Here is a 72089-nt window from a genome sequence, read left to right as displayed (position 1 = left end):
GGCGTACTTCGGCCTCACATAATGCCACCCCAAAACAGCAAAGAACCTTCACCTTGCTGCACTCACTGACAGTGTGTATAAGGCGTTCAGCCTGACCGGGTTGCCTCCAAACACTTCTCTGACGATTGTCTGGATGAAGGGATGTGTGAAGAGAACGTGATGCCAATTCTGAGCGGTCCATTCGGCATGTTGTTGGGCCCACCTCTACCTCGCTGCATGGTGTCGTGGCTGCTAAGATGAACCTCGCCGTGAAGTTGCGCATCATGCAGCCTATTGCGCACAGTTTTAGTCGTAACATGACATTGCTGTCAGGGTTCCTCCGAGCCATAATCCGTAGGTAGCGGTCACCCACTGCGGTAGTAGCCCTTGGGCGCCTGGGCGAGGCATGTCATCGGCAGTTCCTGTCTCTATGTATCTCCTCTATGACCGAACAAGATCATTTTGGTCTACCCCGAGACGCCTGGACACTTCCCTTGCTGAGGGCCCTTCCTGGCACAAAGTAACAATGCGCGCACGCTCGAACCGCGGTATTAACCGTCTAGGCATGGTTGAACTACAGACAACACGAGCCGTGTACCTCCTTCCTGGTGGAACTGATCGGCTGGCAGACCCTTTCCGTCTAATAGGCGCTGGTCATGCATGGTTGTTTACGCGTTTGGGCGGGTTTAGTGACATCTCTGAACAGTCAAAGGGACTGATGTCTGTAATTTTTGGGAACGATATTAAGTTAAAAAAATTGATAGATGCTTAGCACAGAGGTCTAATCAGACCACCAGTTCATAAAATCAACTTGCATATTCCACATTACAAGTTAAAAAATGTATTTAAAATAGCGAACAGGTCATTAGCATTATCCATCCCCAATCACGTGACTGTTTTTGCAGATAACTACAAGGAAGACCACTGGTTGTAAGCAAGCGGAATAATCTAACAATATTAAATTCAAAGTATGATACAAATGGGAGTTGCAGAGAAAAGTAATTTCCCTTTCTCCACTTGAGTATGGATGGCGATCGCCAATGGACAGATAGACACTCTTAGTGAAGGCGTTCATCGTACCGAGGCACCTTTAGTTGGACTCACGATATAACCAACAGATGCATCAGGCTATCCTGTAACATACGAACCACAAATCAAATTTTGCATTTACAAAACAAATAGACATGAAGCACCTAATTTCAAAATAAATAACAAATTTTAATTATAGGTGGGTCAAGCTTAGTCACACAGCTCGAGCACCACTAGTTTAGTCACACACATCCACAGAAACTAAACTTGACTGAGATCATTTAAAGTATTCGTGAATGAAGATGTTTACTTGTCACGAAGTATAACTAGGATGGCGAGTTAGAATAGCCATCTGCGACCCAACATAATCATGCCCACGGTAATCGGTCGCTCACCATAATTTCTTGCAGATCGAAGGGTAAGTTGGGAACCGCTCTACCAAAGGCTGCCATCAAAAAGATTGGTATTCACTGGATGGTTCAAATGGCTCTGAGCACTATGGGACTTAACAGGGGAGGTCCTCAGTCCCCTAGAACTTAGAACTACTTAAACCTAACTAACGTAAGGACATCACACACATCCATGCCCGAGGCAGGATTCGAACCTGCGACCGTAGCGGTCGCGCGGTTCTACACTGCAGCGCTTAGAACCGCTCGGCCACTCCGGCCGGCTATTCACCGGATGCCCTTGCACCAGGTTCTTTAACTGCAGACAGAAACCCAACCCGGCATCACAGTGGACACAGGCTTTTTGCAAATTCAAATGCCGAGAATAAGTCGGGTACCGTGCTTCGCGCATAGAAAGCTTCTTCAACGAGCAGTCTTCACTGTCCCAGCCGACACTCAATGGCACCGAACCCGCAGCGACCAAAAGCGCAACTTTTAGCAGCGGGCCAAGGATACTGTCGGCGACGACGTCAGGGCGTTTACTCCAGCCGGTGTCAAACACACCGTTAAACCGACCGCCACTTCGAGAGCTCCTCCTCGCTGCAACAGCCCTTAAATGCTGGCCCGCAGACGTGCCCCTCGAAGGCGAAAAATCGCTCGAGAAGGTATTCCGGCCAGAGGCTAATAACGAGCCAGAACGTGTCCGCACGGCACAGTTTTGATTCACGCTTCGATGATACTACTCTCCACCACTATTCGTAATATTCACGTTACTGTTTTGTGAATGCCTTCATCAAGCGAAATAGCCTTAAAACGCGTATTGTGATTGAAACAGCACCTTTTCTATAGTCAGTATCTTCTAAACAACTGTTTTCAAGCTTGGTCACTTCTAATAAAGTTTTCGTGAACTGAACAATATTTTCCTTAATACAGGAATACGCCGATGAGGTACTGCATTACTGAAGAGTTGTACGCAACACAAAATACAGCGGAGACGCCTTTTTATTAAGCACGATGCGATAGATGTTGCATCTGACAAGACATCACAAGAACTGATGCGACATTCAATATTGTCATTCAAGTTTTGTGAACAACAAAGTCCGAAGTCTGTCTTGCCACTGCAGTCCAGCAACTCTTCCTAACCCCGACCGCCGGCTTTTCCCTTTTAATGACACGCACTGTCCCTCGCCGCGTCACTAGACTATAACTGGACCATCTTGTCAAGAACATGCTCATTCACCATGCAACAAACAATTTTTTAATATAATTAGTTGTGAAACAACATGCTATCTAGCTGTTAATATTTCTGGCTTCCTTCACGTCGCTCAAGCGGCCAAATAAGGCTATGCTTCGTAACAAAATCTGAACCACTACAGTGTCTCTTTATACACTTCATTCGCCGAAGTGGACCCTTCTCCGTACTGAACATCAATCCCCTTACAGGATGTTTTTTCGTTTCGATTTTACATACAGTTTTTAAGTATTAGCGTATTTCTTGACAAAGTAAATGGCGTAGGGATTTTCAGGACAATTTGGGAATGCGTTTGGAGAAGTAAAGTGATAATTCGCCAGACAGATCGCGTGACATGTGGTGTTCTCAGCCATGATGTGCACAGTTAGTCGGCTGTGTAAATAATTCACAACTTTTAAAAACCAGCTAACACTGGTACTCATGAAATGTGTAAGATTTCAATCACGCCGTTTCACATGAGAATATTACAAATATCCATCGATCTAGCCAATAATAATATTTAGGAAATATATCTGAACTTTACGAAAATTGGTAACTGACCTTAAATAACGAAAAGTGTGATGTCATCCACATGAGCGCTAAAAGGAATCCGTTAAATTTGGGTTACACGATAAATCAGTCGAATTTAAAGCCCGTAAATTCAACTAAATACCTAAGAATTACAATAACGAACAACTTAAACTGGAAAGAACACAGAAAATGTTGTGGGAAAGGCAAACCAAACACTGGGTTTTATTGGCAGAATACTTAGAAAACGTAATAAATCTACTTAAGACACAGCCTACACTACGCTTGTCCGTCCTCTTTTTGGGTACGGTTGCGCAGTCTGGGATCCTTACCAGATAGGATTAACGGAGTACATCGAGAAAGTTCAAAGAAGAGCAGCATGATGCAGGATTTGAAGAGGAGATCATTAAAACAAAAGCGAAATCTTCTCACGAAATTTCAATCACCAACTTTATCCTCCGAATGCGAAAATATTTTGTAGAAGCCGAAGTACAAAGGAAGAAACGATCATAATAATAAAATAAGGGAAGTCAGAGCGCGCACGGAAAGTTGTAACTGTTCGTTTTTTCCGCGCGCTGTTCGAGATGGGAATAATAGAGAATTATTGTGAAGGAGGTTCGATGAACCCTCTGCCAGGCGCTTAAGTGTGATTTGCAGAGTATCCATGCAGATGTAGATGTAGATAATAATGATAATAAAAATAATAATAGTAATAATAATCAACAATTGACTGAAAGCTGAAAGACACAATTAGTTGTCATTTGATGATCACAGTAAAAACAGTTACCGAGCTTGATATTTATCTGTGAAGCAGGAGCCAAAGAAATGTAATGGACATGAATGTGGTAAGAATGATAAAACGAGCTCCTCGTCCACGTCGTGAAGCTCCAAGGAATATCGACCGGCCTCCGCGTCATGTGGATTCTGTACGGCGGGACATGGGGTCACCACACAGCTCTCTCGGCCGTTTTTGCAAAGTTTGCAGACCGTGGAGCCGCTACTGCTCGGTCGGTCAAGTACATCAGGAGGTTGAATGCATCCGGCAAACAGTCATTCCATCAATTAAAAAAAATCCTTGACAATATCGGGAATCGAACCCACGTCCACCACATGGAACCATCTACATCGACCAGTCTTTTCCACTTTTGTTCGTTATTGTTTGTAGCATTTGGTGTTGGTGGACGTCAGATGACACCGGTTCAAGTTCATCGTTGATTTCTTTACTCAGTTTTTTATTACAGAGGGCAACCAGCCCTGTGACCGAACACGCCGAACTGCCGTGTCTGCAGCCACTTGTACCGTATCAAATTATCACGAGTTGCATTGAAAACGTAGCTTGTCTGGGAGCCGGGAGGGAAGAAGAGATGGTGGTTATCACGCTCGCACAGCTGACCCTTACTACTGGGCCTTGCTAATACGTTACACGTACTCTCTATGTATCTGAAGAACTACTGTTAAATATTAATCGATCTTTATCATACTTAGTGTACCAAACTCTATGGGTAATAGAACCATACTGATAAAATTTCAAATCAATAAGTTCAATACTTTCGGAGATATTAATTTTTACCTAAAACACATAATAACCGTGCTGGCATCGTGAAACTGAGTAACGTAATGTACTGTAATGTATTCATCTATAGTATCAATTGAAACTACAGCTAAGAGGATAACTTCATATAATTTAATTTTCTTGAATTTTCTTTAGTTTCATTGTAAAAAAAATTGAAAATTCGTGGTAATACATAATGGGAGCAAACTTTTTAGGTCATCGGTCCCTAAGCTTACACACTACTTAATGTAACTTAAACTAACTTACGCTACTAACTTACACACAGCCATTCCCGAGGAAGGACTCGAACCTCCGACAGGGGGGAAGTGGGGGGGGGGGGGGGGGGGGGCGAACTGTGACAAGACGCCCTGGACCGCGCGGCAGTTTCATTGCCACAGATTTCTTACGTAATTTACAGTATATTGGCAAATTATTATTTCGTTGTGTTTTGGATGTGTAAGTGTTTTGGAGAGTGTGAAACAGTGAATGGAGGACATACGTAAAGTGAGAATGTGATATTGTATTAAAACTATTAAAACTATGTAATTGTTAGCGTGAGAAAGTTATTAGGCAATAGAGGAATATGTGACGTAAGTCCGGGTGAGCTTGATTTTATAAAAGGCAGCCGGAAGGTATTAAATTTATTAGTAATTGGTTCTGTGGAAAGGTATCGTATTTTGTTTTCGTTAAATTTTATTTAGTTTCGGAATTACGAGATGTCTAGTTCAAATTACGTGTGGTAATCTGATTGGGTGACATTAGCAATACCGCGAGTATAGAAGTGCTCGAGATGATCTGACTGGCTGCTCAACATACCAGCCAATAGGTATTCAGTGTATCCAGTGCGTTTGAGTAGGGCTTTGTGCATCAGATGTATGAGTCGACATAGTCGCTTGGGAGCCCTCTTCTGGTAAACACCTATGTTAAATCGCACTGATCAGATTTGTACCAGGGCGAAGAAAACCTCGCGTTTGATCGGTTCTAGTGTAGTAGATGAAAAGCGACTTCGGTGTTGAGTATTTTTAGAAAGTTTGAGCTTTGTGAGTGATTCATTTTAGGAGATTTCGCGTGTGAAAGTTTCAAGTCGTACATAAATTCTGCGTGGCGTGTTTCGTGCAGATTACAAGACGTTATGGCGAGCACTTCTGTGCAGGAGGCCTACTGAACAACTGAATGTGTTAAATCGCAAGTAGTCGTGGATCAGGGACTGTTAAGGACGTTTAAGATATCGGGTCGGACTAAATATCTTCTGGCTGCTTTTGACTGTAAACTTGTTACAGAGACAGTCAGTAACATTGCATTATTGGTGTCGGGGTATTAGAGAAGGACTTGATAGCCATTTTCTGTTTTTTAAAGGTCATAAACCAGCTTACAGGAAATTTTAGTCATTTTTCCATCGAGTTATGCAAGAATGCCGAACGCCCGATAGTTTAACTGACCTTCAGATGCTGCCCATAGACTGGAGATCTGAGGCCTTTGCGTTGTAGACTTTTAGCTGGCTTTTGGTCAACGATGCTTTCATCGCCTAAACCAGTACCTACCATCGCAGAGGAGGGGGCACACAACATGACACCTATCCAGGTAGGTGGACTGGTTGTTTTAAAGGACGGCTGAGAGACCAACCCGCCCGGCCGCACACTCAGCTACGAGGGCGGACTGTAAGCATGATAGTGTTTATCGATAGAACCAATAGCAGAAGAGTACAGTAGAAAATGGGTTCGAATATAGTTGATGAATTAGTGCGAAACAATACAATAGACGATGTGGTTATGTGACTTTCAGGGTTGCAATGAAATTACCGACGATAAAGATGCAGCGATGCACCAAGAAAGAGAGGAAAGAAGACTTTTTTTTTCTTAGCGGTAAGGGGTGCAAATGAAGAGAAGGGTGCAATGCTGACAACGTACTGGAAATCACGGCGGAGTGTCGTACGTGGAAGAGAGTAAATTGAACGGTTAAAGACAAAATACGTCATGAAAGTGGAATAATACAGATGAGTGTACTATTATTTTTATGATGTTTTGTAAAAGCCTTGCTATAGTTCCTGTGTAAAGACTAAGAAACCAGCTAGGTGAAATACCACGCTGACTAAAATGAGGAATAAAAGGAAAATTCACCGAAGCCCAGAATCTAAGTTCACTATTTTAACGCAAAACTGACCATCTTAAATTTTTTTTATAGCATTTTAAGGTTTATTCTTTGCAGCTTAATACAAATATGGCACCGATGGAGCACACGACTATGAATCAAATTACCATAGCACTCCACCCATGGACGCACAGCGAAGAAAGAGCAAAATAAAGTTCCACATCCGGAAAAAAATGACACAAAACAACTAGGACTGTTCAGGAACCAAATCGACGCAAAGAAAGGATATTGATTCAAGAAAATAAATTATTCAATGTGGGCTCTGAATAAGCGCTTGTGGGACCGATTTGATTCAAAACACTTATTGTTTCGTTCAACTCGCTGAATAACTGCCACAATTGTTTTCTTTTTTGACACACACACACACACACACACACACACACACACACACACACACACACACACACACACACTCACAACAACCACTCACACACACAAACGCGCACGAAGATATATGCATATGCCGATATTTTAGCCAGTTTAAATAATTAGCTGGCATCTCGTTCTCATCGGTCCCTTCGTTTCAGAAACACAAGTGTGCTTACTGTTCAGAAGTACAGACTAATTGGAAAAGCTCAACGTAGTAGAGAAGCTTAAGAACAAAACAGCTATATATATATTTCATACACCCCACGTAAAACGATATTTGCACAACGTTTACAACAGCAATGACTAGTTGACAGGAATCACGCATCAATAAGGACAAGGTTTGTGCAGTGGGTCATACCACTAGGCCTGGACTTGGAAAGGTAGAGTCCATCGCAAATTCGTTCCCACTTCACTATACGTAGCACTACTGTGCAACGAGTTCAGTTGTATGAAAACAGTAGTTGAGCTTCTATTTAGTTTACTATCAATCATGTCAATATGACACAAGAGCTTCAGGAGAAACTAACTACAAAAAGGAAATACTGTGTAAATTTCGATATTTTTATTTCATCAAGTCCTCTCTTGTGTTTTCATAGCACGGTGTTCGAAATACAGGGTAAAAATATATAAAATCCGTTACTGTCCCCTGTCATGTTGAATGTTGGATTTATACGAGAAAACTATTTAACGTAAAGAAAGGCAATCAAAAACAAAATATAACAGTAGCAGCAACTAAAAACTAAAATAGAAACGCAACCTACATACTGCACAGACCTTACTAACCTGGATGTGCTCAGGATTTAATGTTTGTATTAATACTGGTAAGAAATTCTGTTGGATGTCAAAGTGTGTGGTTATTACTTCAAATGGAAGTTCTAGTTTAACTTCACCACATCTCGTAGCACTCGCTGTTAAACTTTGCTCTGACATACCTTGATCGCAGAGGAACTGGATTCTTTCCGTTGACTACCAAACGATCCGTGCTCCACGTGGTATAAATAACCTAACCCTCCTTCACGATCGGATGACCGAACTGTTGGCAATCAACATGCGTTTTTCGCACGCATTCATTTTACATTGATTGTCAATATGGCTCGTTTTAGCTAATGAACCTTATCTGTCAAAGATGCACGATTTCATATTGTAAATACACATGTAACTGACGAATGATGGTACTATACAAACGGGTGAAGTTACTCTATCACTCATTCTATTCTAACTCATTCTATTCCGTTACTAAAGTTGACGAGCCATAGTTTATAGAAGACTATGCTTTTTATTATTTTTTCATGGTCTGTAGTTGCCCAGCTGTTCAGCTGACTACACTGTAATGGAAAAAGTTTAGAAACTACAGAATTGTTTGATATGCTTGTGTACAATGAGGTTTAGAGACAGCGCTATCATCGTTTTGAACTACACGTTGAAGCTTCAGATAACAAAATCGTATAAATTTTCATTTTTTTCTCTTAAGCAGGTGCTATACTAGTCTTGTGCTGAAGATGTTAAGAACTGACAGTCGTGTAGCCCTCGTGGTGATTTTTATGTTCATCAAGAGTGGTGAGTAAGAGCAATGACTGCAGACGGCTTCTTCGTTTGGCATCAGTTGACTGGTTCACACCTGAGGAGTCATCCAGATGATGCGATGGCTGTGAGTCGCTGTCTTCCCACGTTGGTATTTAGAAATGCATGCCCGTTTCTTGAAAATATCCTGCTATGTAGACATAGATTTTTCGACCGTCGAGCTAGTTTCGTGACACTTGCGGTTTTGGGGATTCCCATTTGATGATTGTTTTGTGGAGTTGGGACTGCTGACTGGGATATCGGGGGCGGCTGAACGATGTGTGATTTAGATCTTCCAGTTGTGAAGGATGCTCTTTGCAGGATGGGGAGGTCAAAACTACCATAATTTTGTGGAGATATGTAGGACAACGGCAGTATCCATTCCGTGTTACTATTATTGATGTTATATCATGTCGCGCAATTTTGAGCTGTAAATACGTTCTTATTTTGGGAGTGAGCGATTGATTCTTTGCACGGACTAACTGTATTCTAGCTAACGAAGAAATCGCATGGTCGTTAACATGTTCCTCGATGAAGAACTGCACCTCTAGCATTATTCGTTAACGTAACACCAGCTTCCCAAAGACCACTCTTTGGGGATAGGCTTTTGTGAATGTTTACAACAACATGAAGCCAACATTGATTATAATATAGTATGGAACGGAACCACGATCTGCCATTTGAAACCACTCTCCATTAACATTTTACACCAACTGAGCAAGTTGGCTGGGACACGTGGTTCCTTCAGTGTATAGCTGCTGAGCATTCGTTCAAAATCTTAGACTTACTAACGCCAACTTTATTAGACAGAACCTCAACTCAGTTCATCAGTAAATATATTACTCTTTAAATAACTAGAACACACAGGACCACGTCACAGCAGAAATAACACTAATGTAAAAGAGAATAATACAATCACATGGGAAGTATTAACCTGCATTTATGTTTCAAAAGAGCACAGTTTCGTTCAGCTCCTTATACATCGAACAATAATCGCCATTGCAACACTAAAAGATATCGCGACGGGTCCTTGCCCGTAATATGGAGTTATTAAAGAAAATTCTAAAGTATTTACCATAAATTTTTAACCTTAGCAAAACCCAACGCGTGACCCTGTAAGGTCAGCTTTAACCACCTTTTTAGCGGTACATTATAAAAGATAACAACATCACGTAACTTCCAGTTTAAGAACAATATGCTGCCATCAACAAACGACCACGGATCATGGACAGTAGATTACAATAACACCAAATAAGAACAAAGCAGTAAAATACCCGGAAAATTTGTGTACCATCATACCACGACATCATGCTAAATTAAACATTACAGGAATAGAGCCAGAATATGCACCATTGGGGCGTTGGCTGGTCAAGAGCGGGCAAACTCATCGCAAGCCGCTTGCAATTACAAGACACGGAAAACTAGTGCAGAGAGTATAATCAGGCTTCGTAGAAACAGCCGTCATAACTGCTACCGAACGCCTTACTCCTCACAGGATGTTCACACACTCCTCCTCATCAAAATACGGCGTCTGATGCGACCCGCGGCGGTCGCTCACTCACATTGTCTGCGTCGATCTCCCTGTGACTGGCACACAAATAGCCAGTGCCGGCACCAGAGACTTTCGCCACCTCTCGGCTCGCTCGTCAATCTCCCGCTCTGCCCAACTTCCGGTTTTTCTCCAGAGCGCTTCTTAGGAGCCTTTTTCTCTCCAAGGATATGCTCCCTTCAGCAATCCACCAGCGATGTTGCTGGAGTCGATTGTGCCCGGCAAGTTCAGCAAGTTCATGTTCGGCAGATGCTGTGGGTCCAACATGAGGCTGTACATCTTCATTTGGGAAAATATGTGAAAGTATTTAAGCAGAGCCTTTCCCAGGGTATGGGTTGTCGTGGAGATTCTAATGTTTTATGACCTCTCTGACCTAGATCCCCTGAATTTCTCTCTGTGGGACATTTGAAGCAGTACGTTTATTCTGCTCTGCCGACAAACGTCTAAGGGCTGCTAGCGACTTTACAAACTGCTCCTGCACCTGTGGATGCAGCTATGCCAACAAGAGTTCAGAGAAGTATGATCCAGACAGTCGGTGAATGTTTGGAGACACACTTTGAGCCTCTGCTCTGAGGACGATTTATGTTTTGCGAAAGACTTACAGTCACTGATGGTGTTTTGAAAATATCACATCTGGCCGCTCCTACTGAATTTAATATATGTATATCAACGCCACATTGATACGTTTCGTAGATATCAGTGTCCTATGACAGGCATTTCCCGATGTAAGTGAGAAATCAGCCTCTTGCTGTCGTCTTTTAGCACAAGATGTAAGTACAAATCAAACCTATTCTTAACGAACTGTTTTTCGATCTAAAAGCAAATCAAAATGTAAATAACTTAATTACAGATCACTGATGATGCTTTACGTCAAAAAAGCGAAACGCATTTTTATAGTTGCAACGGCAGAACAAAAATACCCTCAAGACATTTAACGGATTTATTGTCGCATTCATGTGGATGAAATCACAAATTACCTTACTGGGACACAACTGCCACTTTTTGCATAATTCAGGTATCGTCTCTAAGTCATTTTGCAATTGGTTCTGATCTTCTGATGACTCTACTAGGCGGTAAACAACCTGAGAGATTTGCTCAGATTCTCTTCTAAATGGTTTGTGTAGATTAGGAACAGCAGAGGGCCTATAACGTTTTCTTGGGGAACGTCGGATACCAGTTTTTTTTTACTCAATGATTTTCCATCTATTACTATGCGACCTTTCCGAGAGGAAATCTGGAAACCAATCGCATAACTCAAGCGATACTCCTTAGGCAAGCAATTTGGTTAGTAGTCTATTGTGAGGAACGGTGTCAAAAGCCTTCTGTAAATCTAAAAATATGGAATCAATTTGAAATCCACTGTCGGTACCACTCATTACTAGTGGTGTTACTAGTTGTATTTTCTGAATTCGTGCTGACTGCGCCTCTATAGACCGTTACATTCGAGGTACGTAATGTATAAACACAGTATATGTTTCAAAATCATACTGCACATCGAGGTAAGTGATATGTGTGTGTTATTCAGCGGATTACTCCTATTTTCTTTCTTGAGTACTGGTGTGATTTGTGCTACTTTTCATTCTTTTGGTATGGATCTTCCATCAAGCGAGCAGTTGAATATCATTCTAAGTATGGGGCTACTCTATCGGCATAACCTGAAAGAAAAGGTATTGGTATACGATATGGACCAGAAGATTTGCTTTTGTTAAGTGCTTTAAACTGCTTCATTGAGAGAGAACAAGTTACTCTCTCACCTATTTTTTGCATACGGAAAATTATTAATGATTTAATTACAACTTGATGCACCTTTAGCGAAACTCTAAAAAGTTAATGGCCTCGGCAGGCACTAATGGAGCTGGTAGGGCGCTAAAAGCATTATGTATTTTTATGGTTCTTAGCTCACAGAAGCAACTTGTTGGGAGTTGAAAGCAATTGGTGGCGAGCCCACCCCTTATAAATCTTGCCAGACAGGCCCACAGCTGTAGAGGGCAGACAGGGCAGCCCCTCATTGAGACAGGACTCCAGCAGAACAATGCCGCACTACCTGCCATGGCGCCAGCGGAAGCCTGGGCTGGGGCGACTGTCTGAAGGAACGTGTCTACACAGTGGAGTCATAAACCGGGCATTTTGTGCAGAGCCACGTGTAATAAAAATTCACCTATTTTTATGTTCGCCGATAGTGCAAATAGGCCAGTGAACCACTTGCCCCGGCCACGTCGGTTATATAAGAAAAATCCGGCGTCTGAGAAATGTTTGGAAATAGAATCTTTATTACACTTCATAGACAGACGATTTGGATAAAGAGCTTTGAGATTGTATCTGTTTGCTTGTTGCTGTGGGAAGCGACTCGATTTCAGAGAAAATCATCCGTTCCCCCTCTGCGAAAACTTAAAAAAAAGCCAGGAATTGGCGGTTTCTTTTTTTTCAGAGGTGCAGGTCTCTTAACTCTTGCCCTGGTCCGAAATGAGTTTGTGCTGTCGTGTGGGGTGGGAGATTTAGCGTCTCTAGAGCCCTGTGATTGGCTCAAGATGAGGTGAAGGCGGTGTCGTTCGTGCACTTTGCGGAAATGGAACTGGTTTCTCTGGGAGAGGTGCGAGGCACTCGGGTTCTGGACTTCAGTCTGGAAGCATCTTCTGGCCGAAGCTCTGGCATGTGTGGTTCGTGCTTGGGACCTGTCCTGAGACTGACTTCACTTGCAAGTAGTTAGACTGGAGAGCCGCTGGTGAAGTTCTTACTGTACCAACAGTGTGACGTCAAATGTCTCGGACTACTCGTTTGCCGAGGGCACACTTATTCGTTTTTGGTTTACCAGTCTTGACGTTTGGTATCCTTGTGAACTCTGTCGTACAAGTGAGCCAAATTGGTCATTGGTACGACCAGCGAACATGTGTGTCACACACTGAAATCTACCGTGATTTCAGAGCTTTGGTAAAGAGTAAATTACGATGCGTCTGCCTGATCGATAGACCGTGAGATTTTTGCATTTGTTTCGTGGCCGCGATCGATTCACACCTGCCGCCTCCACGTCTCACCTCCGCGGCACACATCTCGCCAACTGCTTGTTACATCGCAGCACGAAGCAAACAGGGTAACGTACTACTCAGCCTCAGATCAATTCAGCTTGCGTTATCCACATTTTTATTGTCAGGGTTAAACCGTCTTTGCCAACCCAGGATCCTTGTCCAGTGTAGTCTTAAATCACCTGTTAGCTGTTTATGGTATTCAATTAATAGCCTCTTTAGCATAATTTAAGTCTGTTTTGGGAAAATAAATGTTGTTAGTACACTAAATTCTGTCGTAACATTCTCAATCTTTAAGTAGTCCCACTAGGGTTACCTTTCATCATTAAAAAATGTTCAAATGTGTGTGAAATCTTATGGGACTTAACTGCTAAGGTCATCAGTCCCTAAGCATACATGCTACTTAACCTAAATTGTCCTAAGGACAAAAACACACACCCATGCCCGAGGGAGGACTCGAACCTCCGCCGGAAATAGCCACACAGTCCACGACTGCAGCGCCTTCGACCGTTCGCTTTCATCATTACACTGTGGATATTTATTTCTAAGTTACTCATATTGGCAGTTGTTCTAGATTCGAATTCTGAAATATTTACTTTCTCTTCTTTGATGAAGGAATTTCGGAAAACTGCGTGTAATAACTCGGATTTAGTGGCTCTGCCATCAGTTATATTAACATTGGTATTGTACTGTGAAGATATTGATTATGTGTCTGTAGTGATTCAGCTTGGTATACCTCTGGAGTAATATCTTCTATTCCTCAAATGTTCTAGTTCCCTTGAGAGCATCAGTACACTCCATATAATTTTTGCTTCTGCTGGTAATCTCAACTTTGATACCTTTATAAGTTACGTGTCAGACCACCCTTCCATCTCCGAGTGTGATGGAGTGGTTCGAAGAACACAGTGGCGAATTCCAGTTAAGTCCTCCAACACACCCGATCTGAACCCGATCAGACACATCTGGAATGTCACTGATCGTGGCGTCAGAGCTCATCGCTTTCCTCCCCAGTATTCAGGGGAATTAGGTGACTTGTTTGTACAGACATGGTGCCAGCTCCCTCCAGCAACCTACTTAGGACTCGTTGCTTCCATGCCACGACACGTTGCCACTGTTATCTCAGCCAAATGTGAACATACCGGTTATAAGGTAGTCGGTCATAATTTTCTGGCTGATCAGTGTATGAGATACTTCTGCAATTGCTGGTGTGGAAAGGCTTCCGCCTTCTTCTGCTTAGGTGCTGGTGTGTCAATTTCTCCTATTTCCATACCGCGCCTGGCAGTATCACCTCGCCAGTTGGTTCTGCCGTAATCTAATTCCTGGTTTGCGCTTCTGACCGAATACAGTCGGTGTGCTGCATTACGAATAATTTGTCTCAATACGTCGAGTGTTACCAAAAATATATTCCAACATGTTAGCGAATGGAAATATACAGAATATAGTAATTTAATATCTTAATGGTTTTTAAGATGAGACTCGAACGCAATATTTGCTTAGCCAGATACTTTTCGTCTCAGTTTATTAGGGCATCATGGGTAACTTGAAAAACATATACGAAGGCATGCTGAAAAATAATCCCTCCGAGTCTTTTATTCTATTGTCAATATCGGTTGAAGTATTATTCATGATGCACATTACTCGGTTGACTTTTTCGCTTTACTGATGCAAGTTACAACTGCAACCCTATACCGCTATAGGGTTGCGAATTGTAGCGTATAAAATGGTGGCATATAACATAACTATGTCGGTTCATGAGGCACTATGTGCTGTAATGGTGTTTCTAACTGTAGAAAACGTGCTTCGAACTGAAATTCATAGGTGAGTGAAAGCTGTATACTGTGAGTTATTCACGCCCATAATGAAGGATATCGCGGAGCTAACCTCGGCGTATGTGAAAGAGATCGGAGTGGGTAATGTATGGCAACCGACGGACGAGAGGACTTCACTTTGAATGTGATGAGGTGGTGAAAGCATACGTAAGGTTGTGGCTCTTTCAACGAAGTCAAACATTCTACAGCGATGGTATCAATAAATGGTCTCTTGTTCCGTGAAAAGTGTTTATCGTCAAGGTGACTATGTTGAAAAATAAATATGTAGACATGAAGAATAAAGATGTAGACTGTTAATAACCTTTGCTTTATTTAAAAAGCTTTAAGAGTTTTCACATAAAAAATTCCCAGGCATTACTTTACAGCACGTACATTCGAATTTGTATGCAGCACTTTCAGTTTGCGTATTCTGCAACGTACATCTAAGTTACGAACGGTTCTGATCTGGAAAGCTTTCATTCAGCATTAGTAGCACAGGGGACAAACTGCACACACATTCTTCCACCAAGCTAACCTGTTTAGTGGTCCGTATTGTTGTCAACAGTGGCATTATTTCGTGATGTGTATGCTCATAGGTTTTATTTGTGTGTGTGTGTGTATGTGTGTGTGTGTGTGCTTGTGTGTGTCTCATTTCCTTGGCCTAGATTGTTGTTTAAATGTGTCTGGTCATTACCAGTGGCTTGCTCTCTGTAATCTTTTGGAAGTTACAGTTTTCTTAATTAGTGTGTGGTATTTGTTGGCATTATTTATACTGGTAATTACACACTATTGTCAATACTACATAACATTAAACAAGTTAACATGGTGGAAGAGAGTGTGTATAGCTTCTGATTGTGTTGAAAATTGTTTTAGTGCCACAACAGAACAACAGCTACGTCAGCAATACAACAGGACCATATGTTGATCAATATCGACACACACACACACATACACACACACACACACACACATACACACACACACACACACACACACACACAGTTAGTAATAAAATATTTATTGACGAGAAAGTGTCTTGATCAGAAACGTTGAAATTTACATTACATTCCGAGTATGTAAATTGAAAGCACTGCGTAAAAATGAAAATGTATACGATGTGTTTCAGGTAGTGGTAATGGATTTGGACAAAACATATCTGTCAAAGCAAATATTGCCTGTATTCAGATGCTTAGGGACGATTCTAACCTTTTATTTTTCCGGGTCTTTATCTCGTACCCATACGGTATGGGCGTGTTAATTATTAGATTTGGCAACGTTAGTGATAGAGAGTGTCCAATAACTGACATGGAGGTATAGTTTTTTAGGTGCTATCAACGATGTATGACTGCATCTTTCTAGTGTGTACGTAACTATATCTTCTTTATTAGAGAGTAAGTAATACTATATTTTCTTGTATATGTTTTGATAACCTTTATCATGTAAAAACTGATTAATATTGTAATTACGTTTTTTGTGTGACGGACTGTACTTTAGATAGGCCATTACATGTGTACAGGGTGAGGAAAAAAGATGTTAACATCACAAGGAATTCTTCTTCTGTTTTATTGGAAGTTAAATCATGATTTCTCGATATTCAGATAAGAAAATAGCTGCTTGGATGGAGGTCTTTAAGTTCTCAAGCAACGTACAAGAAAAATTCAAGGCCTGCACCGGACGGGATGCACCACCGCGCCTGACAATTGGTAGGATCTACGAGAAGTAGATTAAAATTTCTCGAAGGTAAGTGATTAGAATTTTGCACCAAGATTTAGGAATGAATCCATACCTCTAGCAGATTGTGTAGCAGCTCACAAACACAAACAGGCAAGCACGTGCGAATGTTGCACAAATTATCTTGGAAATGAGTGTGCACATAGAGCGTGACATTCTGTTCATGTTTTCCGACGAAGCAACATTCCACATCAGCGGCCGTGTGAACAGGCACAACTGTGTCATCTGGACGACCGAACACCCCTGGAAATTCGAGACAACAAGCAGGATTCACCCAAGCTGAACGTCTGGTGCGTATTCAGAAAATATGGAATGACTCGACCCTTCTTTGTTGAAGAACAGACTATAAAAGGAGAGAACTGTCTTGCCATGCTCAGCGCGTTCAAGGAGGAGTACGTGCCACTTGCCATTCTTTGTGAGACACGTTCGGTAAACGTTGGATTGGTAGAGGTGGTCCCCTTCCATGGCCAGCACGTTCAGCCGGTCAGACGATATACGAGATTTTACTGTGGTGCATGCTGTGGGATGGTGCCTACGTCAGAAAACCTAGCAACTTGGACGACCTGAAGTTCCGCATCACTGAGTTCATCGCTTCTCTCTCTGCCCAAATGGCCAGTGGGCGACCTGACAGTCAATTGTGAACAGACTCTATAAGAACAGTGAGAGGGCTGAGTACCAAATTGATACCCTGTAACCAAGTCCCTGCCTTGTATTTTCACGTGATTAAATGCCAATTTAGCGTCGAATTTTTTTACTTCACCCTGTTCACATTCTTTTGACACTGATTGAATATTTTGTTTTATTTATTGGCTGCAGTCGTGGGACCATGTAACGCTCCCCACCCCCACCCCCTCATCCCCAATCACCACTACCGAAGGGCTATAATTTCCTTTTCTGTTCTAGAATTCGAAAAAATTCTGTGTGGTATTGATAGCCGTCTTTATGGAGAGCGCAGAGCGTTATTTTAGAGAGTGGTGGTGCTGTTTCCGTGGAGCATGTCACGTGCAGTTGCGGCTGCGAGACGTGAATCATGGTATTGGATGTCACGATTACAGTACCTACTACGGAGGTGTGTTAATTTACGGCAGTGTTGAAGGACCGGTATCGGCGAGGTATTTTAGAAGTAGATATTCCGGCCTTCGCTTGTCGTGGTGCAAGAACAACATTCAATCGCGTCGTGACGGTTACGAGGCAAGTAGCGTGTACTGGATAAATATCTGAGTGAATATTTGGGTTGACTAAACTTCACCAGCGGAGGTACTTTTCATTCGGATATCGTACCGAAAAATTATCAAGCAGCCGCGCTGCGAACGGTCATGCGTATGCTCGAGGAAATAACTAGTAACGCCACTAGGATCGATTAATAATGATTGTAAGAACTGTGATACACTCCTAAACTCTAACTATTTGAACACTGAATCTTATGTGATTGCACTCCAAGTAATTGAACTCAGTGATTAACACATCGACTATAGACATCATTATACAAACAATTTTGCATCACCCGGGTTCCCAAAACTCCTGAAGATAGACGTTGACTGTGGATATTGTATCACAGACACAGTCCCTTTGAAATGTCACTAAACCCGCCCAAACATGCAAATAACCATGCATGAGCAGCGGCTATTAAAGGAGGAGGTCCAACAGCCAATCAGTTTCAGTCACTCAACCAGGAAGGAGGTGCACGGCTCGTGTTGTCCGTAGTTCAACCATGCCTAGACGGCCAAGAACGCTGTTAGGTCGTGTCCGCATTGTTACTTTGTGCCAGGAATGGCTCTCAACAACGGAAGTGTCCAGATATGTCGGAGTGAACCATAGCGATGTTGTTCGGACATGGAGGAGATACAGAGAGACAGAAACTGTCGATGAAATGCTTCGCTCAGGGCGCTCAAAGGCTACTAATGCAGTGGATGACCGCTACCTACAGATTATGGCTCGGAGGAACCCTGACAGCAACGCCGTCATGTTGAATAATGCTTTTCACGCAGCCACAGGACGTCGTGCTACGACTCAAACTGTGCGCAATAGGTTGCATGATGCGCAACTTCGCTCCCGACGTCCATGGCGAGGTCCATCTTTGCAACCACGACACCATGCAGTGCGGTACAGATGGGCCCAACAACATGTCGAATGGACTGCTCAGGACTGGCATCACGTACTCTTCATCGATGAGTGTCGCATATGGTTTCAACCAGACAATCGTCGGAGACGTGTTTGGAGGCAACCCGGTCAGGCTGAACGCCTTATACACACTGTCCAGTGAGTGCCGCAAGGTGGATATTCTCTACTGTTTTGGGGTGGCATTATGTGGGACCGACGTACGCCGCTGCTGGACATGGAAGGCGCCGTAACGGCTGTACGATACGTGAATGCCATCCTCCGACCGATAGTGCAACCATTTCGGCAGCATCGTGGCGAGGCATTCGTCTTCATGGACGACAATTCGCGCCCCCATCATGCACATCTTGTGAATGACTTCCTTCAGGACAATGACATCGCTCGACTAGAGCGGACAGCATGTTCTCCAGACATGAACCCTATCGAACTTGTCTGGTATAGACTGAAAAGAGACACCCCCAACCACTCTGAGCGATCTACGCCGAATCGCCGTTGGGGAGTGGGACAATGTGGGCAAACAGTGCCTTGATGGACCTGTGGATGGTATGCCACGACGAATACAGGCATGCATCAATTAAAGAGGAGGTGCTACTGGGTATTAGAGGTACCGGTGTGTACAGCAATCTGGACCACCACCTCTGAAGGTCTCGCTATATAGTGGTACAACATGCAATGTGTGGTTTTAATGAGCAATAAAAAGGGCGGAAATGATGTTTATGTTCATGTCTATTCCAATTTTCTGTACGGGTTCCGGAACCAAGGTGATGCAAAAGTTTTTTTATGTGTGTATTTCAACGAACTATGTGGTTGAAGTGCCAGTAAATAGTTATGTCAATCGTATCATAATATCAGTGTAACAGGGCATCCCATTGTATGAGTTCGTGGTACAGTATATTCCAATAGCTACCAGTTATTCATTACTGTCATTATGCGATTGTGTCCCTAGCCTGCCACATCTAATAAAATTACAGGACTCTACGTATATTTAGCGAGCAGTGGAAGCTGCAAAAGGCCAACTGGCGTGGGAAGACAGCTACGTGGAATATCCACTACACCTGTGGCTGTGTTTACATAACCCTGAGGAGCAATCGCATGAGGGACAGATCACATTTCTGTTACTTGGCGTGTTAGATGTCAGAATTGAGTGGTAATGTATTTACCCTAAACAGTCTATTCTTATTTTCAAATAGTTCATTAGCTACATTTTCAGAAAGAGGACCGATAGTGTTACGGCGTAAAAGCCAAGCGCCAGCAAGCTAATCGGGAACGATAGAGAAGAGATGGCCGTGAGAAGTCAGCCGATCGCAAGCTGACCAGACAGCCATCCAGGATGACAACGTGACAGCAGCGGCCCCTATTTGAAGAGGAGACAAGCGCGGCGACCGACTGGTGACGGCCCAGTTCGAGAGTAGCTTCAAGATTGCCCAGTTGAATAGCAGCTTCAAGATTAGGCACTAGTATAGCAACGTCAACGCTGGATCACTTCGCTTGTACTCTCTATGCAGCACAGACTTGGGATTGTCTATATTGATGAAAATCGATTACATTATACAGGGTGAAAAGTATTTAAACCGACAAACTCTGGGAGGTTGTGGGGGACATCAAAACAAATATTTTTCCCTAATGCCATTTTTTCCTATGAGGAGTATTTAAACCAGTAGAGGAAGATATCCTGGCGGCAAATTAATTAAACCAAAAACACATTTCCATTTTTTATGACAAAGAGACAACACATTAACACAACCCAATTTCAGTTACAGTATATTTTCAAAAATGACTCCATTGACACGTAAACAAAGGTTACACCGTCGGATCATGTTCTGTTTGACACGGGCAAAAACCCCAGGAGTATCCTGAATTGTTCCTGCTGCTGCTACTATCCGAGCAACCAAATCCTCTTCTGATGCAATAGGAGTTGCGTAAACAAGGTTACGCATCTCTCCCCACACAAAAAGTGCAGAGGGGACATACCTGGGGATCGAGCAGGCCATGGTACAGGACAACGTCTGCCAATAAACGTTTCTGGGAGCCGTCGGTCCAGGAATGGACGCACACGACGACTGAAATGTTCCGGCGCCCCGTCATGTTAGAACCACGTTCGTTGTCTTGTAGGGAGCGGCACGTCTTCCAGCAATTCTGGCAATGCTCTGGCGAGAAAAATTCTAATAGTCCCTGCCATTTAATGGCCTAGTTAGCAGATACGGCCCAATTAAACAGTCCCCAACAACAGCGACCCACACATTAACGAAGAACCGCACCTGATGAGCGCTAGTAACTGTGGCATGTGGGTTAACCTCAATCCAAACATGCGAATTGTGCATGTTGAAGACTCCATCACGCCCAAACATTGCTTCATCGGTAAACAACACAGAGGATGGAAGTGTAGGATGCATTTCACACTGTTCCAGGTACCACTGCGAAAACTGTGTTCTGGGTGGATAATCGACTGGTTCCAGGTTGTGGACACGCTGTAAGTGAAATGGACGTAATAATTGCTCTCGAAGAACTGTTCTTACATTCGTCTAATTCGTCCCCATGTTACGTGCAATTGCACGAGTGCTGATTGAAGAATCCCGCTCCGCATGCTGCAAGACAGCTCCCTCAAATTGCAGCGTTCTTACCGTGCGACAGTGTCCCTGTCCAGGTAATCTGCTAAATGACCCGGTCTCACGGAGACGTTGGTACACAGCAGCAAAGGTCGTATGATGCGGGATACGGTGATTAGGATATTGTTGTTGATAAACCCGCTGTGCAGCTCGTCCGTTGTGGTGCGCTACGTACTACGCACCAACCATATCAGTGTACTCACTCCAGGTGTATTGCTCCATTAGTAAACACAGACAATGCACTACTGCATTGGTGGAGAGCAGTTGCCTACAACTAAAGAGCGTAATACACCCTCTAACAACTGAAGATTTTAATACGGCCTCTAACAACTGAAGAGCGTAATACGGCGTCCACCGGTTTAAATAATCCTCATAGGAAAAAATGACATTAGGGGAAAATATTTGTTTTGATGTCCCCTACAACTTCCCAGAGTTTGTCGGTTTAAATACTTTTCACCCTGTATGTCACCCTTTGCTTGATACACATCTGTGTAATTTCAAAATTTCAGTATTGAGCATTTCTTTTTTTAATAAAACTCATTAACACGATTTGGTTGAATGTTTGTCTAACGAACCGAGAATGCAGGCTCCCTAGACACCACAGGTACTATTTTTTGTTTCTCTACTTTTGACATCTGCAAAGTGGGACAAAGTCGACAACTTACGACAACGCAAGTGGAAGATCATTGGATCAAAAACTAATTAGAAATGACGAAGGACCCAGAGTACAATCTACGGTGCACATTCTCTGAAGTAACATCAAGCTTTGAAGAAAATGAATTGCATCGCCTTGCAACTCAAGTATTAGAACTAGCAATTTTAGAACAAATTATTTGCTTTTATCAACGGATCTGTTTGTTAACAATTAAAGGGATGCTGGATTTTGTTTACAGAGTCACAAGTCGACTAGACTGCGAGTCGCAAAACATGCGTGGAAATCGATGAGACAGTCCCTGGTGAACGTCTCGTTAGAAATTTACTCGGGCTTCCATAAAAGCGTTCCCGGGCAGCAAACTTCGTAATATTTCACGCACTTTAGAGGACCGCAATGCGCTACAGAAGTTATCAACAGCTCTTCTCCCTCGCGTCTTTTGCCACAAGTTCTCCCTCTCTGTGGATGCGGGCAGCAGACGCGGGCGAGGTCGTTACACCCGTCGCTTCTACTCGCATCGGTAAACTGTTTATTAGTGGGAGGGCGCGCCGAGGGCGTGTCGTACGCCGTGCGGCGGTAGGACACTGCACGGAACACTTATCTTTTTTTTTCGGAAAAAAATTATGCACATTTTTTTCAGATTTCAGCGACAGAGCCTGCTCCTGCGCGACTTCTTTTTTCGTACGGCTACCGTCGGTTGCGCAGTGCTGGTGGCTTCCTCTCTCTCTCTCTCTCTCTCTCTTTCTCTCTCTCTTTTAGCGCACGGTAACTGACAGAAAATAAGAGGTCGGTTGGGAAAGTAAGAGATAAGGGTGGTCGGCCGCTCAGTGCAGAGGCGAGCACTTTGTGTGTGTGTGTGTGTGTGTGTGTGTGTGTGAGTGTGTGAGAGAGAGAGAGAGAGAGGGGGGGGGGGGGACGTTGGGGGAGCGGACTGAGTCTGCGAGGGCGTGCAGGACGGAGGCAAAGAGTGGGGAATAAAGATCCCGGGGCGATATAAGCGCACATAACAGATGCGCGCAGTAGATTTTAACACGGGCCAGGTGGCCGAGTTCCGCGGTCGTTGCTGGAATCTGCGCCGACCCAGTGGACCGCCGTGGAATGGCCATCGCTTTATCATACTTTCATTAGGGCGCAGTATATATGCCGCAGTCTGGGCGCGCGTCTCGGCCCTGCAAATTTCGGGGATAAATCAGGTCGCCATCCGCTCCACCCGGGGGTGCTGCTGCGAGAGCGACGAGGGATGGATACTGCGCGCCGAGTCGAGCTGCCGACGAATTTCTCTCGCGCTTGTATGTGTGTGTGTGTGTGTGTGTGTATTGTTATACTCCTGTCCTGTGCTGCTGTGCGTGCGCAGCTCAGAGAGAAGTCCTAGTCTCTATTGGTGACGTCTGTGGCGCCCGTGCGAAAGCAATCTGGCTGCACTAGAAGCCCAGCACGCAAGCGTTTGCGCAGGCGAAAACGCATATATATATCTTCTACTCTAGTCGGCATTAACGCCCTTTCTGTGTAGCGGTTTTCGTGGTACCACGAGCAGCAGATTAAAACATCCTTTTTTTTCTTTTTTCACCGTGCTGTTGCGAGGTCGCCACAGATATTTAGCGCGCAGCAGTAAGGCTAACCGATGGACGGAGATGCTTTTATTGTGTTTCGAGGATCGGATTCGCTATTTTTTTTTCAGTAAGGTATATCGCTACGCAGTTTCCTCTACAGCTGGAAGCGCGTGGACAGCAGACTCTACACGAATCAGCAGGAGCCATCCCGGCCACAGGTAACTACAGATAGACGCCCGTAAGGGAGTCGAGCAAACGTGTCACGTTAAAGCCGAAAAGTCGAATGAATGCGTGGGACGGAGATGTGCACTGATCCTACGACTTATGCCTGACGTAAATATCTGTGAATGTACGATGCGCCTAAGCAGTCGTTTAACTGTAAAAGTTGTGCAGTTGTAACTGAATTTCATCTTTTGACACAGAACGCAAATTTTTCTTTTGTTACTTTGCTATCACCTTCTTGACACGACACACGTATCTTAATGAATGAGCATACAGCTGCTCCAGGGACACCCCTACTGTCAACTACATGAACTGCATCTTACAGGCGTCGCCAAACTAAACTTTTAGTTTCGTTGTGTAACTTAAAAACTAAAAATTACCGTAAGTTTCTTTCTACATTCACTATATATGACGGTGGTATCTGCTCCCGAAAAAACAGTTACCGTTGATGACCATGAAGCTTTGCTAGAAATGAAATGATAATTAAGTGGACACCCTAGCTGCAAACAGGCGTTGCAGTAACTACTCACAGACGGCAAGACGGAGGGACGCCGACAACAATGCAGTTGTTTATATGAAAGCGTGATGTCCGTTCTTTCGGAAATGTCCGAAAGAAGCGACACCGCTTATTCCTATAATTCATTTGCCTAGATTGACAGTGGATTCACCTTCTTCAATGTGGATTCAGAAATACGTCTGACTTCCTGCGGGAATCTCAAAGTAGCGAGAATGGAGAAAATGGACAGGGACTGCGGATATGTGGTGCTTGGTGAGGCGTATCGAGATAGTCTGCCCAGGGGTAACGCGATTTCACGGCTGGCACAGTGGTTAACGCACCTGCATAGTAAACAGAAGATCCCCGGTTCCAGTCTGGTGTACATTTTCAATCGTTGTCGCTAGTGCCGCATCCTGTTTCGATACAGTTGACATCAATAATCCCTTCCCTTTCTCCTGTCCTTTACAAACGCTCTGTTAGTTGAGAATAATATTATTCTCTTATAAGGGGGAGGTGATCGATAATATCCAAAATAAGAGCACTGAAAAAGTTTTAATTGAAATTATCGATATATAATCTCTCATCAGAACAACGCCCGCAGCAAAGTAGCGCCTCAGGGAAATGAAAGAGTGTTCAACGCGGCTACTTTTGTTTCTAAATTCCACTATATAAACAACGCGCGGATATTGTTAGTTCTCTTGTCTTGTTTTCTGCGCTCTGAATAGGTCCACAACAAATATATATTTCTTGAAACCTGGAAGAGGAAAGACCTCATCAAAAGTAATTGGATTCCAACAGTTTCAAACTGGCAAACAACATCAGAAGGCTACTCATATTTCTCCACGCCATAAGTGGATGTGACACAACTTCAGCACTCTCCGGTCAGGGCAAGAAGAAGGTGGTCAATCTACTAGTCAAAAATAAATGTCTTCTGGAAGATATCAAACCTTTATTAGAGGATGACACTCAAGCTGAAGCTATTGTCGAAGCTGGCCTCCGATTTTTAACAACCCTCTATGGAGGTACGGCAGGAGACACTTTAGACAAATTGCGATTCGACCTGTTTTCCAAAGCGATTGTGAAATCCAGATTCACCCTAGCATCCCTACCACAAACGTCGGAAGCAGCTCGCCAGCATTGCTTGAGGACCTACTTACAAGAACAAATACAAATGTGGCTAGGACATCAGATGGATCCGCTCCTCTGGTGGTGGCAGGCTTCAGAATTTGGTCTTGGTCCCGTTCCTACCTCCAAAGAACCAGCTCCGCAGTCTTTTCTCTCAACAATTTCCCGCAAATGCAACAAGGACTGTGCAGGTAGTTGTGGGTATCGGAAGGCTGGTGTTAAGTGCTCATTAATTTGTGTCAACTGCAACGGGAACTCATGCAATAACTCCCTCCAACTAGATGAAACTGACGAACCAGATGTTGACGAAGACCTGGAGTGTATATATGAGGTGACGAAAATTACTGACGTTGAGGAGCCGAGTGACGGGGCGTCGGACTCAGAAATTACAGACTTTGAGGAGACGAGTGGTGCAATGACAGTTAAACGTCGACGTATGTGAAATTTGTGTACATACCTACTTTTACCCTTTTCATCTCATACATTTATGTAAAATTTTGTAATTACGAAATACAATAACCACTACTTAATTTCAAGGAGTGTCTGTCTCTTTCTGCCTCCTTCATCTCAGTTGAATGGGTATCACTATATAATATCGAGGGTTAAGGACGGAGACCACGTCTCTGACAAAAGACAAATTTTAAAGGGGAGCTAAAAAACGTAGGTTTTTAATAAAAATTTTGATTGCTTTGATTTTTTTTATTTGGAGCATAATCATTTATTACTCTCAGGTTGTGCATTGTCTTTTTTGCATCATTTTGTTATAACATATAATTATTTCACTTACAAGTTCTTTTGAGCCGGGACTTTTTGTGATGTCTGTCAGATACGATGTCTCAGTTTTTAACTCTTGATATATGAAAAACTTTTTTAATATTATTTTTCAAATTTTACAAAATTTTAATTACATTAAATAAGTACAAGACAATGGGTTTCTATATTTCTGTATTTAAAAGAGTGTACATAAGAATTACCGAAGAACTACATTTGAAATTGTCTTCATTGATGATGAGAAATGGTCCAGCTTTAATGAGGAACTGTACACAATTGGGTGATCCAATAAATTCACTTTTGCTTTCATCGAATGCAGAATTTATCTCTCCATATCTTTCTTATGAACGACATTATTGGTGGGTGGGTTAGTTTCAATGATATTACCAAAAAACAGAGGTTAAAACGGAAAATTTTTCATGAACATGTAAAATTGGTCCAATTTCGAGGAGCACTAGTATGGAAACGGGTGATCTAAAAAATATGCGGATGATCTCATTCAATGCATAATTTCATGCCCTACAATTTTTAATTCCACATTTTTATCGATATTGTGAGTCATTTACAAGATAAAATGACAAAACCGAAAAAATACCCCTTTTTCGGGTATTTTTTTACCCCCCCCCCCCCCCCACACCTTTTCCACAACTACGCAGATAGGGGAAAACCTAGGTTTAGTCATACTGGGACACAAACGAAGCCATTAAAACAATAAAACCTTTTGTAGCAATTATTTCTGATTCGAATGCTAATTCTACTGGACTAAACTGTGGTGCACCACAGGCCATAGATGACAAAGGTGCACGACAGCAGAGGAAATGCGTGTTGGCAACTAGACGTGCAACTGTTGAGCAGCTGACCGCCAAGTGAACCGAGGGCCCAGCAATACTGTCTCCTCAAGAACTCTTCAGCGAACGTTGCCGCGTATGGTCCTCTGCAGCAGGCGCCAGGTTCAGGTGCAAAAGCTGACTGCAGTTTATAGGAGACGAAGGCTGGAATTAGCAAGTCAATAAGGGAACTGGACATCCACTGAGTAGTGACAGGTGGCCTTTGAGATGAGTCACGTGTTGTGCTCAATCATACAGATGGCGCACAAGACCTTGCAACAATCATCGGAAGACTCCAGGTCGGAGAAGGGAGCGTTATGGTCTGGGGAATGTTTTCGTGGCATTTCCTGGGTGATTTCGTCAATCTGGAAGCCACAATACATCTACATCTACATCTACATTTATACTCCGCAAGTCACCCAACGGTGTGTGGCGGAGGGCACTTTACGTGCCACTGTCATTACCTCCCTTTCCTGTTCCAGTCGCGTATGGTTCGCGGGAAGAACGACTGTCTGAAAGCCTCCGTGCGCGCTCTAATCTCTCTAGTTTTACATTCGTGATCTCCTCGGGAGGTATAAGTAGGGGGAAGCAATATATTCGATACCTCATCCAGAAACGCACCCTCTCGAAACCTGGCGAGCAAGCTACACCGCGATACAGAGCGCCTCTCTTGCAGAGTCTGCCACTTGAGTTTGTTAAACATCTCCGTAACGCTATCACGGTTACCAAATAACCCTGTGACGAAACGCGCCGCTCTTCTTTGGATCTTCTCTATCTCCTCCGTCAACCCGATCTGGTACGGATCCCACACTGATGAGCAATACTCAAGTATAGGTCGAACGAGTGTTTTGTAAGCCACCTCCTTTGTTGATGGACTACATTTTCTAAGGACTCTCCCAATGAATCTCAACCTGGTACCCGCCTTACCAACAATTAATTTTATATGATCATTCCACTTCAAATCGTTCCGCACGCATACTCCCAGATATTTTACAGAAGTAACTGCTACCAGTGTTTGTTCCGCTATCATATAATCATACAATGAAGGATCCTTCTTTCTATGTATTCGCAATACATTACATTTGTCTATGTTAAGGGTCAGTTGCCACTCTCTGCACCAAGTGCCTATCCGCTTCAGATCTTCCTGCATTTCGCTACAATTTTCTAATGCTGCAACTTCTCTGTATACTACAGCATCATCCGCGAAAAGCCGCATGGAACTTCCGACACTATCTACTAGGTCATTTATATATATTGTGAAAAGCAGTGGTCCCATAACACTCCCCTGTGGCACGCCAGAGGTTACTTTAACGTCTGTAGACGTATCTCCATTGATAACAACATGCTGTGTTCTGTTTGCTAAAAACTCTTCAATCCAGCCACACAGCTGGTCTGATATTCCGTAACTCTTACTTTGTTTATCAGGCGACAGTGCGGAACTGTATCGAACGCCTTCCGGAAGTCAAGAAAAATAGCATGTACCTGGGAGCCTGTATCTATTATTTTCTGGGTCTCATGAAAAATAAAACGAGTTGGGTCTCACACAATCGCTGTTTGCGGAATCCATGTTGATTCCTACATAGTAAATTCTGGGATTCCAAAAACGACATGATACTCGAGCAAAAGACATGTTCTAAAATTCTACAACAGATCGACGTCAGAGATATAGGTCTATAGTTTTGCGCATCTGCTCGACGACCCTTCTTGAAGACTGGGACTACCTGTGCTCTTTTCCAATCTTTTGGAACCTTCCGTTCCTCTAGAGACTTGCGGTACACGGCTGTTAGAAGGGGGGCAAGTTCTTTCGCGTACTCTGTGTAGAATCGAATTGGTATCCCGTCAGGTCCAGTGGACTTTTCTCTGTTGAGTGATTCCAGTTGCTTTTCTATTCCTTGGACACTTATTTCGATGTCAGCCATTTTTTCGTTTGCGCGGGGATTTAGAGAAGGAACTGCAGTGCGGTCTTCCTCTGTGAAACAGCTTTGGAAAAAGGTGTTTAGTATTTCAGCTTTACGCGTGTCATCCTCTGTTTCAATGCCATCATCATCCCGGAGTGTCTGGATGTGCTGTTTCGAGCCACTTACTGATTTAACTTTAGACCAGAACTTCCTAGGATTTTCTGTCAAGTCGGTACATAGAATTTTACTTTTGAATTCACTGAACGCTTCACGCATAGCCCTCCTTACGCTAACTTTGACATCGTTTAGCTTCTGTTTGTCTAAGAGGTTTTGGCTGCGTTTAAACTTGGAGTGAAGCTCTCTTTGCTTTCGCAGTAGTTTCCTAACTTTGTTGTTGAACCACGGTGGGTTTTTCCCGTCCCTCACAGTTTTACTCGGCACATACCTGTCTAAAACGCATTTTACGATTGCCTTGAACTTTTTCCATAAACACTCAACATTGTAAGTGTCGGAACAGAAATTTTCGTTTTGATCTGTTAGGTAGTCTGAAATCTGCCTTCTATTACTCTTGCTAAACAGATAAACCTTCCTCCCTTTTTTTATATTCCTATTAACTTCCATATTCACGGATGCTGCAACGGCCTTATGATCACTGATTCCCTGTTCTGCACATACAGAGTCGAAAAGTTCGGGTCTGTTTGTTATCAGTAGGTCCAAGATGTTATCTCCACGAGTCGGTTCTCTGTTTAATTGCTCGAGGTAATTTTCGGATGTGCACTCAGTATAATGTCACTCGATGCTCTGTCCCTACCACCCGTCCTAAACATCTGAGTGTCCCAGTCTATATCTGGTAAACTGAAATATCCACTTAAGACTATAACATGCTGAGAAAATTTATGTGAAATGTATTCCAAATTTTCTCTCAGTTGTTCTGCCACTAATGCTGCTGAGTCGGGAGGTCGGTAAAAGGAGCCAATTATTAACCTAGCTCGGTTGTTGAGTGTAACCTCCACCCATAATAATTCACAGGAACTATCCACTTCTACTTCACTACAGGATAAACTACTACTAACAGCGACGAACACTCCACCACCGGTTGCATGCAATCAATCCTTTCTAAACACCGTCTGTACCTTTGTAAAAATTTCGGCAGAGTTTATCTCTGGCTTCAGCCAGCTTTCTGTACCTACAACGATTTCAGCTTCGGTGCTTTGCATCAGCGCTTGAAGTTCCGGTACTTTACCAACGCAGCTTCGACAGTTTACAATTACAATACCGATTGCTGCTTGGTCCCCGCATGTCCTGACTTTGCCCCACACCTGTTGAGGCTGTTGCCCTTTCTGTACTTGCCCAAGGCCATCTAACCTAAAAAACCGCCCAGCCCACGCCACACAACCCCTGCTACCCGTGTAGCCGCTTGTTGCGTGTAGTGGACTCCTGACCTATCCAGTGGAACCCGAAACCCCACCACCCTAGGGCGCAAGTCGAGGAATCTGTAGCCCACACGGTCGCAGAACCGTCTCAGCCTCTGATTCAGACCCTCCACTCGGCTCTGTACCAAAGGTCCACAGTCAGTCCTGTCGACGATGCTGCAGATGGTGAGCTCTGCTTTCATCCCGCTAGCGAGACTGGCAGTCTTCACCAAATCAGATAGCCACCGGAAGCCAGAGAGGATTTCCTCCAATCCATAGCGACACACATCGTTGGTTCCGACATGAGCGACCACCTGCAGGTGGGTGCACCCTGTACCTTTCATGGCATCTGGAAGGACCCTTTCCACATCTGGAATGACTCCTCCCGGTTTGCACACAGAGTGCACATTGGTTTTCTTCCCCTCTCTTGCTGCCATATCCCTAAGGGGCCCCATTATGCGCCTGACGTTGGAGCTCCCAACTACCAGTAAGCCCACCCTCTGCGACCGCCCAGATCTTGCAGACTGAGGGGCAACCTCTGGAACAGGACAAGCAGCCATGTCAGGCCGAAGATCAGTATCAGCCTGAGACAGAGCCTGAAACCGGTTCGTCAGACAAACTGGAGAGGCCTTCCGTTCAGCCCTCTGGAATGTCTTTCGCCCCCTGCCACACCTTGAGACGACCTCCCACTCTACCACAGGTGAGGGATCAGCCTTAATGCGGGCAATATCCCAGGCAACCACAGTCGTAGTCCGATCGGGGGATGCGTGGGACGAGCTGGCTGTCCCCGACAAACCCCCATCCGGCCCCCCACAGTGATGCCCATTGGCAACAGCCTCAAGCTGTGTGACCGAAGCCAACACTGCCTGAAGCTGGGAGCGAAGGGATGCCAACTCAGCCTTCATCCGAACACAGCAGTTGCAGTCCCTATCCATGCTAAAATCAGTTGTGCAAAGAACGTCTGAACTAATCTACAGAGAGTGCAAACAAATCGACACAAAATTTAAACGGTTATTAAAATACAAGATTGCCTAGTAAATGCAGTAATGCTGCTACTTGCGCATATAGCGTCCCCAGTGCCATATTACGAAAAGACTTTAAATTATTTATAAAGAAGACATTCATAATTTGTAAGAGATTTTTTTTCATGTAGCCGTAAAATAATAATTTCTCTGTCCAAGTTTCAAATGCAAAGAAATAATTTATGACAAAATGATCTAAAGAGGTGACAAGATACACTCTTTTTTTAATTCTTTAGTCGTCTTCATTACTTCTTCTCTTGTCTTTATGGTGTACAGACGGACATCTTGCGAGTGCTGGCAAATGTAAGCATAGTTGTATGAGTTAAGCATATAATACACTGATTTAATATTATTGTGCACTTTTAATTTGTAAGAGGTGATCCCGATTTCATGTCCGCCTTCCTTGAATTAACCTGCATTCAAGTAATTTACAGCTCAACAATCGCAGCGGCCGATGCAGCCAACGACGCCATTACGTGGCGATATTAACTTATGAAAAATTAGCGGAAGCGGAAAACTCGCCCGCTATTAGCATAATATTAATTTTTCTCCACAGCCGGACGAAGTTGCAGAAATACTTAGCTTTAAGATTCTTATTTTCAGTACCACAGCCGAGAGCCAGAGCCAGGACTCCGACTACAATACAATGGTTAACAGAGGTAAGAAAAATACTCTCGCGCGTGTGTGGGCCGCAATTTTAATTAATAACTAAAGATTTCTTGCTTTAAAGTGAACTGACTAGCCGAGGAAATTAATATGAAAAGTTTATTACATTGTTCAACTTAAATATCATTTTTATTAAGGCCCACCACGTAAGTCGGCAACAATCAAAAAATAATAATAACAATAATAATAATATATTAAATTACGACGGCCGACGGACGCGAGATTGGCGCCGCAGCTTTGGGGCCCGATTAATATGATTCTATTGTATTGAATGTAATTATGTATGTGTCTAATTGTTGTAAAATATTAATGCTTATATGAATTCTGTTACATGTACAACAACAAAACCACACCCTGAGGAGATCTGGAGAAGAAAAAGTGTAGAAAAGAAAAGGGATTACGATAAAGGAAAATAAAGGTAAGGCCTATTGTGCAAGCATCCTGTGTAGCTCTGTGCGGAATATCGAACCCATGTGCACATGAGATACCTTCGGTGTTGTGTGTATTTATGTGTTTATTTTTGGAGGGGATAATTATTCGTTTTGTTTATTTATATGTTTATTTTTGGAGGGGATAATTAATTTTGTGTGTATCAGTGTTAAAGATTTGTCAGTGGCTTAAAGTGAATTTAGTATGGGTAAGATAGGACAACCTAAAGCATCCGTACCAGAAGAACAAAATTCTGTTAATATGAAAAGTGAGGGTCATTTGCAATACGTAAACGAATCCCAAGTCACCGCCTCGGATAACGTAATTTCCGGAGCGGGGGGCGAGGATCTGTGGACGGCGAATGTCGCTCCACAGCAGGATGGGAATAGAGTAACAACTCCACTGCCTGGGCAGGGGGGCCAATCGAGTGCTAGATTAAGTGGGGCACCAGTATGCTCACCGATTGCAGATCCATTTTCAGAATTTCTGCGCAGGTTAGAAGAAAGAGATACGGAAAAAGAAAGAATGTTAGAACAGAGGGAAAAACAAAGAGACGAAAAACTGGCTCAGATGCTGCATGAGCAGGAGAAAAAATTAACGCAAAAGCTCATTGAGCAAGAGCAGCCCAGTGAAGCAAAACTAGACAGTATCCAAAGCGAACTTGCCGAGATGCGGGACGCGTGCAAAGAAATACCCGATCTTGTGCAAAGCTTAGCCGGCGAAATGCAAAAATTACAGATATCGCAGGCTAGGCTTGAAGATAATGTCCAGACTTTAACCAACCGCGTGGATAATGTGGAGATAGATGCACGGAAAAGTATTGACGCATATTTGGAAGTGCAAGCTCAAAAAGTGGAAAAAGAATTAAATGAATGGCTAGAAGTAAAGGATCGCGAGATATCTGCAAAGATTGAAAGCGATGTAAAAACAGCTGTAGAACAAGCGACTGCGGCCGCGAGTGTAAATATTGACGCTAGCGCTGCCGCACTACATGCCGAATTAGCACAGATCAAGTCCCGTGTGACAGCGGAGTTGCCAAATTGGCAACAGGAGGTCGCGCGAAGACTGTCTGCGTTGGAAAGCAATGTAAACAGTGGCGGACAGATCAATAATCCGACTCCGCTCACTGATTATTATAATAACGCTGACGGTAGGCAGGGTACGAGTGCGCAACCGCAACCTAATGCGAATTATGAGCACGAACAACATGCGATACCGTGCAGCGCACATCACGAAGTGATGAATGTCCCAGAATGTAGCAATCAGACGTGCAAAAAAGAGGACAATGTAATAAAACACAGGACATTCCAACCCTTCAATAGCGAAAAACGAAATGTCCACCCTGTTGTATTTATTAAGAGCTGCAGGAATGTGTTTCCCAGGACATGGACGGAAAGACAAAGAATACAGTTCGTGGTCTCCTTTATTCAAGGTGACGCGGCACTGTGGGCCACCGACGTGTGCGAAAAATGTCTAACGATGCAACAGTTTGAAGGTCCATTCTTGCAAAAATTCTGGTCCGATAGCGTCCAAGAAAGACTACGAAAGGAGTTGTACAGTCCAGAAATGTACAATCCTAAGATGGGAACGTTACGCAAATATTTCGAAAAGTATATAAACAAAACCAGGTACTGGGACGAGCCAATGTCCGATCGTGACATAATCGGATTAATAAAAATGAAGTTGCCCAGTGAAATTAAAAGATATTTCATCAATGTGCCGGAATACGATATAGAACAATTCATGGAAATAGTGGATTCTGTTGACTTATTGATCGAAGATATGAAAACCGAAAACAAGTGGAACCATGCAGGCTGTAATCAACAAAAAGCCGATTACAATAGCAGCCACAGTAGCGGTAGTAACTTAGTACCAAATGGTAACGGGATTAGGCAAGAGCACCGGCAACAGAATCGAGGCACAAACAATGGCAATGGTTATAACGGCCACGGCTATAATCGTCAAAATCGAAAGAGACATCATGATGGACGCATGAGTAATGGATATAATGGTAACGGCAATCCGCAATGGCGGAACAACCGAAACCAGTGGCTTGGTTGTAATGAACCGACACCACAGTGGCAACAAAACACAGTGCCACAATGGAACGCCAACCCAGGTCCATCACAGAACATGTCAGGAAGTTACAACCGACCACCGCAAAACCAGAGCCATACACAATATCAAAATACACCATCGGGGAGGCAGGGCGGCCAACCCAACAGTAGCAACAACAACAACCAGAACCACAATGTGAGGTTAGTGGAAGTGACAGACCCACTAAGGCTCATCCGTTAAACTAAAGACAGCCACAATACGCTCTCCGTTGTTGGCTGCAGGATGGTGTAGTGAGGGCACATTCACGGATGACAGCCATAAACTTTGTATGCTGAGATACAATGAAGGAACAAAAATAGAAAAGGAACTTGTAGACATACCGCAGAAATGTAACCGAACCGACAAAAGTGTTGTGCAGGCTATATTGCAAGCAGATATGTACGGAGCACCAATACAGATAATAGTCGATACCGGTGCGTCAACCAATGTCATGAGTGCAAATTTTTACAAGTACTTGAGTCAAAATAATAGAATACCCGTATTGCCAGTGAAGAATTGTCGTGTAACAGGTGCAATAGGTGCACAATCTCATATCATAAAGCACCAGGTGCAAGTCGAGTTTACGGTAGGAAATGAAGGAATGAAAAGCTCGTTCCTAGTAGTTAAGGGATTAGGTGTTGCTTGCATCCTGGGGATGGAATTTTTACGCCAGAGGGACGCAAAAATCGACCTCTTGTGCGGCGAAGTAAGCCTTATGAATGAGGGTAGACGTGTAATTTTGCCATTGTTGAGGACACGGGAAGTGCACGGTAAATATTGCCGGAACTTTCAGTCGAGATTCGAAGGAATACAGGTAATGAATTTATATTCTGACTTAAGTACAAGACAAGCATATTTTAAAGATTTTATTACTGAAGACAAAGAGGAAAAAAGGAAACTTATAGCCATGAAAGTCAGGGAGTCAGAATATTTGACTGAAGCACAACAAAACAAATTGACTCAGCTACTTACAGATTATGAGAATGCGTTTTCGGAAAAACCCGGTGTTATCGAGGGCTACACCTATAACATCGAAGTGGTACCTCACGATACTTTCTGTCACGCAATCTACACCATCCCGTGGTCAAATAAGGAGGCAGTTACCAAGGAAATGAGAAAAAATACTTACAAAGACTTAAAGAAGTTCGCTCAGTAGAGCAACGTTTACATATGTGAATAATAGGTTAAGTTTATAGTGTATTTTTTTTCTGCGTGTAAATGTTCAGATTTTAGTGTAACATTTAAAGACAATGAGGCACACAAGATTAGTGCGATTCAATTTTGTAGATGTTAATGAATAATAGTATTTTTAAACAATTGCATTTTGAAAAAAAAATGAACGTAGATTTAAGAATATTTTAAAAATTTTATGTTGAAAAATGCTAAAAAAAAAAATTAAAAAAAAATTCAATAGCATGTAATGATGGCAGAATTTTTCATTACAGTGTCATGAATATTTTTGAACTGTAGTAGTAATGAAACTTATGAAAATTTAATATTATAATGTATATGTTGTTCCATGTATTTATGTCTATACCGATCTTGAAATATGCTCAAGCATAATTTACTTAACAATATGAGTGCAGGGTGTACATCACCCAAGGTACCTCATGTGTTGTGGACAAGGTACAAAGCAAATGAGTAAACGCGATTACCGCTAAGCACTGTTAAAATATATTGCCATCTGCTAAGGCAGAGATTTACACGATTGTAGTGTAAACAAAAGTCACAAATCTAACATTAATCTAGGAACTTGCACGCTAGGCCTAGATTATAAAATGTGTACAGTAATGCGAGAGGCAAAGTTTTGTAAAGTCGAGCCTGGCTCTGGAGGGCAAGTACGCAATGAGTGGGCAGACATGACATGGGGACTTACCTCAGATGAGACGGAAATACAATTATATAGTCAAAAAATCTGAAGGCAAGTACGACTCTAAGTGGAAAATGAAAAGAGACAATTAGTGCGAGAGACTGGTAAAATCCAGCACTAGCCAAAATCCAGTTCAGACTGAATGAAATACATTAGTGTTTGTGAACTAATTGAAACAGTTACTTTAAACAGTGTGAAAAACTGTGAAGGTGAAACTGTGATATGGACAGTGAAGTGCTAGTATTGAACGTTCAACAGCGGTAAGGACGCCAAACGCCAATATTACGCACGAAAAACTGTGAATTTGGTTATAAATGTGAACTGTTAACGTGAAGTGAACCCACAGTCAATATTTTTGGGACAGACTGTAATTTCAGTGAGTACAACAATGCGAGATTGGAATGCGATGCGTGGACTGTTGCAAAACAGCGACGGCAGAAACGGCGAATGTTTGTGCTAAGCTCGTATTGGGACACTTACCAGTGCCTGCGAGTGCGGCGAAAACAAATAATTTTGTCAAGACAAAAACTGACGTGGAAACAGTATTGCATCAAAACTGCATTCACGGGAGAAGGTCCATGTCATGTATTCTGCAAGACAGTGTTAGCTTGACACTCGGAAACTGGCGAAAACTTAACAACAACTGCCGCACTAATAAATGCTTCTTTCCCACTAGCATAACCATCTGCAGCGGGAAACAAATATTACGTTGGTTGTGTGTATGTTTCATGTACTACGTCGGAGATGCGTAGCAGAGCTGACTCCTGCCAACAAGCGCGGGAGGCGGATATCATCCCACTCCGCCACGCTTGGCCGAGACAGAAGCGCATCGCCAACTGTGCAGCCGATCAGCTGATTCTGACGTTCCGCTACGGCGAGACACACGCTGGCGTCGGGCGGGCGTTGACCTCTCCGCAGCCGCCGCGAACGCCGAGCACCGAACACACCAACCGACGCCGTCGCGAGCCAAACGTCGCGGCGTAGATCATCAACGACGCCGCAATCAATTGTTATAATGACCTCTTTTCTTTGCGTAGTGCAACAAAACATTATTTGCACATCCTGTACTCCAATGACATCCCAGAAACATTGAAGTGAAAGTGACCCAAGCAGTTAGTCTGTCGCTCCGCCGGGGTTTTCCCCAGGTTTCCCTACGGCCACGCCAAATGGGGAGCGAACAGTTGACACCACTGGGACTTCAAATATTCCGGCCTAACTCGTGGTTGTATACCTCGAACCTCATCTGTATTACACTTTGTGGGCAACACACCTCAGTAATTTAGCGCTTTAAATATGCGATGTGACAGATGTAGACTGTGAAAGAAAATTCTGCGTGTGGACACTGTGGACATGAAAGAGGAAATATTTATGTCAAAAAACACGAACATTTTTTATGACATAAACATTTCGGGGGGCAATATAGCGTCCCCAGTGCCATATTACGAAAAGACTTTAAATTATTTATAAAGAAGACATTCATAATTTGTAAGAGATTTTTTTCATGTAGCCGTAAAATAATAATTTCTCTGTCCAAGTTTCAAATGCAAAGAAATAATTTATGACAAAATGATCTAAAGAGGTGACAAGATACACTCTTTTGTTAATTCTTTAGTCGTCTTCATTACTTCTTCTCTTGTCTTTATGGTGTACAGACGGACATCTTGCAAGTGCTGGCAAATGTAAGCATATTTGTATGAGTTAAGCATATAATACACTGATTTAATCTTATTGTGCGCTTTTAATTTGTAAGAGGTGATCCCGATTTCATGTCCGCCTTCCTTGAATTAACCTGCATTCAAGTAATTTACAGCTCAACAATCGCAGCGGCCGATGCAGCCAACGACGCCATTACGTGGCGATATTAACTTATGAAACATTAGCGGAAGCGGAAAACTCGCCCGCTATTAGCATAATATTAATTTTTCTCCACAGCCGGACGAAGTTGCAGAAATACATAGCTTTAGGATTCTTATTTTCAGTACCATAGCCGAGAGCCAGAGCCAGGACTCCGACTACAATACAATGGTTAACGGAGGTAAGAAAAATACTCTCGCGCGTGTGTGGGCCGCAATTTTAATTAATAACTAAAGATTTCTTGCTTTAAAGTGAACTGACTAGCCGAGGAAATTAATATGAAAAGTTTATTACATCGTTCAACTTAAATATCATTTTTATTAAGGCCCACCACGTAAGTCGGCAACAATCAAAAAATAATAATAACAATAATAATAATATATTAAATTACGACGGCCGACGGACGCGAGCCGGCCCCCCACAGTGATGCCCATTGGCAACAGCCTCAAGCTGTGTGACCGAAGCCAACACTGCCTGAAGCTGGGAGCGAAGGGATGCCAACTCAGCCTTCATCCGAACACAGCAGTTGCAGTACCCTATTCATGCTAAAAACAGTTGTGCAAAGAACGTCGGAACTAATCTACAGAGAGCGCAAACAAATCGACACAAAATTTAAACGGTTATTAAAATGCAAGATTGCCTAGTAAATGCAGTAATGCTGCTACTTGCGCACTGCTGACACACTGCTCGGCGGCGGAAGGAGACTACGCGATTTTACACTATTCAGGTACTAAAACGCGATGCTACAACTCTCAAATACTATAATACGTCGGAAATTTATGAATTAAACAATGCAAGTACCAAAAACACGCAAAGAAATTAAGAATTAAACTATGTAACAAATGAGTGAGGTAGGAGTATACGACTTGCTGCTGCAGCTGCTTATCCAACGGCGGCAGGAAGCACACAATTACGCTTCTATCGTTGGGGATCGTGTCCACCTCTACATGCAGTTTGTTTTCTCTCGGCACGATGGCTTCTACCGGTAGCACAATGTAACATGTCACACAGGTTGTAGCGTACGAGCGTGGTTCGAAGAGGACCAAGATGAGTTTATCGTACTCTGCCGTCCACCAAATTCTACGGATTTAAACTCAAACGAAAATCTGTGGGACCACCTCGATCGCGCTGTTCGTGCCAAGGATCATCAACCGAGAACCTAGGGAATCTGGCCACGGCATTGGAGTCGGCGTGACTGTACATCCCTGTTGGTACCGTCCAGAACCTCACTGACTCTCTTACTGCACGTCTGCGCTGCAAAAGGCGTATTTGACGTGTGGTCACAGTAATGTGACTGGGCCGCGTGTAAAGCAGTTGATCTTACATTAGCATAAAAAATATGTGCGGGACTCTGCGGTGTATGAAAGCTTATCTCAAACTACTTTCCATGAACTGGGATGAACTTTCTGCACATCGAGATCAACTGTAATCGTAAGTTCACAACGTAGTGACACTAAAAATAAACGTATATCATTTTGTGCAAATGCAAGTTAGAAATAAGTAAATAATAAAGAAGCTGAAACAAGTTTTGCAATCTGTAAGTTTAATTAAAAAAGTATATCAGTGGTGTAAGTAATCGGTGCAGATAACAAACAGTGCAGATAATAACTGCTGCTCCAAGAATTCTTGGAGATGACTCATAACGAATGTGAGAAAGTTTAACAGCATTTCATAAACTTTTAGCAGCAGAATAATAATGGAAAATTAGAACTATTTGCAATGAATTAAGTACAGATCGATTGCAGTCAGTACTGACTGAACGTATCTTACTAAAATGCTCTCTAACTACATAACCGATATTAACTTTTAAATTAACGAATATGTGCTTAAAATGCTATGACAATTGCCATCTGTGGCCACAGATGATAACTGTTGATTTTTATCTCTCGCCCAAGTTCCTTTCTCTTCTCATCTACTTTCCACACTCTGCTATAAAATTACACGAGTGACTGTCTCAGATCTTGGATTGAAAGAGAAGTTCTTCTTGTCTGCGAAACTTTGAGGACTTCATACTTGCATCACGCCCTATTGAAAAACCAGCTCTGGTCGATGGGATGTATGTACCGAATGCAGAATCACCAACTTCTGCAAAAGATCCTACATTCTGAGCTATGGAATGAAAAGACGAAGATTGTAAGACAGAAGTATCGCTTCATGTTTATAGTCAGCGTAACGTGAACCACTGCAAAGAGAACAGTGCAAAACTTGAGAAGATCGCAACCCATTGAAAAATGTAGCACCAGATACAACACAAGCAAGCGAGATCATTCTGAGGGGCAAAATTTCAAATACTGCACTTGAAGGGAGCTACAGTAGTACACTAAAATTCATTAACTTACAGGATAATACAATTGTACACCTTTAATCCGAAAAATCTTCTCTGGTGTATGATCTGGCATTGTCTTCTCGAAAAACTGGACTCTCCAGTTAATCAGGAGCAGGCAGTAGTTTTTCGGCAAGCACTGTGCAGTAATCACTGTGAGTTGACATGACAAGGAATTTGTCTGTAATTTTTTCTAACTTATTACAGAATGATATATATGAAGATTTAGGGCTGCGTTTTCTGTAGAAGAAGGCTCATCAGCTTCACAGCTAAAATCATAACCTATTGACCACACACCGTATAATTAGCATCTGTTATTGGGAGGAATGGAAGCCACCAGGAATTTCAGCAGCGTGATGGTGCTGTCGCCTGCACAAGGCCATTCTTAGCAATGCGTAATAAATTAACAGCCGTGAACTGGCATAGCCTGGAATTTGTCTGTGATTCAGTAATGCATAGTGTACATCTGAGAGCCCCTTCCAAACTCATGTTTCGATTTCAGCCAAATTTGGTATAGAAACAGTACATCTCACGAGTATCAGCTCTGTGGGAATTATAACCTTGTAGCTCCAACAGGAGTATAGATATGGGTGACAAGGTGTCTTTCAGTTCCTGCAAATAGGCTATCCTGCTCAACTGGCAAAAGACAAATAAACCTGCTCTTCAGGGGCAAGAAATGGTATTGTTTGCACCGATGTGTACGCTGCCCCATCACAGGTGTGTTGTGAGAGTAGCATTGGCCTGCTTTATGGAAATGTATTGCAGGTGCTACATATGCAGATGAGCGTGGCTGGGGACAGGTTGAGATGGATAGAGGTGGGGATGCACAGAGTGTGGTGAGGAGGAACTGGACAGACAGAGGGGAGGAGAGGGAGATGCATGGAGCAGGTGGAAGGTGAAGAGGCATGATAGGCAGGTGGAAAAGGAAGAAGAGGTGGATATAGAGAGAGGGGAGGAGGATATAGTCAGAGGGAGGAGAATGAATATACGGCCATAAAATGTAGAGACCAGAAAAAGTAGGGGAGATGGACAAAGAGAGGGGAAGGAGGAGATGAAGAGACAGAGTGTGGAGAGGAAGAGATATACAGATAGAGGTGGGAGCATAAGGTGGACAAAGGGAGGCAGAGGTGGAGACAGCGGTAGGTGGAGGTGGATTCAGAGAAGGTCTCGAAGGCAAAGGCATACACAGATGGAGCCATGAGGAAAAGACTAATATCTCTTTTACTTTCTTTTTTTCATGAGTCTTCTAACTGGTTCGATGCACCTTCCTTCGAATTCCTCTCCTGTGCCAACCTTTCTATCCCAGAGTAGCAATTGCGACCTACGTCCTCATTTAGATGCTGGATGTATTCCAATCCCTGTCTTCCTCTACAGTTTTTACACTGTACAGCTCCCTCTAGTGCCAGGGAAGTCATTCCCTGATGTCTCAAATGATGTCTTATCATCCTGTCCCATCTACTTGTCGGTGTTTTCTATATATTCTTTCCCTCACCAGTACTGTGGAGATCCTCATCATTCCTTACCTTATCAGTACACTTAATTTCCAACAGTCAACTACGGCACTGCGTTTCAAACGCTTCGATTCTTTTCTGCTCCACTTTTTCCACAGTCCATGTTCGACTACCGTAAAATGATGTGTTCCTTGATCAGTAAGTCTCTTTTTACCAGTGGTACTCTGCTTTTTATATTCTCTTCGCTTCATCCGCCATGGCTTATTTTGTTGCCTAGATAGCAGAATTCCTCAACTTCGTCTACTTCGTGATCCCCAATTCTGATGTTATGTTTCAAGCTGGTCTCAATTTTGCTACTTCTCATTACTTTCATCTTTCTCCTATTTACTCTCTGTCCATACTCTGTAACCGTTAGACTGTTCATTCCATTGAACACATCCTGTAATTATTTTTCGCATCCACCAAGGATAGCAATGTCATTGATATCCTCACACTTTGAGTTTTAATTCCACTCTTGAACTTTTATTTCCGTCTTTGCTTCTTCGATTTATAGATTTAACTGGAGGGCCGAAAAAGTATATCCCTGTCTTACACCCTTTTTAGATTGAGCACTTCGTTCTTGACTTCCACTAATTATTGGTCCCTCCTGGTTCTTGTGGATATTGCATGCTACCCGTCTTTTTCCTATAGCTTAGATGTACTTTTCTGAGGATTACGAACACCTTACACCATTTCGCATTTTCGAATGCTTTTTGCAGGTCGCGAATCCTATGAAAGTATCTTGATTTTTCTTCAGTCTTGGTTCCATTATCAACCGCAACGTCAGAACTGCCTCTTGTGGATTTACTCTTTTCTGAAGACAAACTATTCGTCATTCCTTTTCCATTCTTCTGTATACTACTTATGTCAGCAGCTTGGATGTATGAACTGACTGAGCGATGATTCTATCACTTAGCGGGTCTTGCTAACTTCGGAATTGTGTGAATGATATTTTTCCGAAAGGCTGATGGTATATAGCCACTCTCAAATATTGTAACCACCAACGTGAATAGTCGTTGTGTTATAACCTCCCCCAATCACATTAGAAATTCCGATGGAATTTATCTATCCCTTCTGCCGATTTTGATCTTAGGTCGCCCAAAGCTTTTTTAAATTCTGGTTCTAATACTGGATCGTCCCTTTCTTCCCTTTCGACTCCTGTTTCGTCTTCCACCACCCCGCTCTCTCCTCAGCAGTTAACAGTGGAATTCCCATTGCAATCTTAATTTTAGCGCCCTTGCTTTTAATTTCCCCGAAGGTTGTTTTGACTTTCGTGTATGCCAAGTTCAAATGGTTCAAATGGCTCGGAGCACTATGCGACTTAACTTCTGAGGTCATCAGTCGCCTAGAACTTAGAACTAATTAAACCTAACTAACCTAAGGACATCACACACATCCATGACCGAGGCAGGATTCGAAACTGCGACCGTAGCGGACGCTCAGTTCCAGACTGCAGCGCCTAGAACCGCACGGCCACTCCGGCCGGCTGTATGCCAAGTCCGTCCTTCCGATAATCATTTGTTTCTCGATATCTTCACATTTTTCATGCACGGACTTAACCTTAGCTTCCCTGAGCTTCCTGTTTATTCCATTCGTAAGTAACTTGTATTTTTGTATTTCTTAATTTCCCTAGAACTTTTTGTACTTCCATCACTCGTCGATCATCTGAAGTATTTCTTTCTTAACCCAAGGTTTTTCGCAGCTAACTTCCTTGTACCTTCGTTTTTCTTTCCACCATCAACGATTGCTCTTTTCAGAGATGTTCATCCTCTTCAACTGAACTGCCTACTGAGCTATTCATTATTACAATATCTATAGCCTCGGAGAACTTCAAGTATATCTCTTCATTCCTTAGTATTTCCGCATTCAATTTCTTTGTGCACTGATTCTTCCTAACTAGTCTCTTAAATTTCAGTATATTCTCGTCATTTTTAAATTGTGATATGAGTCTGTATCTGATACTGGGTACACCTTACAATACAATATCTGATTACGGAATCGCTGCCTGACCATGATGTAATCTATCTGGAATGTTCCCTTATCTTCCGGCTTTTTCCATGTATACCTCCTCCTCTAGGGATTGCTGAACAGAGTATACTCTGTTACTAGATGAAATTTGTTGCAGAATTCAATTAGTCTTTCGCCTCTCTCATTCTTACTTCCAAGGCCAAACCCTCCCCCAACTCTTTATTCTAATTCATCCTCTACAACCGTATTCCAGTCCCCCATCACTATTAGAGTTTCATCGCCCTTTGCGTAGTAATTACTCGTTCAATATTATACTCCCTCTATTTCTCTATATTATGCTTGCAACGTTGCAATGTATATCAGAATTATTATTGTCGGTGTTGGATTGCGATTCTGTTCACAGAAGATCACTCAGGGCTAGTATGCATATATTATAACTGCATAGGATGCGTTTTAAAGAAATTACTCGTAAATATTCACTTGTTATAAAATCTGAATACGATCCCGTTCTAACTACGAACATTTGTTAAACATATGTGTTCAGACGTTAGGTCACTCAATCCATTAAACGGTATAGTTACAAGTACAGGCTGTTGTTGTCAATTTTTACGATGGGAAAGTGACACAAAGCTAGATCTGATAGTTTACCATAGCTGGTGTACGTTCAAAGTGTCATAAATGACAAGACAAACTAGGAACAAATAATGTTTTTGAGAAATCTGACATCAGTGATTAAAACATATTGCATCTTTAAAACAATTTCATAATGCTGACCGCCTTTACGCTGATAAAACCTGTATGATTTCACTACTCGCTTTAGGATGCTGGCATGAACCTTCTTCAAAGACTGACACGTTTCAGTCACTTAAGGACAAAAATCTACTCTTGTAGTTTATTCGTTAGGTCACCCAATATTTAAGTCCTCACAGCTGGTGTGCCAGATAGCAAATAGAAAGTTGCTAGGAGCAAACTGACGTAATAGAAAGCTAAATAGCTGACATGTCTGTGCTTATACAAAGGCTTTTTAATGAAATACTTGGAATACACAACAATAAGTAAATGGGTTACAAAGTATTTTAGAAAGTTTGAGAGAAGCGTTCGCTTCTATTTAAGCTGCCTTCACGTTTCAGGATCTTCCGCGCTTCATCTTCTATACACGGATTTTTGCTAGTAATTCAAAACATAGTGCCTACTCGAATGCTGCTAGTAGAGGGATATTCCACAACTAGCGATCCATTTAAAAACTAACAGACAGTTCGACAGTGAAATTCGTAATATTATCCGCATAATCCTGATAATTGAGATGAGTTTGTGGTAACAAGGGAGAAAAGAAGACCAGGTTATAATTGGTAACAAGAGGTTACAGACTGGATAACTGTACCGAGAAACATCATTATTCACTTATAGATCTCTTAGATATAAATGTAAACTATATTCTGAAGAGTCATAAAGATTCCACAATAGCATGTCTACTTGGAAATCACTTCGAGGTCAAGAAGCAATATTTCTCGCTACCTGCGTCACCTATTGTTTTATTTTCATACTGCTGTTATTTCATTTCGTGAGATGTGTAGTAACCTCAGTCTTGTAGCAGAACATCCGTGAGTTCAGCTCAATTACTTCTGCCTTCACAATGACCACCAGCAAATTCACACGAACAAACACATACTTTCAGGAACCCTAGAGAGTCTTGATCAGTATTTATCACAATTTCGTTGTCTAATTATTCATACATGCATACATTTGGCGAATGATAAGAACGCGATGTGCGCTTTCGGCTTCGACATCGTCCATTCCCAGGGGAAGCGCAGTAATGGGCCTATTTTCCGCTCTGGTATACCAGTCATAAATCTTGCGTTAGGGAGCAACAGAAAATATTTATACCTGGCAAGCAATGTGTCAGAAATTCCAGTAAGCACCCTCATTGCATCTGGGGCAATAAATCATTCCCTTTAGTGCCCATGTTAGCTCTTACCTATTGACGTTACTCGACACTCGAGAAATCGATTGATGACAAACTGTTCTGTGCCTGATGTGTACTGCAAAATAATTCATTAAAATTTAGTATAGGCTTTCGCTAGTCTCAGCTCATTCGTTGTAGGAGTAATACTTAGTGACTACAAAACGTCGAATGAGATTATCTTGGTCTGATACGTAATTTAATAGCATTGTCAGAAAACATTTAACCTAATTTTATCCCAATTTAAATTAAAATGTACTTTTTACTATCTAGAAAATCTTATACGGTGCAGGAACACAAAATGACAGCTAGTAAAAAGAAGAGGTATTTAATGGAAAGGTAATCGGTTTAACGAGAATACATACGTTTATTCTAAAAATCGAATGATCCCCTAAGTGACTATTTACAGCATGTAGACATGTGAATATCTTGTTGCGCAGAATTTAAGGACGAAAGTAAGTTGGAACCTGGTGTTTCGCATTACAGAGCGGATCAGGTTGTGGAAAGGGGCCAGGATCAATTACTGTTAGTTATACCAAAACACACAACTTTATTCCTAGAAACAAATACACAGTTTTCTCTTTAAAACAACAAAGATCAATTCACGGTTGAGGGCCCAAGTAACTTCTCCAAATAAGTTTAACTAATTCCTTCTAAAACACTAGGATTTAGAGAAACGGCTGAAAGCCTTACTTAAATAAAATTGCAATATCTTCTCGGCTGAAGGCAGAAGTAATATTTCAGATCAGCTAAGGAAATTCTTTAAAAGCCAAGCATTTACAAATTTCGGCTAAAGGCCATATTAAGGAAAATTCAAATTAATTCTTGGGCTGAAAGCCCAATAAATTTTTTTTAACGTAATAAAAGAGAGGCTTTAAGGATAAACTTTTACACAGTACAACGGAGAAACATCTTAAGAAAACTTGAAGTATCTTGTTGGCTGAAGGCCCAAACAATTACTCAAAAATAATGAAAGACAACCTTAAGATAAATATTTACAGAACATGACTGAAGGCCGTTTCAAGAATTCAAGGTAATTAAAAAGAAGGCTTACAGGCAAGGATTTACATATTAAGCCCACAGATTCTGAAACAAACGCTTCTGAAGTCCTAAATACAGAGCAACAAGAATTTTAAATAAAATAGGCTGAAGGCCTAATCTTAAAATAGTTGACGGGAAGTTCGGCTGAAGGCCATATACTACACATAAAACAGACAATATTAATACACGGCTGAAGGCCTGGCACAGTACCTGCGACCAAATAAAATGACAATTACAAACAACAAATATTGGTGCTCAGAAGTGTTGCAATGGTCGGCCTGGGGAGGAAACTCTAACAACAGTTTAGGTGAGACAGGCAGCCAAGCGTAAAATGAAACAATCGGGTGGCAACACGACCTAGGAACGGCTGAAGAACCAACCAACAGCCTAATCAATTCCATAAATTCCCTTCCACCCGACACACCCGCTGCTCTACTTCAACCGACCGACCGACTGACTACTCCAGTACGCAGACAACATTCATCTGCTTAGTGGAAATCACAGAAGCTACACACGGTTCCACGTAAACACAATTGCACGAGAACTCGAACAATCGTAAAAGCCATCACTGTGGTAGAACAAGGACGGATGAGTTCGACACACAGAGAGTTTCCACAAGCAGTCGGCGACCAAATACATGCCGTCCGATGAGACGAACGACCAAACGACCAACCCAGGTCGTTCCCTCTCAAGTTGCTTGTGTCGGCAACGGTGGGGCGAGTCTTGGCTATCCGAAGCTGACTGCAGCTACAATCCGACTCGACTCGATGTCCGTTCGGAATTCGGAGACGCGGCGACCCGGACACACTGGCTCGGACTCAACTACGCAGAGGTAACTCTTGCGCATTGGCCACATCTCCGCACAAGGGAGGAACCGACCCACGTCCGGCAAGATGACCAACTGACGAGGCCCAGAAACGGTCGAAGGACCAAATACACGTCGCCCGATGAGACGACCAACCGAACGACCAACCAACGCTCGTCCCGCTCTGATCTCCTTCCGTCGGGCAGTTCATGTGTGTCGCCAGCGGTCGGCGACCACTGAGTGTCCGCACCTCACTGGCGCTCCGTCCCCGACTTCACTCCTGCTGCGTCCCGACTGAGCACCCGACACACCACGAGCCGGAAATACTAGCGGTCGCTTCAAAAATAATACGACAGCGCTCTTATCGATAAGCGCTGCTGCTGCCACTCACGGGCACGTAAGACAAGAACTTAGTGACGTCAGTAAATCGAATAAGAAAACGAGGCGGTAGTATCGTAAAGAGAAGATGACAACATTAAAGGCCGGCCGCGGTAGTCTAGCGGTTCTGGCGCTGCAGTCCGGAACCGCGGGACTGCTACGGTCGCAGGTTCGAATCCTGCCTCGGGCATGGATGTGTGTGATGTCCTTAGGTTAGTTAGGTTTAAGTAGTTCTAAGTTCTAGGGGACTTATGACCTAAGATGTTGAGTCTCATAGTGCTCAGAGCCATTTGAACCATTTTTGAACGACATTAAAGGTATGAACACGAGCCGCACACGGCTCATAAGTGTCGCATGATGCGTCGCTGCCAAGCACCATAATTCGTTGAAGCTTGGGGGGATATATAGAAATAACTGCTACAGTACAGTAAAGGTGGTAACTGAACGGTTTGTAACAGGGTGTGTATCACCATCGACGGAAGTGCATGCTCTGCATCGTGCTCCCATGCTGCCCATAAGGCTGGCAAGGAGATTTTGTGGTAGCAAATTCCAAACCTACACCAGTGTGGTTGACATCCACTGGATGGATGTTTGTGCATGTGGACGTGTTGCAGTGCGTCTCCCCAACGTATCCTGCACATGCTCGATAGGATTTAAGTCTGGGGAATGGACACGCCATCCACCTGCCAAATATCCTCTCGTTCTAATAGCTCCTCCACCTGCGCCGTTCGATGCGGTCGCGCAGTGCGATCCATCAAAAAAACCTCAAGGCCAACTGGATCCCTGAAAAGAAGCACGTGGGGAAGGAGTACTGTGTCACAACAACGTTAACCGATTAGTGCATCATGCTCAAAGATTTGGAGGCCGGTACGCCCATGCAACATTATGCCTTCCCACGCTATAACACTGGACCAGCAAAATGATCATGTTCGACAATGTTGCTGCGTGCATTACGTGTTCCAAGGTCTCGCCACATGAGGGTGCATACAGCATTGTTTAAATCATTATTTACTTTTTTTGCTGGAAAATTAATTGTTCGTACACTGAACACAGTAATGAATACATCACCATCACCACCCATCACTTAGCACTTGGACATTCTAATGACTCTTAACTGCTCAGGTAAACGTATTCTAAATGCTGAGATAGTCCCAACAGTGAAAATACCATCGTTTTTAATGATTAAAAGCTTTTAATATATGCGTATTTACATCATAGCACGTATTAACTAGTGTTATTGTTTGATATTTCTGGTTATTCAGTAATGTTAAGACAATATTTCTTTCAGTTTGGTTCTATTAATAATACAACAAGCTTCCACATTGGAGAAGTATTCGAAGTAATTTATATTGTTACTTTGTAGCTTGTCATTTAGTTGTCTCTTCCATGTACTGTACTTTGCATGAAAAATTCTTGTTCTCCTACTTGAGCATTTGGTGTCGCTTGCCCTGAGAAAAATACACCGCTGCCATTAAAATTACAAGAGCACGAAGGGTACATCCACGAGACGTCAGATTAGCATGAAGTGAAACGCCTGCTTGCATATGCAAATGGTTATCATTGAAGCGCTGCACAAAGCAAATAGAAGTGAATCTGCATTCTGCTATATTAAAAAAAAAACCAGGTTCATGCAGAAATATTATTTGAACATTGATTGTTTGTGAGATCGTTTTATGTCTTGGGTAAGAAGGAGTATCATCTTCCAGAACGTTTAGTAATTCGACAGTGGCTGCATCATGGCCTATTGAAGCTGCTCACTTTGGTCGGGATCCCACGATTGTCATGACAAAGGGGAATCAGTGTTTTCAAGAGAGCCATACTCAAAGCATTGTATGGTTTCACTGGCCATACGCAACTTGCGCCCCCAAGACAGACATGGAATGCAGAATCGCACAACCACGTCGCACTCCTTCAGTTAGGAAATAGACTTGTTTCCAGGAAGGCAGATATCTACGTGAACAGTGCGACGTCGTATGGAGCACAGCAGGCAGTCGGTACGGCAGCCACTGCTGTGGCTTCCCCTGATGCGGAGGCAGAGAGAGGCGACCAGCCAGTGTATCACCCAGCGACATACTGGCCATAAGGAGAAGCCTTTTCAGGAGAAGAGTTCCGGTTCTTTGTAGGTCACTATGGTGAACGTACCAATATGTAGAGGCACTGAGGAGAGCCAGTGTTGCCAACTGCATTCGTTATCCTGATTAGGAACAGTCACATATCGTTACAGTATGGGACGTCGTTGGGCACACAGCAAGATCACCTTTGGTTCGCAAAGCGGGAAACTAAACAGCAGGCCTTACATTTCTGAATGCTTAAGCCAGGTGGCTAACCCGTAACTTTGACATCTCTGTGACGTTATCTTTCAACAACATAAAGTGAGATCGCATGGTGCCTGTCGTCTCCTGACCTACGTTGATACAGAGGATCTCGAGATCTCTTGCCCTTCGAAAACACCTAGTCATGGGGTGATGAGACGCTGCCACGAAACCACTGGATACATGAATGGCACCACATTGTCAGATTGTGATAACATGTATCGATACCACCCCAGGGCATCGTGGAGATGGTAGCGGAGTCGCAAGTTTCCGTCTGACGCCAGTGCCTGTTATGTGGGATCTGGCAGACCCAATGGTGAGTGCCTGTTGAGCCCTGCTTCCAGCAGCTTCATACCATGAGCGCCCTCTGCTAGGTTTATTGGATGGTGTTCCTTAGGGGACGCGGGTTGATGCCAAGGCGTGGGCGGAAACTCGACGCCGGCCTCAGTTTCGGCTCCTGTCTCTTCATTTCTTCCTGCATCCAGCCCTCACCCCCTATCATCATCCACCCATATACACTACATGATGACAGTGACGAGGTTTTGTGGGTGGGTAGGGGTCGGGGAGGAGGGAGGAAAGGATGCGACATCACGTATCAATACCACCCCACGCTGCAAGTTTACGTCCGACACCGACAGCAATTGTGTGGCATCTGGCAGACCCAATGGCGCGCGCCTGCTGAGTCATGCCTCCAGCAGCTCTGCGCGATGAGCTTCCTTTGCCGCCAGACTATAGGAGAACCCCCTTGCACTCCAAGCCTCAGCCCTATGACGCCATCATTCGTGTATAGTACAGCAAGCCTCATCCTTTTGACTTTGTGATAGCTGGACTCTATTTCTCGCTGCATTATTTGTAGTGCTTGGGGTAATACAAGTAAATCTTCTGTTTGCTATGGTAACGTATTTGCTACTCCTGTCGAGCTTTCCTACGAGGGCGCTTGCTACACCATTCTGTGTTGTTCAACATCATGATGTACGTAACTGTGCTTAGAGGCTCCGAGGAGAATGAACATCACAAACTGCATTCGTTATCGACATATGGGCCCAGAATCTTCCATTGGGTACACATTGCGATCAACTGTGGTTCGGTTATTCGACATATTTCTCAAATGTTGATGCTGCTGGCTGTGTCCTACCTTTGAAATCTCTTGACGCTATCTTTCAACAAGAGAATGCTAGACTGCGTGTCGCTCGTGCTGTTCTGCCTCGACACTGGGGACGTTTGAGTGTCGCCCTGATCACACTCTCCACGTCTCTCACCCATTGATTGGCACTACACCACTTGCCACCTACGACTGGTGAACTCTACCACAGATTGGGAGCAGATGGAATGAAGTTCCCGTTTCTGTAACCCAAGCTCAGTTCGACTCGACACCCAGTCGCGCTAAAGTCATTATTGCTGCCACAGGTGGCAGTTCTGTGAGCTAAATAACGCACCCTGTGTATTCCCCAAATCGCCTACAAGTTTAATCACGTGTTCTTCCTATTTTCTTACTGTATACACAGGAAGTCAAGTTTCTTCCTTACAATCCTATCCACCGTCGCAATTTGAATGGAAACAAAATGAGGACCATCATGTAGTGCTCTGGCATCTATTAGCTCTACGCGACGCGAGTACTCGAATCAGCTGAAATTAGAGATTGCGCTTGCTGTAAATTGTAAGGATACAGCTCCTGGTCCTGTACCCTCGTGGCTTACACACGGTATTTTGAGCGCTAAAGTTATCTCTCAAAAGTTTTGGCTGTCTACCTTTCGGAACAGTTTCGCTTAACTGAAATTTTCCATTATCCTGATGGTATCGTTGTCTCCGAAACAACTGTGACCACATCAGGGAGACAGGAGACAGAAATCTCGTAGATGTGTTAAGCTATTCAAATTATCTCTGCTTCTGATGCTTCAATTGATTGTGATTGCACCACATCAGAAACAACGTGCGTCTTGAAGTTAAAATCTTCTGTGTTGTTAGGCTGTGTCATATTTCCTTCAAACAATCGGCGTTTCGACCCCTCTGTTGCGATCTTGAAGACGTTGCGGTGTCCAATGTAGACTTAACAGTGTCAGAGACTAGTGTCACCTTCTCTTACAAAGGGGAATTCCCCCGCGCTTGTCCTGGAGAAGTGGTGTTGTTGGGTAAAAATCTTGGGCTACCATTGGTGGGCCATCGTCGTTGGATAGTAAAAGTAGTTTTCCCGCTATAATGCCAAAGAAGGGGTTATTGTCTGAAACCCCTGTGGCTACCATTGGTGGGCCAACGTCATTGGTTAGAAAGGGGTTTTTCCCGTAGGTGTGCTGGAGAGGAATTATTGTTTGAAATTCCTCCTGCTGGTACTGGTGGGCCTACATTATTTGCTAGAAGGGAAACGAGCAGAGGTTAAGAGTTGCAATGTTTATACAAAATGTTATTGTCCGGAGAGGTGGCTTCCAGGGAGTTGTTTGTATTGATCGCACGCCGCGGTCGCTTATCCACTTTATTGATGGTGGGGAGCCACGATGCGGAAACCTGTAGCTGTCCTCTCTACTGAAGTTCGTTCTTCGACATTTCAATCTCTTCTCGGACTTCTCTTCTATAAATGTTTGTTTCCTTAGCCAGCACACGTACGTGATGTTCCACTACCGCCGATCTCACACTTTGTTTCAGCCACTTGTGGCGTTCATGTTTCTTTAACTCTCCTTCCCGTTTTGCCTATATAGACTTTGCTGCAGCCACTTCATAGACGTCCGCAGTGTGAGGCAGTCACGTGCATCCGTTTTCCGTCGCTAAAAGTCTTTTATTTTTTTAACTGAAGAGAGTGGTCTGAATACATTTTTACATAGAATTCTGCTTATGCGATCAGTTGTTTCGAAATGCTTAACTGCCACTCTTTTGCTTTTCCATGTAATCGAAATGCCTGTCGTACAAATAAACAAAATTATTTCAATGCATTAGCATAAACCGCAAAGTGATACATTAACACTTTCGAGGCGGGTGTCAGTCACAGCGGTTGGGGCAGCCGGACAGCTGCTTTTGACACAATTTCCGACGGCTATAGCACTGGAACTGTAAATGAAATAAATTTCTGTCATGTGTTGAATCGATGGAAGCTGCTCTAAGTATTCGCCAAATGTGGATTATGAGATATTAAAATTAACAGATATACTAACAGTTTTACTGAACCACTTTTTAAATTCAGGAAAGAACTTGTAGTCGCTATTCATACACAAAAAAAAAAAGGCTCTGAGCACTATGCGACTTAACTTCTGAGGTCATCAGTCGCCTATAACTTAGAACTAATTAAACCCAACTAACCTAAGGACATCACACACATCCATGCCCGAGGCAGGATTCGAACCTGCAGCCGGAGCGGTCGCTCGGTTCCAGACTGCAGCGCCTAGAACCGCACGGCCACGCCGGCCGGCCGCTATTCATACACATAAATTTCCTGAGTCTGGTATGCTTTGCAACAGTCAGCCTTACAAAGAGCCACGTTACAATTTGGACATTACCAGGACGGTTCCGGCTCTTATTGACAGAATGTCACATGGACGCAACACAGAGTAGGGATATACAATGCGCTGTATTCGAGTACAGACAAGTCAGAACTAGAATACTACGTTGTTGCGGGATGTACAGACACTTCCTTGAGCTGTCTACACGGTTATCGATACAGGGAAGAAAGCCCACTGATAGCTACGAAGTTTTACGACGTGCGCCTTAAGCTTGACTGCCGTTGAACGAGTCCTACTGGGGTTCCTCAGTGAAAATATTAAATACGTATAGGAAAACATGGACTCAGGTTTTTGATCTCTGTTACTCATTGCCTTTTTTCACTTTCTGTTTGATCTTTTAAGTTCACTCCATAGTTACTAAGTATGAAATGTGAGGAGAATAACTCAATTGTTTTTCAACGTCTGAAAAAAATCGTTTTGGGATAGGTATTTTTGATCTGGTCGTGGTTACAGTTCAGAATGTAACACAAATTTAATAACCTTCTCGGGCTTCCATCCGGGTGGTTGCATTGAAATTCTGCGAAGCCAGAAGATAGCGTTTGTAATACTCACCGAAACGTCGCGAAATTTCAACGCAGCCAGCCATATGGAAGCTAGAAAAGATTTCGCCAGCAGTCTACACCGGGAAAGTCTACATTCACACATAATAAATATTATCTGTCTTTGCCCCACTGCATTGTTATATTTCTTCAACAAAATAAGTTTCACCTTTTCGTACTAGAGCATGATGATGATGTTTGGTTTTTGGAGCGCTCAACTGCGTGGTTATCAGCGCCCGTACAAATTCCCAACCTTTTATCAGTCCAATCTCGCCACTTTTATGAATGATGATGAAATGATGAGGACAACACAAACATCCAGTCATCTCGAGGCAGGTGCAAAGCCCTGACCCCGCCGGGAATCGAACCCGGACGCCGTGCTCGGGAAGCGAGAACGCGACCGCGAGACCACGAGCTGCGGATTATTCTTACTAGAAGTCATCATGTCCAATACGTATCGCTAAAGCACAGAGGTTAGACAAAAATATGCAAACAGCGCAAAAATGCATTTCGAACATAAATTCAGACGATAGCCCAGCCCGCAGGTTCCGCTGTTATGTTTGACCACGAACGGCACTTGCACACTGTTCTCTGTATGTTGGAAGAGTCTGTCGTGATCAGAACAGTGTTCTGCGGACTTGTGAGTGCATTACGTCGGAAATAAGTGAATCCCAATGTGGGAAGTTGTTGGTACTCGTATGTTGGGTGTTTCCGTAACCGAAGTGTTTGGAGTTTCAAGGCGCACTATATCGAAGATTTATACCGCATACAGGTAACGCGGAAAAATATAGTCCGCTAAGTCGCAATATGGACGAACGTTTCTGTTGAGTGATCGTGAGAGACCATCATTGAAGAGGATTCTGACGAAAAATAATAGGACAGCGGCTGCAAAAGTCACTGTAGAACTGCATATGGCGCTCGCGAACCATGTAACCTGGATTAAAGATCAATGGAAGAATGTCGTTTGGTTGGATGAGTCTTGTTTCTCGCTATTTACAACTTTTGATCGAATGTAAGTCCTAAGAGTGAAACGTTGGGGGGGGGGGGGGGGGGGGGAGGGGGAGGTTCGGTGATGATTCGGGCAGCCATATCGTGGTATTCCATGGACTCCATGTCTACTCTGCAAAGTCTTAACACTGACAGTGATTATGTGACAATTGTGATTTATCATGCCCATCCCATGTTGCAGTGAATGTTCCCCAAAGCTGAGACTGTGTTCCAAGACGATAGGGACCGCGTTCACCCAGCTCGCATCGTCCAGGTCTGGTTTTGGGAGCACTGGGATGAATTGTCGCATCTCCACTGGGCACCACCGCCACCGAATCCCAGTATGGAGAGAAGGTTGTGTGATCACGACCCAGCTCCACCATTGTTACCTGAAGTTGCCAATATTTTGCAGGAAGGATGTTATGATGCCTTTGTAAATCATACATACGATTGGAAAGTGTTTTGAAAGGCCACGATTTTCTAACACCGTGTGAGGCAAGGTAATGTGCTGTATTTTTGTTGTTTCCATAATTTTGTCCAATACTGGTACATGCGCTTGAAAATAAAACAAATACTCAATGGCAAAAGCAGATATTTACTTATCGGTATGACAGACATAATTATAGTAGCAGCTGAGGAAGAATAACAGTAAATATTAGTAATAAGTCGCAGAGTAACCTTATTCGCCTCTAGCGATGTCAATGTAACATCAGTGAGGACTGAAGATCAAATACCCTCCGGCAGTCACTTTTGTAGTTCCCCAGGGAATCCCTTAATTACTTATGACATGTGCTGGAATTATTCACTGTTGCCAACATATTCGTTACGGGAGATTCAGCAACATTTTTGATATTTAAAATCTGTCGTTCATTTCGCCGTCTCATTGGCCGATTTATATTTTTAGTAATTCCAATTTCGATCGAAGCTGGTCATCTTCAGATCCATCTAGTTGCATAAGCAGCCTAATATATCCCTATGGAACTACATATAAACGTATGGAATTGAACATATTCTTGTATGTAATTCCATATGGAGACGACGAGTTGATAATGCAACTACATAGATCTGAAGATGTTCAGCTTTGATCCAAACTAGTCAACTGAGACGTCAAAATAAACGACACATTTTAAAGCTGGAGTTATTATTTTGAAAAGTGTAACCTCCCAACAGAAAAGTTACGAAACCTCCCAACAGTATAGATACAATTATTTATAATTCACATTCAGCGTAACCTCCCAATAGAATGAATTCCGTAACCTACCAATAATACAATGTGACCAATCTCTCAATAAAAAATTGTGGCTCACTTATAATCTTTCAATAATTGACCGTGAATTTAAACTGGTAAATTTTGGACGTCGGCAGTGCTGCGTCATGGCCCTGAAAGATCATTCTGAATAAACTGAAAATTCTTACCTCAATAAGGTCGCCGGATAACGCATATATAATCTGCTTTCATAAGAAATTTTTCTGGTACAGCAGAGTGCAAAGCTGGCCGATAGATTTGTCGTGTATAAAAAGAAACAACTGATTTTTCTTTTCAATAATCGGGATGACCAAGGATTGGAGAAATTAATAAATTCTTTAAATTGAAATGAATGACTGTCAAAAGTTTCTTTTTATGAGAAAGATTTTTACCAAGAGATTTCTTTTTAAAAGCATTTACATGGGACCTGATGTAACAATCTACATATGCGCGAGGCTGCTTTTACCTTATACTACAACGCTCAGGCTCTGCCATCGCTCCAGCCAACTCCATACACACGACTGCTAGCTACTACTTACTCCTACTGCTACACATTTCCTACTGCTGACAACACTGCTCTCTGGTCTAAGATTCTCTTATAGCTTACATATCGCAGTTAGCGCGTGAGCAATCCATCGAAATTACATGTGCTCGAGTGCGCTAGTAACAAATTCTTTAATCATGGACCTCTTACATAACCCACCACTGGGTGGGTGGGGGGTGGGGGGGGGGGCAAAAATTTGGCAGTGATGGTGAGTGAATTGGACTTGCCATGAGCAACAAATTTTTCTATAATCTGTTTAGTTACTAAGTCTACAGTCACAGATTATATACATTATTGATAAGTGCAGAACATATTAAGAAATGAAATAGAGTGCACACGCACTGAGTTGAGAACATATTACGAAATGACAAAATGTATATGCAGTGAGTACAAAGTATATTAACAAATGACATAAAGTGCACAGGCACTGTAAAAGTCTTTAGCATTTTACAAGAACTGAATACATTAAGAAAAGAAATAAAGTGCACACGCACTGTAAAAGTCTTTAGCATTTTACAAGCACTGAATACTTTAAGAAATGAAATAAAGTGCACACACACTGTAAAAATCTTTAGCATATTTAGGACAACTGATCATATTAACAAATGAAATGAAGTGCACACGCACTGCATAAGTCTTTAGTATTTTTATTACAAGAACTGAATACATCAGGAAATGAAATAAAGTCCATACGAATTGTATAAGTCTCTAACATTTTACAAGAACTAGGAAAGGAATGGGAAGGATAGCATCATGGTTGTAGCACAGTGGGCTGCACGTAGCTGCACGGGAAGTCCATATCTTTCTACAGAAGCACAACACCAAGTGAGACAATCTGAAGTTCTCTTCCCTGAAGTATTTATCAGTGTAGCCAAGACACTGAAATCTTGTATTAATATTGTATGTTATCATTTTGGTAGTACATTAGGTACACCAAACAGTAGAACCTTAATAACATCTCCATTGTTCAAGGTGGTGGACAGCTTGATATGTCGACACCACATTCTTGTAGAATCCATACTCTTACATCAATGTAGAATTAGTGCAGAAACCAAATATAGCGTTCCTTGATCATGAGGATGGACAGGACATACAGATATTGCAGTAATTGCTGGTAATTAGTTCAGAAGGTGAAAGGCATTAAGTCTGAAGCTAGTCATCATTCAGAATTACACTAGTATATCAACCTATTTGAATAATTATTGGCACTCATTGGCTAGTTAGTAAACATTTATGTACTATGTATGGAGTATTACAGAACATTATTCATAAGTCATCTCGATACAGTAATCATTGGCATAGCATTTATGCATAAGTCATCTCATTACAGTAATTATTGGCATAGCATTTATGGAATCTAACAGAACGTTATTAATAAGTCATCTCATTACAGTAATCATTGACATTTATTGGCCAGTTACTAAACACGTAGTAAGTATTGAGTATTACAAAACACTATTCATAACTCATCTCATTGTAATAATTATTGGCACAGCATTTATGCACAGGTCATCTCATTACAGTAATCGTTGGTATAGCGCTTAGAGTATAACAAAATATTATTTACAGAAATTATTGGCATAGCATTTATGCAGTATTACAAAATATCATTCAGTATTACTCAGAAGTCATCATTCAAAACAAGAGTTATTGCATGTAGCATCAAGCTGTTAGTGTTTGTATATGATATCATGCAAGTGACATAAGACATATTTAAAATGTGACACATTGTAGCTATTACTCAAGGTCTGTAGTCCAATGGATTCAATACATAAGAGAAATTTGCATTGTATTTAGGACTAGAAATATATCTTAAACTGGTAGCATTATTTAGCTGCATACTGGTAATAGTTGGGACTGCTAATAATTTTTTTTGTGCTAGCATTGCTGGGGCATGAAAATATTTTCTTTTGACTTATTGCTGGAAATAAGGATTAATAACGTCATTCGTCAAGAGTCAGCTGTAGCAAGGTTATGAAACAAGTACAGTATATGTGATCACATTAATAAATGATAGACACAACTGGGTAAAAAATGCAAGTATTAGAACAGGTTTAATAACTAACTGCTTATAGCATATTAATACAATGAAAAGCTTCTCCTGAAAAAATGCAAAATGGATTATTGAGCTGAAAGAAGAAATGTATTCATAGTATGCTGAAAAGTAGTAAACTTCGAATTAACAGGTAATGAAACATGTACTTAATATGTATGTACTCTAGCTGTCTTTCCCAAAACATTCAGTCATTATACTATGCGACATAAGACATACTGTCAAAAGGAACTGCAACAAATACTTAAATAACTATATAGCATCTCTTAACCAATAGAAAATATATAAACTTCATAATTATCCTCATCTGCAAAGAAAAGCTTTATTATTCATATTACCACAACTTCATCATTATCATCATCTGCAAAGAAAAACTTCATTATTCATATTACCATATTCTTCACACAACTATTCATCATCATTTATTATCATCTGCAAAAAATAGACACTTCATTGTTCATTATTCATATTACCATTTACTTCATACAACTATTCATAGTATAGAGTTTCTTACTTCTAGCATATTTCATCACTAAAATTAACATGTGTAGTTCTGTCTGACAGCTTGCATCAATCGCCTCGTATTCTGAAAGAAAAATAATTAGTTAAGACTGTTATTATACAGTGTGCATAGTATATAGCGTAAATTAAAGAGACCTTTGGAGAAAGAAGAGCCACTTGCATGAATATCAAGAGCTTTGATGGAAACCCAATCTAAGCAAAGAAGAGAAAGCAGAAAGATGGAAGGAGTATATAGAGGATCTATACAAGGGCGATTTACTTGAGGACAATAATATGGAAATGGAAGAGGATGTAGATGAAGATAAATGGGACATATGATACTGCGTGAAGAGTTTGACAGAGCACTGAAAGACCTGAGTCGAAACAAGGCCCATGGAGCAGACAACATTCCATTAGAACTACTGATAGCCTTGGGAGAGCCAGTCCTGACAAAACTCTACCATCTGATGAGCAAGATGTATGAGACAGGAGAAATACCCTCAGACTTCAAGAAGAATATAATAATTCCAATCCCAAAGAAGGCAGGTGTTGCCAGATGTGAAAATTACCGAACAATCAGTTTAATAAGTCACAGCTGCAAAATACTGACGCGAATTCTTTACAGACGAATGGAAAAACTGATAGAAGACGACCTCGGGGAAGGTCAGTTTAGATTCCGTAGAAATATTGGAACACGTGAGGCAAAACTGACCCTATGACTTATCTTAGAAGATTAAGGAAAGGCAAACCTACGTTTGTAGCATTTGTAGACTTAGAGAAAGCTTTTGACAATGTTGACTGGAATACTCTCTTTAAAATTCTAAAGGTGGCTTGGGTTAAATACAGGGAGCGAAAGGCTATTTACAATTTGTACAGAAACCAGATGGCAGTTACAAGAATCGAGGGGTATGAAAGAGAAACAGTGGTTGGGAAGGGAATGAGATAGGATTTTGGCCTATCCCTGATGTTATTCAATCTGTATATTGAGCAAGCAGTAAAGGAAACAAAAGAAAAATTCAGAGTAGGTATTAAAATCCAGGGAGAAGAAATAAAAACTTTGAGGTTCGCCGATGACATTGTAATTCTGTCAGAAACAGCAAAGGACTTGGAAGAGCAGCTGAATTGAATGGACAGTGTCTTGAAAGGAAGGTATAAGATGAACATCAACAAAAGCAAAACGAGGATAATGGAATGTAGTCGAATTAAGTCGGGTGATGCCGAGGGAATTAAAACAGGAAATGAGACACTTAAAATAGTAAAGGAGTTTTGCTATTTGGGGAGCAAAATAACTGATGATGGTCGAAGTAGAGAGGATATAAAATGTAGACTGGCAATGGCAAGGAAAGTGTTTCTGAAGAAGAGAAATTTGTTAACATCGAGTATAGATTTAAGTGTCAGGAAGTCGTTTCTGAAAGTATTTGTATGGAGTGTAGTAATGTATGGAAGTGAAACGTGGACGATAAATAGTTTAGACAAGAAGAGAATTGAAGCTTTCGAAATGTGGTGCTACAGAAGAATTCTGAAGATTAGATGGGTAGATCACATAACTAATGAGGAGGTATTGAATAGAATTGGGGAGAAGAGTAGTTTGTGGCACAACTTGACTAGAAGAAGGGATCGGTTGGTAGGACATGTTCTGAGACATCAAGGGATCACCAGTCTAGTATTGGAGGGCAGCGTGGAGGGTAGAAATCGTAGAGGGAGACCAAGAGATGAATACACTAAGCAGATTCAGAAGGATGTAGGCTGCCGTAGGTACTGGGAGATGAAGAAGCTTGCACAGGATAGAGTAGCATGGAGAGCTGCATCAAACCAGTCTCAGGACTGAAGACCACAACAACAACATAGTATATTCTTGTTATGCTTGTTAATTCTGATCCATTCACTCTTCATGACACAGTGTTGCATTTTCTTTCGTTCATTGCGATGGTAATAAAATTTCCATTTCATAGTAAACCACTGTGGTTTGTTTAATTTATTTCTTTTACATGTTATTGCTTTCTGAAAATGATGAATATGGAGTAATATCTTGCATTTAATCATAAACCCATTAAATGAAAACTTGTTTCTAATGATATGACTAAGCATACAGCATGGCATGACAGAAAACGTATTAGGTCCAAACATAGACAGTTTTCAAGTGCGAAAATGTACACACAATATCATAACGTAGTAGCCAAAAATGTAGAATAGTCAAGATATTGAGATATCAAAGTCAACTGGTGTTTGTTATATCTTAAAGATTTCATAGTGCATACAGAGAAAAATTCTACTTTCGATAGGAAAACAATCAAACATACACAAAAAATGGAAAATGTGCACGGTCTGATATATAACGACAAGAAAAGCGATCTGCTAACCTTACCTTGCCGGGCACTTGGCAGGAAAAAATATGATAATCATCAGTAAGTGTTCATATAAATATCTGCAAATGGTATAACAGTGCAACAAATCATAAAGTATGTTCATTCACTAAAGAGTTTAATACTGGAAATATGGTGATTGCCCTGGCTTTTTCCGGTTCTCAAAGTTTCGACGTACACTACATTAGGGTGAGGAACGCTGCGAATTCTGTATGGACCTGCGTATAGAAGCTCAAATTTACTACATCTACTCTTTCCTCTGTTGGATAAATAATGTGTACGTACTAATATCTTCTGTCCAATGTGAAAGTCACGGCGTGTACAAACCTGTTTTTGCTGTCTTCTCCGGCGCTCTGCGGCACGTTTGATGTTGTTCAGCGCAATGTCAATTATTTCATGGTGGCGTAGTCGACGAGATGTAGGAAAGGATACTAATTCTTTAATTTTGTTAGGTGGTTCAACATTTTTCAATATAACAGTCGGAGATAGCATAGTAGATTCATTTGGTACGGAGTTAATTACATCCTGGAATGAGAGTATGTGTGTATCCAAATCCATATGTTTTTTATGGCAGTATATTCTACATAGTTACCAATTTCTTTCATTAGTCGTTCAGAAGTATTCGAAGAAGCGTGGTACCTAGATATATAGATCGGAGAAATGTTTCTTGCTCGTAATATACGTGTCCACATAGCAGATCGAAATTGTGGTCCATTGTCGGAAATTACTTCCAATACATGCCCTAAATGAAATAAAAAATGTTTTAGAAATGCATTAGAAATAGATTTAGCAGTAGCTTTGCGTAACGGAGTGAAGGTAACAAATTTCGAAGTAAGTTCAATAGCGACAAAGATGTAACAAAAACCTCTACTAGATCTGGGAATCGGACCAAAAATGTCTACAGCGGCCACATGTCTCAGTTTAATCGGAGGAATATGTGAAGTCATGTCTGATTTAGCTTTCTGGCAGATTTTACATGACACTAAAACTCGTCGAATACGTTTCTCCATGTTCGCAAAATAACAGTTCTGTCTCAGTATAAGAAAACATTTTCTGGCTCCTTAACGTGCGTAACTTAAATGAGTATACCAAATTAATTTGTTAACGAGCTCGTCAGGAATACATAATAACCAGTTGTTGCTGTCAGGGTGAGAGCGGCGAAACAGAATATTCTTGCGTACAGTATAATGGTTTCTAATGGTTACGTTACTCGTATCTTGCCAAAGGTGTTTAATTTCTTTGCACGCGTTGTCTTTGCTGTGCTCTTGTGCTATGTCTCGTAATGACGATGAAACGAAATTTTCAAATGCAACTTGTTGAATATACATGACGCTAGAATTTGCTTGGTAGAAGTTGGTTGCGATGTCTTGCTGATTGTTGCTGAGAGAACGGGATAGTGCGTCTGCTACATTATTTTGGGTACCGGGAATGTGAACAATTGTAAAATTAAATTCCTGTAAATAAAGTTTCCATCTGCTTAATTTGTCATGTGTAAATTTAGCGGAAATTAAAAACTGTATAGCTCTATGATCTGTGTAAACGGTAGTATGTCTTCCATAGAGAAAATGCCCAAATCTGGTAAATGCCCATACAACACACAATGTTTCAAGTTATGTAACAGAACAATTACGTTCAGCAGGTGACAGAATTCCACTTTCAAAAGCGATGTTTTTGATTACTGTAGTACCGTCTTCTTCAATTTCCTGAAAAATGTGTACGCCTAAAGCGATGTTAGAACTGTCGGTAGCAATGGAAAAATTTCTGGTAAGATCTGGGTGTGATAAAAATGTTGCATTCAACAAGGCATGTTTCAGATTAACAAACTCAGGCTGTGCTTGGCTATCCTAGGACCAAATAGCGTTTTTACCCATCGATTGGCATAATCTAGGGGTGTCTAAAGCAGAGTAATGAATAAATTTACGGAAAAAGTTAATTAATCCCAGAAAGCTGCGTAGTTATTTCTTTGTCGTTGGAACAGTAATGTCACGTAAAGCTTGAAGTTTTTCCGGGTCAGGCGCAATGCCTTCTGCTGAAATTACATGTCCAAGAAATTTTAGGCCGGCCGAAGTGGCCGCGCGGTTCTGGCGCTGCAGTCTGGAACCGCGAGACCGCTACGGTCGCAGGTTCGAATCCTGCCTCGGGCATGGATGTGTGTGATGTCCTTAGGTTAGTTAGGTTTAACTAGTTCTGCCCTGACTTGGGTCCCTTACTGAGTAGCAGTACTCAAGTATTGATCGAACGAGAGTTTTGCGAGCTACCTCCTTTGTTGACGGACTGCATTTCCCAAGAATTCTTCCAATGAATCTGTCTGGCATCTGCCTTTTCTGCGATGAATTTTATGTGGTCGTTCAAGCTTAAGTCTGTCTGTGCTGATACTGCCATATATTTTGAGGAAGTAACTGCTTCCAGCGACTGTTCTGTATTTGTGTAATCATACAATAAAGGACTTTTATGTATTCGCACTACTTTACATTTGTTTATGCTGAGAGTCAATAGGCACTCCGTGCACCAAAGGTCGATCCTCTGCAATTTTCTAGCGTCGTGACTTCGCTGTATATAACAGGATTATTCGCGAGAAACCTGGTCGAACTTCTGACGTCATCTGTTGGGTAATTTATGCATTATGTGGAAAGTAATGGACCTGTAACACTCCTTTGGAGAGCGCCCGAAGTTACTTTTATGTCTGAAGATTTCTCTCCATCGATAAAGACATTCTGTGTTGTCTGCCAGAGTCCCTTCAGTCCAGTCACATAGTCGGTCTTATATACGGTACGCTCGTATTTTGTTCAACGGGCTGTAGTGCGAAACTATATCGAATGCCTTTCGAAATTCAAGAAATACGACAGCTACTGTAACAGGGACTGAGAATGGCGCTTTCTTCTCAGTGAAGCCGGATATTTGAAAGTGGTCCGATCTTTAAACTTATTTTACATCCAAACTGTACATTTCTTGACATGGGTTCTTTATCCAAACATCAAACATGAAAGTTCAAAACATCAGCTGTTGCGTCACTCTTCCAACGTGTATACCGTGAAAACGAAATGGAGAAAAAAATAGATTCGCTCACACGGAGGGTTACCAGCAGTCGTTCTCCCGCACTCCATTCGCAACTGGAACAGGAGACGGGCCATATGTCATTGGTACACGAAATATTCTCCTGTCCACACCATGAAGTGGCTTGTGCAGTGTAGACGAAGACTTTTCGGAGCCCCTGCTAGTAGGGTTGGAGTAGGTCGTGGCATTCCAGGTACTTCACTACGTTTCGAGGTCAGAAGTTGAAAGATTCCACAACGTATATCAATGGTACTGGACGGTAGTTTTGAGACTCACCTGTGCTACGGCTCTTGTAGAAGGGTTTTGGTCTGTGTTTTCTTCCAACTAATGGTTACAGATTTTAATTAAAGGATCGAACGTACACTATCGTTACAAAAGGGATAAACTTGATATACAAATGCAAATCACAGAGGAGTAAAATATATGAACAAAACTATTCTGTTGGAGCTCCTCTTCAGTTTATTCTGTCTTCGCCATCAGTTTCTGTGAGTCTAATTCAACGTTCAAACTCCGTCCAACTTTAAGCTTGTTACGGTGTCTGGTTGCGATCCAGTCCCTCTTCGCGATGCCATTGGTATGCCGGCTTGGCACTCAGCAGCGGCCGCAATGTCATCCCACGCTCCACAGGGATGGCCACTGGCCATCCGGCCACTCTATATTCCCGCTGGGTACCACAGACAGTAATTGGACTCGTAGCCTGGAACTCAACGAGTCCAGAATTGGGTCAAGTAGGTAGGGAGGGCCCGCCACCTCCCGTGGGCTCCGTCTGTGCACCGAGGTCGCCACGGGTCTGCTGTGCCTCCCTGCTGGGTTCCTAACGATAAGAAGACAGAACCAGGGCAAGGATTTATTCATCTCGTACCGCCATATTTGTTACAGTACTTTAGAAACACGTTAAGCGTGACAGAACGCACATTCCTTAGGAATTTCTAAAATGATTGGGGGAAGTGGCAACCATATAATTAGTCGTGTTAATGTGTAGAACCCATGAGAGAGGAGACTTTCGGAAGAACATTGTGCGCACAACCCTGTACATATCAAAGGCAGATAAATTAAAAGGGAGGTCAGCGTTGGCCGTAATACTGATGTTTTATTGCTAGCAGAATCTATTTTCGATCACATAATGATCATCTTCAGTGCTGTACAAATTAAAGTCTGACACTGGTATCGAGTTATCGATAACCAAAACTGAGAAGCGATCACAATACCAGTGTCAGAGTTTAATTTGTACAGCACTGAAGATGATCACTATGTGATCGAAAATCGATTCTGGTAGCAAATAAAACATCAATATTACGGCCAACCTTCTTCTTAATTTAACATATAAGGTCGTTGTGCACAGAGCACTCCATGGAGTCGCCAATCAATGAAGGCAGATAAATACGAGAGATATCACACAATCAATTCAACAGCTCATGCAGTAAAGTTGCTGACAAGAATAATGTTCGGAAGAAAATCGAGGATCTTTCAGATGACTATCAGTTTGGATTTAGAAATGAAGATGGCACTCGAGCAGTTCTGACGTTGCTCTCGATTATGCAGGTAAGACAACTTCATACGATTTGTCCACGTAGAAAATGATTCAAATGGCTCTGAGCACTATGGGACTTAACATCTGAGGATATCAGTCCCCTAGAACTTAGAACTACTTAAACCTAACTAACCTTAGGACATCACACACATCCATGCCCGAGGCAGGATTCGAACTTGCGACCGTAGCAGTCGCGTGGTTCCGGACTGACGCGCCTAGAACCGCTCGGCCACAGTGGCCGGCTGTCGGCGTAGAAAAAACATTGAACAACATAAAATGCTACAAAATGTTCGGATTAGAAAGGTAGTAAGACAAGATTTATGTCTTTCGTATCTACTGTTGAATCTATACAGCAAAGAAGCCATGACAGAATAAAATAAAAAAAACTATCAACGAGGCAGTTGTGGTGCACGACAGGAAATAAATGAGAGGAGTGAACGACCGCTGCTGAGATGTGTACGGGCGAACTGTTGGGCAACTGACCACGCAGACGAGCCAAGGGGCTATCAACGCGTCTCCTGAACGACCGTTGTAGTGTGTGGTCCTGCGCAGCAGGCTTCTGGTTCATGTACTCATGCTAACTGTTGTTCATCGGCGACGAATGCTGGAATTTTTCACGCCAATACCGCAACTGGACGTCGAGTGAGAGGTGGCAGGTGGCATTTAGGGTAAATCACATTTCATGTTCCATCGGGCGGATGGTCGTTGTAGCGTGCGGCATGAGAGCTCTAAAAGCAAGCACCCTGCATACTGGAGGGAGCGTTATGGTCTTGGGAATGTTTTCGTGGCATCCCCTGCGGGACCTCTTCGTTCTGGAAGGCACAATGCATCAACATAAGTATGCTTCTGTCTTGGAGGGTCCATGTCCACCCCTACACGCAGTTTGTTTTTCCTCGGCATGTTGGAGTCCACATGCAACAAAATGCAAAATGTCACACAGCTTGCAGTGTATGTGCGTCGTTCGAAGAGCACCAGAGTGAGCTTACTATACTTCCTGGCCGCCAAGCTCACTGGGCTTAATTCCAATAAAGAGTATGTGGGACCACCAAGATCGGCTTGTTCACGCCTTGCATTCTAAACCGAGGAACCTAGCGCGGGTGACCGAGGCTCCATATCCCTGGAGGTACCTTCCGGAAGTCCGCCCTGATAGCGGAATGGTCAACGTTTCGGCCTGCCGTCCTCAGGGACCCGGGTTCGATTCCCGGCTGGGTTGAGAATTTTCTCCGCTCAGGGACTGAATGTTGTGTTGTCTTCGTCATCATTTCATACCCATCCGGCGCACAGGTCGCCCAATGTGGCGTCGAATGTAAAAGACCTGCACCAAGGCGGCCTGAGCTGCCCCGTAAGGGGCCTACCGGCCAATGACGCCAAATGCTCATTTCCAATTACCTTCCAGAAGCTCATTGATTGTCTACTCGCACGTTTCGCGCTGCAAAAGGTTTTGACAGGTGATGCCATTAATGTGACTGGACACTGCACAAAAAACTCTGAGAATCTTAGATAAGAGTGAAATGGCCGGCCGTGGTGGCCAAGCGGTTCTAGGCGCTTCAGTCTGGAACCGCGCGACCGCTACGGTCACAGGTTCGAATCCTGCCTCGGGCATGGATGTGTGTGATGTTCTTAGGTTAGTTAGGTTTAAGTAGTTGTAAGTTCTAGGGGACTGATGACCTCGGAAGTTAAGTCCCATAGTGCTCAGAGCCGTTTGAACCATTTTTTTTTGTTTTTGTTTCTTTGAAATGAAGAGGCTTGCACAGGAGTGGAATTCGTGGTGGTATTGAGCTATGAAACTGCGAAATTTCGTAAAAGAAAAAGAATTTACGGCAGTTGACTAGCATTTTGTGCTACCGATGTGCTCTTGTACGTCCTTGAAGCTAAGCCCGTACGCAGTCTCTCGGAAGACAACGTGCAGAAATGTTGTGATCGGTGGAGGGAATGAAAGTATTCCTTGGTAATCCTGACATTGGTTTAAAATAGTACAATGTGTATTTGCTAAAAACCGAAAAGAATGTATTATGCAAAGTGAGCGCATAGTATTTAAGGTGATGCTTTAACATCTACTTTCCCAATTATAGTCCCTTCTCGCAGTAGGAATTTCAGCATGAGGCAGACAATTCTTTTCACGAGTGTGGTGGGGAACGTCAAACGAGTTCGTGATAATCGGCATTGCTTCTGAGGGAAGACTGGTGTGAATAAAAGTATCTTGTCTATACAGCTGTCGCAATGTTTGATCTACCAACAGCAGTAACTAGTTTAATTGCATGTACATTTAACGAGCGACGGAATAACAATAGCTCTGCTGATAACAGTAAACACGGGCAGCGAAATTCCATTCGCAGCCACGCGTTGCAGCTGCCACTGTGTGTGCTCTTGCTACGAGAAACGAAAATAATAATAATGTTAGGAAAACAACTCATTAAATCGTGCATAAACAGCCCCAGGAACCGTTAATGAGCGACGTTCACGGAGGTTCTGCCCCTTTCACGTTGTCTTTCTACATCAAATACGAATTATGCGTACCATTTCATTTCGTTGTGAGATGCGTTTCTCATTAGGACAAATGTTTTGTTATAAAGAGATATCTCAGTGAAATCATAATCCTTAGAAACACATCAGATCAGATTTTAAAATAAATGTCAGGTCCTTTTGAATCATTGGGTAACATTGCGAACATTTCAAAATTGTCACAAAATTTAGGTATAAGGAGATACTCATAATAGAATAAGTGTTTACTACCTCTTTACTCGATTAATTACAGAGAGTAAGTATATATGCTCAGAGTCAAACCTCTTCTTTTTAAATACGTCGTTCCCTTGTTAACGAAAAGAAAGTACATTTTATGTACGTATGCAGGGTTTAGTGGCCGTTGTCATTGAAGGTATGTTCTTAGACGGCGTTTTGAAGAGGAACACGACAAAATTGGAGTCGATGTTGCCTGTTGAGGCATTACACCCCTCTTGTAACTTTAGGCCTACCCTTACAATTTCACAGTAGAACAACATATTGTTGTAAGATGGTGGATCATTTAATTACTAAACAGGGGCCAAGAACGACAGCAACATTGTACGGGGACGAATGATCGAATCATTAGCACATATCTTGCATGAGGTGAATGCAAGTTACATTAAAATGATCGGCATTTAATTTCAGGGTCGCTGATTACTATAAGCAAAGACAAATTAATAATCGAACGCAATACGCTTTCGGTCACTACATCTTTCAGAATGATCTGTCGACTTCGCTGGATCATGTCTGTAACAAATTAAATAATAGGAAAACACATGTAATTATCCACACTCTGAGTAGATAGACTTAAATCATTACAAAAGTGCTGAACAGATACTACACTTAGTTCCTTCAAGCCAGGAAACATAATTTGGACACAGCTTACACAGCACGTCTGCTCGCTACGACGAACTACCAGAGAAAGAAAAACTATGAGTCATTGAGCTCATGCTCTTACAAAAGCCAAAAGAAAATTTTTCCCTACTCTCTTCTGTTTCAGCAACAGACCATTGCAGTATCGCTGATCATCGATAAATTTTCTCTTCGGTGTTACAGAATACAATAATTATAGTAACTAGATATTATGCGGGACTTTTCTTCTCCCTTATACAGATGCTAAAGGTTATATCAACAAGATCCTCGGATTTGACACGTCTATATTTCTGAAACTTACAAAGATATACAGTGAATTTTGTTTTTTGATGAACGAGAAACTCAAAAACTTTATTTATACCTTTGCATAGGTATTTGATACGCCCCCCTTGAGATGCACGGCATATGTCAACGCGGAATTTAAATTGTTCCCACACTGCACCGAGCATGTCTTGACTTTGTATGTCTCAGTTCATTCATTGTTGTTGGTAACGGAGGCACATAAACAGAGTATTTTATAAACCCCCACAAGAAATAATCACATACAGTCAGGTCCGGTGACGTTGGAGGCCAGTAATGTAAGGCTGAATGAATCATTTGGTCCAGTGCGACCGATCCATCGTTCAGTAATCCTTTGATTTAAATATTCCCGCACTCCCAGATGCCAGAGCTACCTAGTGGGAACCATGTGAAACTCGAGAGTTTGCTCTTTCCAACAGTACGGTGTTCATGCAAATATCTCAAATAGTTATGACTTCCTGAAAATCGGATGATTCTTTTTGATACACCCTGTAAAAGAAAAATGTATGCACAGGATATTGGCTCTCCACAAACATAAAAAAAAATATTCTTCCTCAGAAACGTAAATATTTATCGCTACTTAATGGCTGTAAAGCTCAGGAGAAAATGCATAGGTTATGCTCATTATACAAGTAAATGGTTGCTTTCCTTTTTTAAAAAGACGCAAGTCAGATAAGAACAGGGAGGAAAAGAGAAAAGGCATGTTCACAGTATTACATATATCTATGTAAAGCATCACGTAGTTAATTCTTTCTTTAAGAAACGTCAAATAGTTAATTAAACTGCAGCAAGTGATAACAGAAGATTTCTTTGCCGAATGTCTCAGAATAGCTTTACAACAGGTATCTACTGACTTAAGTTACACCTAAAAGTGATTAACTGTTAATGCTAAAGTATTTTTCATTAGCAATAATGATTTCTCCAAATACGAGATTAGTAGGTTAAAACTGTTTGGCGGACCGAGACTCGAACACAGCTTAAATGAGGGAGGGACGTGGGTCGTGCTTGGGTAGCTTAGTTGGTAGAACACTTTCCCACGAAAGCCAAATGTCCCGAGTTCGAGTCTCTGTCCGGCACACAGTTTAATCTGCCAGGAAGTTTTATATCAGCGCACACTCCGCTGCAGAGTGAAAATTTCATTCTTGGAAACATCCCTCAGGCTGTGACTGAGCCATATCTCCGCAGTATCCTTTCTTCCGGGAGTGCTGGTTCTGCACGCTTCGCAGAAGAGCTTCTGTGAAGTTTGGAAGGTAGGAGACTAGGTACTGGCAGAATTGAAGCTGTGAGGACGCTTTGTGCGTCGTCCTTGGGTAGCTCAGTTGGCGTCCG

This window comes from Schistocerca americana, chromosome 5, assembly GCF_021461395.2.
Source record: "Schistocerca americana isolate TAMUIC-IGC-003095 chromosome 5, iqSchAmer2.1, whole genome shotgun sequence".
Classification (NCBI taxonomy): Eukaryota; Metazoa; Arthropoda; class Insecta; order Orthoptera; family Acrididae; genus Schistocerca; species Schistocerca americana.
Note: the sequence above shows the minus strand (reverse complement) of the source record.